This window comes from Rattus norvegicus, chromosome 4 (genome assembly GCF_036323735.1).
Source record: "Rattus norvegicus strain BN/NHsdMcwi chromosome 4, GRCr8, whole genome shotgun sequence".
NCBI classification, from domain to species: Eukaryota; Metazoa; Chordata; class Mammalia; order Rodentia; family Muridae; genus Rattus; species Rattus norvegicus.
In genome coordinates, this window is record NC_086022.1 from 177851968 (window position 1) to 177923631 (window position 71664).

Here is a 71664-nt window from a genome sequence, read left to right on the forward strand (position 1 = left end):
GTCAACCAATGGCTCCCTCGCACACAATGCTCATTACATCACACGTTATAAATATTCTCTTCCATCTTTTATGCATGGCGTAACTGTTACTACTTAACAGCACAATGTGGGTGTCATAGAGCAGGTTTTTAAAGATGTTTTATCGTGTGTAAAAGAAAGAAGTGGGGGCCAGCAATGTGGTTCTGCAGTTACGGGCGCACCAGGCTTGATGAAGGGAGTTCGATCCCTAGGATCAGCGCTGGAGGAGAGGGCAGACTTCTATAAGTTGTCCTCTGCTTCTGACACTTCCCCTCTGAAGAGAAATACAATGTATTAAAACTGCAAAATGTAAAATAATGTAGAAAAAAAGGAAAAATAAAGTTCAGTGCAAGAAATGAGGCCAAGATGCCTGGGCTGCACTTGAGTTTGCCCCGACACCATCACCACACTACACCACCACACCACCACCATCACCAAACCACCATCACCACCACCAGCACCACCATCACTACCACCACCATCACTACCACCACCACCACTACCACCACCACCACCACCAGCACCACCATCATTACCACCACCATCACCACCACTACCACCACCACCACCACTACCACTACCACCACGACATCCCCATCACCACCCACCCCCATCACCACCATGACACCACCATTATCACTACCATGACACCACCACCATCACCACTAATCAGGAAAGATAATAAAAGGGAGAAGTGTGCACCACAGGAGAACCAGGATAAGCCCCATGATGGCCATTGCTGGGCCATCCGTCCTTGAAGTGAGAAAGTGAGTGGGCTTTCCAGGAACAGACGAGGAGGCAGGTGATTCAAAGAATGGGAAGACCATGTCACATACAGGAAGCAACAGGCACAAACCAGATGCTTCATGAGAACGTTCGTCTTGACAACTGCCTTACATCCTTTAGGTGTTTGTCGCAAGGTGCTACAGTTTTATTGACCCACTGGTGTTGTAGTAGTTGCTAAATAATTGAAACTTTTATACCACGCTAGTGCCGGCTCCGTAGGGCTGCATGGCATTAGCGGGTATATTCATCTCAGCGGCGGCAGGTTCTAGGACACCATGCCATGCTACCCCAGCTACTCTCTGGCCTAGGCGGTCTCTCCGCCCCCATTGCTAACTGCCCTCTCCCGGGCTGTCTTTCTGCTAGCAGGAACTCCCGGAAAATCAGGACTCTAGAGATCCCAGTAGCAGCTCCCTTATCTCGGCTCCCTGTCATGGACTCTGCCTACACTCCCAGCAAACCTGGTCCCAGCAGAGGCTACCTTCTTGTAGCTCTCTACTGCTGCTCTGTTTACATTCCCAGCCTCCGCCCCCTAATAGTTCTAGTATAAACTCCCAGCAACCCGTTAAAATCAAGACTCAAAAAGCTTAGAAATTAGCAATCAGATTTATATGTTAAATTCTTAGCCCGCAATATGGCCACACAATATCTGCCCACCTAAATAAGATAAATTGACCTATAAAATTCCATCCCTTAAGAAATATTCATAATGACCTGTGGCTATTAAAGGCCACACAGATCTGGGTCGTCCTTCTCTGCCTCCGTCTTGGTCCCCTCCTCCTCCTCTGCCTTACTTTTTACTGTCCAATTACAGGCCTCGCATTAACTTGTGCCAGCCCTCACCTACATACAGACATCAACCTACACACTGGAACCAAGGCTAGCCCCAAGATAACAGAAGTGCTAGCCATCGAAAGCATTCGCTGTAATCTGTGTGGATTTGATAATACAATCTTTGGCGGAGGTTGCTCTTCCAGTGAGCTGGCAGAGTGTCAAGAACTTACTAGCTTGGCTTACAGTTGATAAGCATCATTTATGTCCCGGCTACTATTTTAAGCCCCGGAAAAGTGGCAGTGGATAAGACAGGCTGGACCCTTTCCTCCCGGGGCCAACTTTCTAGTACAAAAGATGAACCCAGAAGAGGTAAACACACTCTGTAATCATTAACAATGTGTTCAGTCCTACAGAGAATGAAAGGCCAAAACAAATGGAGTCTGATGGGAGGCGGAGGCAGGAGGATAGCTAGCTGCAAGTGTAAGATCAGCCCCATCAGCTGCTTACTGAGACTCTGCCTCAAACAAACAGGATAAACCAACCCCATGGGTTTCTGAACTGTGGAAGCAGTGGGAGCAGCTTCTGGTAACACATTTTGTGTAAAACCTTCCAAGAGGCTGAGAAGGCAAGGCACAACCAACAAACCAGTAGGCAGGACCACGAAGGAAAAACCAAAACCCAAACCAAGCTGACTGGAAACAAAAGGTAGAGGTAGGAACAGTTTGCCAGCTGACAGCTTTATTTCATGGTTGTAGCACAATTTTTAAAATTAATTTATCGAAAGACATCTTGGTTGCTCTTCGATGTATGCATATAGGTTCTATAAACATTCATAAACGGGTTATAGGCACATAACTTTCTGTTGCTATAAAATTAAAATAAAAGGCTGTCTTTTATCCCACACTAGATCTGGCACCACAGTGCCCCAAGATATCTGGTAGGTATCTTAATCTCAGTCAGCAAAATATCTCACCTGCTTAGCTCCATCCCATGTCACATTGCTGATGGCTACTCTCTGAGCTTGGCAACAATCTCTCTACCCGTCTAGTTCCCAAGGCAGGCTGCCACCATGCCAGACATACACATCCCAGTTTTCGTGGTGGGCTATCGTGTCCAGCCACCACGCACTCTCTTGAACCTAAATTGCCACACAAAAGAACACACAACACAATAACCTCTGATGCAATTGATAAGATATAATTGCCCACCTAGACATACAAAGCCCTGTACACATCCATCCCTTAAGAATATTCATAGCAACCTGTAAATGTGCAGAGAGGAATCTTAACATCCGCCTCCATGTTCTCTCAGCTGCTCTCTCTCTCCTCCAGTCTCCTCCTCCTCTCTAAAACTTTTCTCCCACCCATCCTTCCTTCTCGTCCAATGACAGGCCTCATTCTATCTTGTACCTGCCTTCACCTGCATCCTCCAACTTTCTGACTCATTTAGATCAGTATCAAAGGACGTAACTGGTGGCACCCCACTGTGGACGGACACCAGCATTTGATGGTTTTAGTCTTTTCCATTTTAGCTGACTCTCATTGTTGTTTAAAGTTACAGTCCTTATAGACCCAGGACTATGTTCTCCATAGATGCTTGCTTGCTGGCTGAGTATCTTCTTGGGAAGTGCTAGGCTCCTCTTAATATTCTAAGAATGATTTTTTTTTTTCTGGAGTGGTATCACATGGTTTTAATGTCAGCATTTAGGAGTGCAGAGGCAGGCAGATCTCTGAGTTCAAGGCAAGTTTCAGGTCAGTCATGGGACGCCTAAAAAGATCCTTATTCTTTAAAAAAGGAAAAAAGAATTTATATGTTTGTTTTTGAAGTAGGCTCGCTCTCATATTTACTTTGAATTCCTTACTTTGAGTTCTGGATCCATCTGCAGTGCCTCCCTAGTGCTAGGATTACAGGTGTCTGCCACTGTGCCTGGCTTTTTGTATGATTTCTTAAAGTTTTACTTTTGATTTAAATTTAATTTGGTGTTAGTTGTTTTAGTTATGAAATATTCCATATAACTCTTAGAATGCAATGATTTAATAAGGAGATACCACTTAGAACATGGAAATATTAGTGTGTCATTTCAGTCTCAATTAGATAGAATACATAATTTAGTGTTTCCGGTAATACATCCTCCTCCCAGTGGGGTGGTGTGTGTGTGTGTGTGTGTGTGTGTGTGGTGTGTGTACATGCTTGCTTGCTTGCTTGCTTGCTTGTTTATGCAGGGTACTGGAAGTAGGGTCTTCCATAGAGATTTTTAAAAACACATACCCAAGTCTGGAAAATGTTCAACTGTTCAACTTACAATGTTGCAAAAATGCAGGAGTGGACTTCCCTCTCTGTAGCGTAGGAAGTTTATCATTATTCCAGACTTACGTTTTGTGACTTACAGTGGTTTGTAGGCTCATTCAGAACAATGAGAACATAAATGTGTGCTACTAGGTAATAAACCACTTGACCATTCACAAATTGTTCACTTTGTATTCAGCCCGTGGGAAGCCAGAAGCCAAGGTGAATGGACACCTCCATTGTCTCCGTCATAAAAGGAAAGCATAAGGGCAGATCAAATACTTGTAGGTGATCTGGTTTCCTACTGGAGGTTTTATGCTGCCGTGCAAGTCCCGGGGAGCGCTGTGACAGCAATCTATTTTTCTTTCCAATTCTCTCCTAGTCGCTACCTTATTTTACTGACTTTAAATAATTCTCAGCAAGGTCAAGTATCTGACGCTTAAAACGAGTGTTACAGTCGTCTTACCCTATTATCGATTGGCTGATAACTAAGTAGCCCTGGCAATCCTGGAACTCACTATGCAGCCCAGGCTGGTTTTGAATTCACGACAATCCTGCTTTAGGCACCTGAGGACTAGGATAACAGGAGTATGTCATCACACCACTCACCGGTTTACTCTCAAATGTTCCAAATACTGTGATTTCTATGTACCGCCAAAGGGAATTTGGTTGCTGAACCAAGCAAGCGTGTGGTTCTGTGCACAGAGCTTCAGGAACAAGACGACCAAATTAATCCAGCTTGGCCGGATTGTGGCCAAGCTCACAGCTTAAATTTAGAGTTATTTCAGGACGTGCCTTCTGCGTCCCGTAAGAACGTCAGCCCTAAGTAAGCAGAGCTCACGACCCTAGTGATCTAGCAAGGTGACGCTTCATTACGCCGGACAGGGCTTGGGTAGCACGCCACAGCGCATCGGAAGAGTTCGAAAGGGCTCGGCAAAGCTCGACAGTGCTCCGGCTGGGCTCGGCAGAAATCGGTAGGACTCCGGTAGGGCTCGGGCAAAGCTCGTTAGAGCCCCGGCAGGGTTCGGCAAAGCTCGACCGTGCTCGGCACGGTCCGTCAAGGCTCGTAAGCGCTCCGGCAGGGCTCGGCAGCGATCGGACTCCTTCGGGTGCAGGAGCCCAGCCAACCCCACAGTAGCGGAGTGCCTGGCGGTGCGCGCTCCCCGAGACCCCAATACCCCAGAGCCCCGAGGCCCGCCCATTGTGCCGCGGGGTTCGCCACCCCGCCGGCCGCCTGACGCAGCCGAGGCTCCGCCCTCGGCGTGACGCTAGCGTCAGGCCAGTCCCGGCATGCTTCGCGGCTGCCCGCGGTCTAGCGCACTAAGGTATCTTCCCGAGAGCGACCGTCCCTCCGCGTCTCTGCACTGCGCACCCCGTCCGGCCGCCTCGTCGCCCCCGCCGCCCGCCCGTGCGTCCGAGCGGCCGCAGCCCTCCGCCGAGGGCGCCCCGGGACGGAAGGGTCCAGCAGCCTGCCGGCGCCCGCCGCGCTCGTGGTCGCCGTCGCCGTGGTCGTCGTGGTCGTGTCCGCCGTCGCCTGGGCCATGGCCAATTACATCCACGTCCCGCCCGGCTCGCCCGAGGTGCCGAAGCTCGACGTGACGGTGCAGGACCAGGAGGAGCAGCGCTGCCGCGACGGCGCCCTGAGCCTGCTGCAGCACCTGCGGCCGCACTGGGACCCCCGGGAGGTGACCCTGCAGGTGAGGCTGGGCGGGCACCAGGTTTCCTTCCCGAAGCCGCTGCCTCAGCGACGCCTGCCCGAGCCCGGGAGAAGCTCCCGGGGATGGCTGCCGCGGCCCTCGTCATGCTCCAGGGCTTCTTCCTCTCCTCCCAGACCCCGCAGCCCATCGCCTTCCGCGGTCCTCTCCGCTGCCCTCCCTCCCCTGCGCTTCCCTCCCATCCCTGCCTTATCCAGCCTGGGATCTTCCTACATCCTTCGAGCCGCGGGAGAACTCCGTTCCAAAGCGGAATGACCGTGAACCTGATGCTGCCCACGCCAGGATGCTAGGGAACGCTATTCCGTGCGTTACTGGAAGGCTTGAGTTGGTGTTTCTAAATTTGTAAAGTCTTAGAAGAATTAATGCTCTGGGTTGGAGTGAGCGATGACCTGGGAATATTTTTCGTGAATCAGTGATTTTTAAAGACAAAAATTCTCAGGAGAGAGAAAGCCCCCCGAAAATCTAGGATTTAAGAAAAAAAGGCACTTGCAAGTTATGTTCCCCCCTCCCTGCCCCCATACCCAGAATTTATTTGGCGTGATTGGTCTTAGTATTTTCAGTGCACAGCTTTAGGAATTACTAAGGTGGATTTTCTTGCAAACAAACAAGCCAAATTAGTACAATTTTAACGGCTGGGACTTGTTTTAGATTTGAGCAGTAATGGGGGGAACATTTACCTGGATTATCGGAGTCGTCTGCCCCATTTTGATGACTCCAATACATTGTGGGGTTTGTACAGAACTTATTGATTTCGTTTTTTTTCTAAAATTATTATTTTTTTAGTATAATTAAAGCATGAATAGTATCTGGCCTCAGAGCAGTTTCTGACACTAAGGGGCTTTTGAGTTTTAGTTTCGGTTCTTGTTAGAAGGGTTCTGAGCAACTGAAAGGGACCCATATGTTTTGGGGAAGAAACTTGTTAGACAAAAGACTTTGAAATTTAAGGCGTGCCTGGTGGGTAAGTATATAGGATATAGTGGATTCAAAATGATTTTTATGGATAGCTTGGACAATGACTGCATCTCTTTCAAGGACAAGCTTTTTTTTTTTTTTTTTTTTTGGGCAGTGCTAGGAAAGGCTGTTCTGAGTCCTAGGCAAGTGCTGTACTGCTGTATGTCGCCCTCATGTTAGACTGTTCCTATAGTATGTATTCACTTACTTGTTTGAGAGGGTTTTAAAATTTAATAAAATCTATTTCTGGAAAATATCTTACTAATTAAAGGCAGTGTTGCTTCCTGGTAAACTGCAGTGCTGGCAACCCGCATTTTTTTTTTTTTTTTTTTTTTTTTTTTTAAAGCAGCGACTTTTAAAGTTTGAAGCTTGGAATTTCCTTCCATTTATTTGTGAGTAGAGAAGTGTTAATAGCTGTTGAATGGAGCACTGTGTGCTGCATTGGGCTGAGCTCTTTCCAAGGCATTGTTGCCTAGGAAATGTTATATAGGTGTGCTCTCTCAACCTCTTGTGAAATTTAGTGAGGGAAACCAGGGTATATGTAAAAACAAGACTTAAAACTATTTCTTTTTTTTTTTTTTTTCCCTATTTCAGGCTCCATTGTGGTGGGCTTATAGGTGTTCTGACTCTGAGCTTTAACCTTTGGGTTCATAATCTGAACTTACACTTTGTGTATTTGACAGAGATATCACTCACTTCTAGAATTGATCATTAGAAATTCATTCCCTCCTGCAAGCAGAAGTCTTGGATCAGAAGCTGAGCCATCAGTAAGCCAAGGTTAGGGTCATTTATTGTCCCCAGCTCAGTTGAGGGACTTACACATCCTAGGGCATTGGGAACGAATGATGCCTTGGGGCTTTGTTTAATAATTCTGTTTCTGCTGTTATAGTTATTTTTTGAGACAAAGGTCTCACTGTGGCCCCATCTGGTTGGGAGCTGGCTCTGTAGACCAAGCTGGCCTGGAACTTGCCTCTTGAGCCTTGGGCTTAAAGACTTTTGTCCCTGTGGCCTGCTTGTTTAGTACTTCTTAATGGTTATAGTTCCTTTTCAAATGTCATCTCTTGAGCTGTAATGGTAATGTTCCTACCCTGTTTCTGAAAGGGAAGCATGGATCCTATAGCCCAGAAGATAAACGTCATTTCAGGTCAGCTGGGTCAACACTGGCCCTTTTTTGGTATTCTCTCCCCTCCCCCTTTGTATGAGGTTCTGGGAATGGAAGCTTCAGCACTGGGCAAGCCACACAAGCTTTCTACCCCAAACTGTCCTGTCTTTTCTCCCCCAAACTAACATTTTTCTTGGCTGTATGTAGTGGAGACAGGAAGATCAGGAGTTGAAGGTTGTTGCTGGCTTTACGTAAGGAGTTCCAGGCCAGCATGAGCTACTTGAGAACCCTATCTCTGCCCTCCAGACCCCAAAAGAAAAAATAAATTAAAATATATTTTTATGTAATATATTTCAGAAGCTTTTGTGACAACCCTTATCTTTTCTGATAGTTATCCCTGAAATACCAACATGTGGAATGTGAAAAAAATAGAAACAGGCCCCAAACAGAGAGCCTTGATAGTTCCCCAGAGAGTGAGTCTTTCCTTACAACTTACCGGCGTATAAAATAGAGTGAGCCTATCAAGTGAAAACACACTAGAAGGAGGGGTTTCTACGTAGGTACAGTAGTTCTGAGACAGGACTAGCTAAATGCTTTCTGTTTCATGCTGCCTTGTTTTAAAAATCCCTTCCACCCCATACTCTCTGTATGAGAGAGACAGGCAAGAATGAGTGTTGCAGTTGGTAAAACTGAGCCTGTGTGTAAGTGACAGATCTGGGAAGGACTACTTAGGGATTACTGTTCTTTGACCTAGAAAGGCTGTGTGTGTTAGGATTGAGGCAGGGAGGCCAGGCCTGCGCAAGGCTCCTCACTTAAAGAACTGCTGTGGCTCAGAAAAAACAGCTTTGAGCTCTCGGGAACACGCTTGCATCTCTCTCCACCAGTGTCACTTTCAGAAAATGACAGACGCCTTTTGCTGTCCAGCACTTACTTCATCTGAAAGTGGGTTTTGATGTATCTACAGGTTTGGGATATTATAAGGATCAAAGAGACGTAATTGTTTCTCCTTCCTATTGTCATTTTCTTAGATTTTCCTGCCTCAGCCTCTCCAGCAGTGCCATTACACATTTAAAGTCCAATGCCTAGACAAAATCCTTTTTCCTTTGAAAAAGCTGACTCAGTTTCTTGAATATTTTAGTGGTCACTTTAGGACTTCCACTGTACGTCACTGAGCAAAATGGTCATTAGCATGTCACTCTGTAAATACTTCCTTAGCTTGGGGTCCACAGTAGATAATGATATAATGGCAACATTTGATAGGCTGGGAAGACCATTTTTTTGATACAGATGATGTAAAATTAACATCTCTTCAGCACCTTGAGGCAGAAAACAGGAATTCCTTGAGCAAGAGGACTCATCCAGTGAGAGATCCTGCTTTAATCTATATGGTGGAGCTTGAGGGAAAACCCTGATGTTAGCTCTGGGTTTCCATACACTCTTGTCTTCTGCCTGCACATGTGTACCCTCACACGGAAGGATGTAATTTTGTGCACCGTCTTCCCATTAAACCCCAACCGCACTCTCCAGCGTCCGTGCTATTGGCTCCTCAGAAGCTTGCTTGGACTTGGGTACCTTGTGTCCATTCGTATTCAGTAGCTACCTTAAGAAAGGTGGAAACTATGGGGGTTGGGTTTGTGCCCTCCACTTCATTAGCTTCGTCTTACTGCTCAAGTTTTGTTATTTTTCTTTTTGAGACAGTCTTCACTCACTGTATTCCAGACTAGGTTGGAGCTTATAGGCAGTCCTACTTTGGCCTTCCAAATGTTGGTATGACATGTATGAGCTACAGAATATGCTTCAAATTTCTGTCTGTCTTCCTTCCTTCCTTTCTTTTCTTTCTTAAGACAGGGTTTCTTTGTATAGCCTAGGCTGCCCTAGAATGAACTCTGTAGACCAGGCTAGCCTTGAATTTACAGAGATCCACTTGCCTCTGCCTTCCATTGCTGGATTAAAGGCATGTGTCACCACTGCCCAGCTCTGGTCAAATTTCTTAGCTTCTCTGAGTTTCATTATCTGTAGCTCTAAAGTGGATCCAATAACAGTTCTTTACCCTGAGGCTCATGAGGGTAAAGCTAGCCCATGACAATTACGCGCTGAGCTGAGCACAGGCTGTACAGGGTCTGAATCAAAAACATCTGCTCTTGAAATTCCCAACCTGAGACAAATCAGAATATGGAATGTTTTTTGAATGACTGTTGAGATTTCTTTTTCACACGCAAAGATAGAAGGAATGACTTTAGCAATGTTCTACTCCTGTAAGACAGATCTTTGTGTTTCCCCAGTCAGTGCTGGTGAGCTCGCCTGGCACTAGGCAGTGCCCTTACACCAAGTCCCATCCCCAGCCGCGCTCATCCACATTTCAGAATGTTTTTAGAATCTCCCTGCTTTTTAAGCATAAGCTAGGTTCATAATCCCACCGTACAAAGACGGCTTCTTTGTGGGTTCCCCTTACACACTATTCTTCACCTTCATTAGTTCTTTTGCTGTCAGTTAAGTCTACGTGTCTCTTTCCTGTTCCTGTCTTAGATGTCTTAGAAAAATAATTCACAAGGATGGGAGAGACTATGTGATGTTGACTCCTGCCAAAAGGAGCAGGTTTGATAGCTTTCAAATGTTGTTATTGGATTTTGAAAAAACTGTCCATGGATTCTATTGTGATTTAGTGATTTAACTGTGGTTGGAGACTCAAATTGCTAGTGACTTTTCAGATATCAACACCTGTTCTTTAAGCAAAGAGCCTTGCGCAGGCCTGGCTTCCCTGCCTCAATCCTAACACACACACAGCCTTTCTAGGTCAAAGAACAGTAATCCTAAGTAGTCCTTCCCAGATCTGTCACACACAGGCTCGGTTTTACCAACTGTAGCACCCATTCGCAGTTCTTGCCTGTCTCTCTCATAAGACAGTTGGAAAATATGGGGTGGAAGGAATTTTAAAACAAGGCAGCAGAAAGTATTTGGCTACTCACAGAGAGCCAACCACCTCTGCTGGGGTTAAGGTGTGTGGCCACCCCTGGTGGTTGTTGAGTATTTCAATCTCCATAAAAACAAAATGTTAGGAGAAGCCATACAGGATTGCAAGATCGCTTGTAATCCCAGCATACAGGAGTTCTAGGTGGTAGGATTTTGACTTCCATGCCTGTTAGGTTACAGAGTAAGACATCCCTACCCCCCAACAGACACAACATAGGCAGTGCTGTGAGCCTTAGGAAGGAAGTGAATCCAGCATTCCTAAGTGAACTGACGTGTGCGTGGTTTTATCATCTCCCACGGCCTCCATTGGTAAGTGGAGGTTGAACAGAAGGAATCACCATGTTTCAGGTGCTTCAGGAATGACTAGGTAGCTCAGTAGTATAGTACTTGCCTAGTGTGTGCGGCCCAGGGGGCAGCCCCCAGTGCCACAGAAGGATTAAAGGCCTCAGTTTCTAATATTCAGTAGTTGATAAGGTTTCATTTCTTTTCTTTTCTTTTTTTTTTTTTTTTGAGAAAGGCTTTTTGTGTGTGTGTGTGTGTGTGTGTGTGTGTTTGAGAAAGACTTTTTGGGTTTTTTTTTTTTTTTTTTTTTTGAAAGCCCTTACTGTCCTGAACTAGATCTGTAGACTGGGCTAGCCTCAAACTCAGAAATCCACCTGCCTCTTCCTCTGAGGGTTAGGATTAAAGGCGTGTGCCACCACGTATTTTTAAACTAGGGATAATGTTAATTTTTAGCTGGGTACCTTTGTGCTGTGAACTGGAGCAGGAGGCAGCCCCAGGAGAATTGGGAAGATGCATCATAGAGGAGGGGACCTGATGTAAACCTTTGTGGGGTTTGTGTCTGTGGGCCTGGGTGGTCAAGCGCTGGAGACTGAGTCATAGTATCGTGTACCTCAGCCCCTCCCCTCTTCTCTCGCAGGGAGGTGAGCAAGTCTGAGCAAGGAAGAAGCATTTCACAGAGACAGCTAAGCCAGGCCCTAAGCAGTTTGGATAGAGTAGTAGGAGTGAGAGTGTTGGGCATTGAGGATCTCCATCAGTAGGGAGTTCGTAGGTAGTTTTTATTAAAGACGGAGCAGGAAGCCAGTGGATGCTTGCAAGCAGGTGAAAGTTTTTCTATTATCACAGGAAGTGTCATGTAATGCAGAGACCATTGACTGAGAGAAGTTTTTGTGGTGTTAGAGAACCAGTTGGCTGCAGTGCCGCACACTGCTGGCACTGGGCGGAGTGGCTCACCTTTACTCACGGCACTTAGTGGCAGAGCAGGCAGATCTCTGTGATATCAAGGTTGGTCTACAAAGGGAGTTCCAGGCCATCGAGAGCTACACAGAGATAACCCAGTGTGGGGGAAAAAAACAGAGCAAAATGCCAGATTGGAGTGTGCCCCTGTGTCACACCTGTATCCCTCGTTCATACACTTCTGTATGCACATGTGAAGTGTTTATCAGACAAGGAAGTTACTCTGCCCAACCCTTGAGAATGTTATCTGAATAGGAAACTATTCGAGTTGTTGATAGGCTTTCCCTTCTTAGTTCTTTGAGAAGCTGGTATCATCTTTCTCTGTCCTGGTTGCAGGCACCTCTCCTCAGATCACATCTTTCTCTGTCCTGGTGTAGGTGCCCCTCCTCAGATCACATGCTGCACTATTAGAGGCTTCAGGGCACTATGGTTGGACTGTGTCTAAGAGTTGTCAAACTCTGGAATCTGACCCTGAATCGTTTATTTTAGGCATATTTAAGCACAGCACATTTAGGAGAAAAATTTCCTGGTGATTATTAACTCAATCCCATCTGTACAATAAGTCACAAAGTCAGCTAAGCAAAGATCAGATGGGATCATGTGGAGACTCTGAAGTGCAGGTGACACGTTCCATAAAAACAGGTTCTCAAGAGTGACTGAGAAAAACGAGGTTACTCTAAGGGTCTGGGGAGGATCTGGCCTCTGGCCATACAGATAGAGCCAAGTTCACCAGGCAGTTAACCATGTCAGCCCCCAGCATAACAGGTTGTGCACCTCTGCCTTTGAAGGAACAACTGTGTGCTAACATTCCAGGTTCCCTAGTGCTTACCTGTGAGCACAAGGACCTCCATGCCTCCTACACACTGGGCTTTTAGGATAAATGTGAGTTGGGGAATAAATGATCACCTTGGATGAATTTTGAGCCCTGTAATAGCCACAGTAGAAGGATGTCAAGTAGATCCTCTGGGCTGAGACAGGTTTAGTGTTGTGTATGTGTGCGTATACCCATGAAGGACCGAAGTGGTGTTGGGTACCCTGTAGTGATGTGGGTTCTGGGAATCAAACTCCTGCTCTCTGGAAGAACGGATCTTAACTGGGAGATGTCTGGCGAGATGACTCAACTGGTAAAGACTCGCTGCCAAGCCTCGCTCACTGACTTTGAGTCCTGGAACCTATGTGCTAGGAGAGGACCGGCTCCTGCAAACTGCTCTGTGACCTTCACATATGAGCGCGTGCACACACAGAGATAATTTTTAAAATGTGTTTTGAGAAGATGACTTAGAATAATATAGGATAAGGGGTTAGATAGATGGCTCAGCTGTTAGGAGCACTTGATTTTTCAGGGGTCCTATGTTTGGTTCCCAGCATCCACATTGCACCCCAAAAGCTGTCTGGTGTGAGGCACACATGTGTACCGACACACAAACAAACACTTGTACATATGCATGGAGTTTTTAGAAATTAAGAATAGCATAAAATAAATCAGGGCTGGGGAGGTGCCTCAGCAGATGAAACTCATAAAGCTTGGTGTGTATGTGTGAAGACGAGTGTTGACTTCCCAGTACTGTAGGGATGTTGAGTGTATATGTAGGCCTGGTTGTAATCCCAGCACTCAGAAGGTTAGAGATGCATTCCTGGGGCAGGCCCAGCCAGCTGGGGTCAGCTGAGAGATGTTAGGTAAGAAGGAAGAGTGGTTGAGGAGGCCTATTGATCTTGGGCCTCTTTGTGTGTTCCTGAGTACATGTGGATACTCACATGTATGTGCCACACATGCCAAAAAAATACATCTGAAACTTTAGATTCTACATGTGGTTAAAAGTAAGCTTACACATGGGTGGTACTCACTTGTGGTGTGGGGTTAGCTCCTCAGGAAGTTGAGAGTGTGCTTATTAAGTTCAGGAGGCCAAGGCCTGCCTAGGGCAACCCAGCAAGATTCCTTCTCAAGAATAAGTGGGAGAGAAATTCATGAAACTCCTAGTTGTGTAGCCCCAGACCCTGGACAAGAAAGAATGCCAGAATTTGACTTTTATCTACCTTCTGGGCTTAACCTTGCCCGCCCCCTAGTGGTGACCACAGTAGCAGCGACTCTCCCTCCTCCCTTTCACAAAATGAGTTGTTACAGATTAGCCTTTTGTTGAGGAAAGCATGGTCTATAGTGGGTTCCAGGACAGCCAGGGTTATGTAAAGAGAACTGTCTCAAAAACCTGCAGCTGTGTCATTTTGTTTTCTCGTGACCTTGAGCATAAGGCCCCTTGCCTGTCACCTAAGTACTCAATCTGATTGCAAGTGTCAGCTCATAGTCTGTCCTTCATTGACTTACTTTTCCTAACACTGTTGAGGCTGTTTCAGTTTTGATAGTTAGACCGTTAGAGCAGACCACTTGTATATGTTTGAGTGACTTGCATGTCTTCAGAGGGTAGGTGCTTATTGGAATAGATGATAAACTGTCAGGGCTCTCTGGAAAGACGCTGTTTATACGACTGCTGTGGGTGTGTTCATCCTAAGATGATGCCATGAGACTCAGCTGTGGTTTCGTAGTGCAGCTCGAAGCAGAGTTTCCTCAGGAAGGCTTTTTTTTTTTTTTTTTTTATGACCCTTCCCATCTAATTAATGAGATCCCCCGGGTTATATAAAATTGTAAGACAGCTAGTATGCGTTCTCACCACGAGCGAAGTGGTTCTCACAGTGGTACTTAAAAACAGCTGAGCTTTTGGTCCTTACGATGTCAGGCTGATACCTGTGTACACATCTTAGCCATCTCACTTAGGGTGTTCGTTTTGAGTGCATAGGAGCCAATTCTGCTCACTTTACCATCTGCCTGCTAGTCCTCGGACCGAGATTGCAGCATACTGGCATTTCACAGTTATCAAGGACTCTTCAGAGTGAGTTCTGGTTCCCCAGTATCCCAGCCATAACTGACTTGTATGAAAATGTCCTAAATTTGCCCTCAAAATAACCCACAAAATAAGTTACTACATACATACATACATACATACATACATACAGACAGACAGACAGACATATGTGTGTATGTATACACACACACAAATATTATCTTACCTATAGTCTTAGTTTGTAGTCCAAGCTAGTCTATACCCTGTTATGTAGCTTAGGCTGGCCTCAGACTCTAGTCACCTCATTGTCTTAACTGATTTAGAAAAGAGGCAACTCCTCTCCCTTTGGTTGCCTGGTCCCTGGTGTGCTGACTTCCTGCCTGCCCTGAGTTGTAGTGGTGGTAAGCAGGGAGCTGTCACCCACGTGCAGGTTTGGTGAGATTAGCAGCCCTAGGTTTTGTTTGGCTCAGTCTGCCTCCATTCTTACTTCCTGCTCACCACTGTCTTTCTTTTGTGGTAATGTGCTTCACTGCCGGGGAGTCAAGCGCTTTCTGTGTTTAGCACACTGTTGTAGATATAGTGGCCCAGCTCTTCTGGAGTTGGTCCTGTCACTGCCGGACTCTGCTCACCTTGATAGCCGGCTAGCAGTAGGCAGTGTTCTGACAGACAGCCCTCAGCGCTCAGGGAATCGGCACTGTCTGCCTCAGTATTTTGACAGGTAACGAATGACTTAGGCTTGGGTTGCTGACCTAAAAATTTGAGACATAGCATCCGGTGTTAAGTGGATTCTATTACTCTGTGGCTTTAGCTAAATATGACAGCTTTACCAGTGACAGGGTTTTCTCTTCCTGAAAATTTATAATTTCCAAGGTTGAGCCCAGAACCACAGACTGTTGAAATAGTAACAGTTCTTTCTCTGCTGCTCAGGAGTGAAGCACCCTGGTTCCTCTGGGATGTTGCAGGTTCCTTGTAGGTTAAAGGCCTTGCATATAACTAGCCTGTGGACATCTCCTACCATTTAGGTAACCTAGGTTATTAACCACGGTTAGTACAGCATGCAGGCGGTGCTTTCTTTTCCTTAGATATTTTTGATCCAGGGTTGTTTGAGGCCACAGATACGTAACCTGTAGATGCAGACGGCTCTTTCTCTGTATGTAAAACAAGTACATATGTCGTGTACGCATGTATTCTTCTTCTTTAACGTAGCGACTGTAGCAGGAGAGATGGTTGAGTGATTAGGAGGTCTGGCTGCTCTTCCAGAGAACCTGGGTTCCATTCCCAGTACCCATAAGGCAGCTCACAACTGTCTGTAAGTGTAGTTCCAGGTCATCTGGTGTCCTCTACGGGCACTAGGCACACGCATGGTGCATAGACACATATGTACACAGAACACTCATCTGAAAGCTAACAAGAGAGCCAGAGTGAGCTGGGCATGATGGCGTTGTCTGTATCTCAGTGCTGAGGATGTGGACGAGGCATGATTGAGTTCAAGGTCATCCATGCTATATCCCTCCTGAACAGACAGACTTAGTACATTCAGTGTATTTGTTATGGAGGTATATGCATTGAATTTGAAAACTTAAACACCTTTGAATTCCTAGAGAAATTAAAATTTAGTTGAGATACCGTATTTTCATATCTCTATATTGATTATCTATAATTTAAGATTTTTACTTTTGTGTTTTGTACGAGACAAGGTAAGCACAGGTCGGTCTCCAGCTCCTTCTTGGGTCCATTTGCTTCAGCCTTCTGACCGTGGGGATTAGAGTCTTGGACTGCCACACCCGCCTTATGACTGTGTGCATAAGAGACCTTGTCATGTTGTTTCCCCTTTGTAAGTCTCGCTGAGCTTTAGGGCCAGCCTGGAAGGTGGTTTTTTTTTTGTTTTGTTTTGTTTTGTTTTTTTTGTTTTTTCTATTAGGAAGTATGAGACCTGTGTGAGTCACTGTCCTTGGCTCTTTTTCTTTCTCATGTCTTTCTTTTTCTTAGCTTCTGGGCTTTTCTCTCTCTGTCTTTTTTTCATTCATCATACAGCCTGGGCTGTTCTTGAGCGTGGAACTCTCCTGCTTAGCCCTGGTATGCTTACATTCACAGGTACCACCACAACTGCCATGCTTAGCTTCCTTTCTAGCTTGTTGAGTAGGAAGGCTAATCACTGTGTGTTACTGTGGAGTGTTGAATCTAGGCTCTATCTGCATGTTAGACATATAGTATACCACTAACCCACATGCCTCACCTGTAGTTACCTGTCCCTTTTTAATGAATGACAGTTAATTTCACTCACATATCCTTTACTCTGTATTGACAAAGACTCTCTTGTGCATCTCCTTGCCCTTTCTCATGAGACATGGCCATGGACCTGACATGCTTACAGAGATCGCTTAGCCTGTGCTGAACTTTACTAGGTGTGGTTGGTAATTACCATTTCAGAGTCAGTCTCCGCTCCTTTGTTTTGTTTAAGCATGTATGTTATATGTCCCCTTCCAACTTGGAGGGGGACAGATACAACACCCTACTAAGTCTGTCTTCTGTTGGGTTGGGAGGTGACAGGTCTTTCTGTTGAGCCACTCCACTGTCTGTCTAGTGCTAAGCGGTACCTACTCAGCATGAAGGCCGACGGCCATTGTGGATGCTCCAGTTGCTCTGTCTGCTCTGTGAACTAAGTATTGTTCCACTCGGTGCCCATTGCTCCTTGTGCTTGTTGTGGTGATACCAGTCCCATGTTACAGAGGACTAAGTTTCACAGCACTGCTGACAGTGAAGGACACAGGCCACTTGATCTCGGGGCGGGGTGGGGGGTTTATTTCTTTTCCAAGACAAGGTTTGTAGTCAAGGCTGGCTGCCACCACGGCTGACTGGCTACATTTCTTAATTTCCATTCAGCTTATGTCTACCTCTCAGACAATTTAGACATGCATTTGATTCATTTCTAAGTGATTTTGTCATTTCTAAAGCAGTAAACATTGTAATAAAAATAACAGTTCACTTTCACTGCAAGTCACAGGACTGGAGGTGTATGTGTGTATTTTGTTGTCGTGTGGCTTCACTCTGATTAAGAACGTGTTCTTGGTTGTTAAGCTTGTGGCATTAGAGACCTTAATTTATAATTGAGCTGACCGGTCGGTAAGCTCTTGAGCTTTGGGGAGGAGGAGGAGGAGGCGTGTCCGGCTGGATTGGTGTGTGTTCTGTGTGTCCAGCTGGATTGGTGTGTGTTCTGTGTGTCCGGCTGGATTGGCGTGTGTTTTGTTTGTGGTGTTGATTGCCTACATGCAATCATTGTTCTCGTTAAAAATGAGGACATGAGTGGTGTGCTCCATCTCTACAGTTCTTAGGGTGTTCTTTCTGGCAGTGCTACATATAAGGTAGTGGTATCTATAGATTTAGGTGCTGAGTCTTGGACTAAGGTCATTATGACCAGTCTTAGTAATGTTTTATATAGTTGTGCTCCCTTTCTAGGTGGCTGGTAGCACCAGCTTTCTGTCGACATAGCAAATACTAGTTTCCCTCGTAAGCAGGGTTTTAATTAGATTTTTATATTCTTCTGCATTTAATCTAATTACATAGATTGTTTTGCAGGGTGTTGTAGGGCAGGTGATAGATAGAGCTTGAGACAGTCTTGGAGCTCACTCTGTGATGCAGGCTAAGCTTGGACTCAGCCTCCTCTTGAGTGCTGTTGGTACAGTGTGAGTCATGACGTCTGACCTTTCTCAGACCTCGATGTTCCATCTCTTGTGTGTATTTGTGGCCATGGACATGCTGTGATGTCAGCAGAGGTGAGTGAATGCTCTCCTTTCTCTGCTGGCTCCTCCTGGGCTTGAAGTCCATGTCAGGCGTGCTGCTGAGTGCTTCCACCCTCTGCTGTCTTGGTGAATAGAGCCACCTTTTTAAAACACTTCTAAGCCCTGTGCCCTCTTCTCCCTCCTTTGTCTTCTTGCCACACATTCCTATCAGGTTAGTCTGTCTTCCCCAAGTGGACTCTCTCACTCAGGTGCCTTCCCCAGGGAAAGCACACTACTGAGGGTTCTCCAAAAGGGTCCTTGATGTTCAAAAGTAGGTGTTTTTCCTGAGTTTTGGAGGTGGAGGCCAGGGTCTGGTGTGTGCTACCCATGTCTGCTGAGCTGTACCCAAACTCGTGGTGTCTCCAGTCCCATTTACTCACATTCACCTTTCATCCTGGCCTTCGGAAAGGCTCTTAGCATCTCTTCCTTTTCCGGCAGCTGTTCACAGATGGGATCACAAACAAACTCATTGCCTGCTACGTGGGCGACACCATGGACGATGTGGTTCTGGTGAGGATTTATGGCAACAAGACTGAACTGTTAGTTGACCGAGATGAAGAAGTGAAAAGTTTCCGTGTGCTGCAGGCTCATGGCTGTGCACCTCAGCTCTACTGCACCTTTAACAATGGACTGTGCTATGAGTTTATCCAGGGTGAAGCTTTGGACCCACAGCATGTCTGCAACCCGGCCATTTTCAGGTAATTTTGTAAGTTTCTTCTTTTGAAAAAGAATGTTATGTGCACTAAAAAAATATTAAAAAATTTAAAATTACCTTTAGTTTTTGTGTATGTGGAGCGGGGGAAGAGGAGGGAGGAGGGCAGATAGGTATGTGTATGTGAGGGCAAGGATGTGTGTGTAGAGAGAGACAGAGACAGACTTACAGACAGGAGAGGGAGGGAGGGAGGGAGGCGCGCACTTGAGAATGGAGAGAAAGGTGTCTGAGTTTGGGTGTTTTTGCCACAGCACATTTTTTTAGTGGTCAGCAGAAAACTTCTTTCCCTGAGGACTTCGGGAATCAAATTGAGGCCATCAGAGTTGCATAGCAAGTACGTTTACCTGCTGTAGCATTAGCTGGCTTCTTAGACACTTAACAGCTGAGCGTGGTAGTTTACATCTGAGATCCCAGCAGGATCTGGTAAAGGCCATCCTCAGTTACCTAAGAGTTGGAAGCCAGCCTGGACTACAGGAGACCCTGTGTCCCTCCCAAGAAGGCAAGCATTTGAACACCCAGCAGATGTATTGTTTGGTCCCTGTTCAGCAGTACCTCCTATGTTCAGAGGTGAAGCATTTAAGAATATAGAGACTGCTGTAGTCAGTGTGGTGACGTGAGCAGCCACGACTCAACCTGAGAGAATGTGAGTGGGCGTGTGAAGTAATGGTCCACGGAGAGCTTTACTGTGGAACGTCGGTGAGAGCGGTCCTGGCCTCTACCCACATTTGAGTGAGCACTACCTAGCAATGAGATGTGCCACCTTTGCTTGTGCCGAGATTATGTCAAACGCTGTATGCATTGTTCTTGTAATGAGAGAGGGTCCTGTGGAGCCCAGGCTGACCTCAAGCTTTGTGTAACCGAGGATGCCCTGGGACTGGTTTTTCTGCCTTCATCTTTAGGTGCTGGGATGCAGGTGTGTGCTACCACGCTCTTTGTTTGTTTTTGAGACAGGGTCTCAACACAGTCCTGGCTGGTGTGGACCTGGCCGGGTAGACCAGGGTAGTTTAAGTGTCTGTGAGCACAGCTCCTGCCACACTTCTTCATCCTTGTTGATGTCCTCACTCCCTGTGCACATCCCACGCCTCCTTTATTCTGCAGGACTGTTGGGTTGTCTTCAGTCCTTCACACTGGAACTTGGTGACATACATCAGTCAGGACTCACATTCAGGAGACTTTTACTTTCCAGACATAACAGCTGAGACGGGACATAGGGAGTTTTATGTTTTTTACTTTGCTGATTCTGGCAGGATGTTGTGGAATGAAGGGCCACATTGAAAGCCATCCTGTCACCTTTCTGAACTGTGGACCTTGGGCATGGAGCCAGGCCACCTCACCTTCACTGAGGCATGGGAATTTGCTGCCTCGTTTTCCTCATCTAAAAAATAGGAATAATATTACCTAATTCCATTTTATCAAAGAGCTTAAGTTTATAAATACAGAAGCCGGCTGAATTTCTGTCATCTGAGATGCCTGGGGCTGGAAACGCTGCCTAGGTATTTTTGTCCGAGGAGTATTGCATTCATAATACTCGTCTTTGGGACGAGGCCAGGTTTAAACAAGAATCCAAGTATGTTGGGCTGTGTACCTACAGCACACCCTTGTGCATTTGTATACAAGGTTCTCAGGGTGTCGGATCTGACTAAGCTACCACACAAAGTCAGCTGTGTCCTTTTGCTAAGGATGCTCAACTTGTATGTGTAGGAAGTTTAGAACAGTGTTAGGTAATGTGTGTTAACTTAATAGTTTTCTTATGTTTCCTTACATGTTAGCCAAACTGCAGTTCTAAGAACCTGGATACTGAGAACTATCAACACTGTTGGCAGGTTGCCATGGACAGTGCCAAGCGCTCCACTCCTTCCTCTGTGCTGTTGGAAGGATGCGCTTCTAAGTTTAGCTGAGTGTGGTACGCATGTGTACTTGTACTGTGGGAGGTGGAAGGCAGGAGGCTAACCTTGGCTATGTGAGCTTTTGTTCCTTGTAGAGTAGCTGGGAGGAGGCTCAGTGGGCAGCGTGCTGCTGCATGTGCTGAGAACTGGAGTCTGCATTCCCAGAACCACTCAAGTCCAGGATGCTGCACACTCGTAACCCCATGCCTGGGGGCGGAGGGTGGAGACGGATCCCTGGGCCAGCTGAGCAGGGTCAGTAGAAGACTGTTTCAGAAACAAACGTCATCAAGGAAGACCTCCCTGTTGTTACCTTCTGGCCTCCCCGCTCATGGCAGGCACATGACCATACACATGACCCCTCCCCAATTTACAAAATTAAAATTCACACCAAACTAGGTGTCCTACCAAGCTGTGTAATCCCAGCCACTCAGATGGCGGAGGGAGAGGTATTACTTGAGACTGGGAATTTGAGGCTTGACAGCTGAAAAATAACGAGGTTCCATTTCGGGGCTTTGGCTTTTAGGAAGTGTATGGAAGCTGCATGTGAATGTGGCTGGGCAGACACTGGGCACGAATCCCTTCCTGTTTAGGACAGTCAGTGCTGTCATAACTAGGTGAGCTCTGCTTCCCGACCGGGAGCCAGGTGTCCACCTCTTAACAAAGGTCTTGACAAATCTAACTTAGAATAGAAAAGGTTCAGTTTCAGGTTCAGTACTGTTTGAAGAGTTTAGACTCTGTGGTCATTTGGGTCTTTCAGGGTTAGGGTGCTGTGGGGAGAAGAGCAGTGGCAACTGGGATCACACAAGCTCAGACCAGGGTTGCTCACCGCATAATGGCAAGGAAGCAGAGGCATATGAAGAGGTCTGGGTCCTAGGCTCGACCTCCAAAAGGTTCCAGCACCTCAGGTGGCACAATCAGCTAGAAACCAAGCTGGCAAAGCCACTCCTTTGGGGACATGTGAGCTCAAAATGATGTTACCAGCCCCTTGGGGGGCAGCTCCCGGAAAGGGGATCTTTCTCACACATGCATGCTTATTAGTTGTTTTGGTCCCCCCCCCCCCCCTTTTGGTGGTGCAAGGCTTTGACAGGGTTTTTCTGCGTAGCCCTAGATGTACTGGCCTGGAACTCGGATCCCCTGCCTCTGCCTCAGGAATGCTGGGCTGGAATCCAAGGTGTGTGCCACCACCTCCTGCCTGACCGCCTTAATTTTTAACTGGGAAATCCCATATATAAGACTTCCATGTCTGAGGCATGGGGACACCAGAGACCAGTTTCTTTCTTTCTTTTTTTTTTTCTTCTCTTCTCTTTTTCCTCCTTTGGGTGCAGGGTGAATAGGCTCACAGCAGCTCAGGCTTTCAGTGCCCAGTGGTTCTCCAGCCCAGCCTCTGAGCACCCAGGTGCAGGACCACACTTGGAGTCACTGTGCCCAGCTATGCCTGTTCTTGGTTTTTTTAATTAAAAATAAAACTTCACAGAGGCTACTACTGATTTTAAGTTATTTAAATTTTAATTATAGTATAACATTCGTAATAGGTATATTACAATTCTAAAAATGTCAGAATTCACTCATTAAAGTTGGGGACATGATCAAATGATTGGGATTGCTAATACTGATGGAGCACTTAGCAGGAACTCTGTAGTGTCTAAATCTGATTTAATAAAGTTGATGCAAAATAACTCTAGGGAATAGATGCTAATAAACCTGCATAATGAGAGATGAGAGAACTAAGATAAAGACATTTCAGTCATTGACCTTTGTCCACATGGCCAACACAAATAGATGCTGAAAGACATGACAGCTGACTAAGTCCCTATGCCTTACAGTAGCAGAGTCAGGCTTTCCTGTGCTACTTAGAAAACACGGCATTGTTAGACGTAAAGGTGAACAGAGACAATAGACATAGAAATTCTGTTGTTCTCTTAGTATTTATTATTACATAACACTTGGTGTGCTGGAGAATTTTTTATTAAGGGAACTATAATCTTTCTGAGTAACCTCAAGTGGAAAGAGTAGAATGTCACATAGTTGTTTCTTGATGTACTTGAGTGGCTGATTCTAAGATTCCTTCTCTCCACTGAGACCTAATCTGTGGGTGCTCAGTTGAGTCCCTTGTGTGACGTATTTGTGTGGAGCGTATGTGCCTCCCATCGCCGGTTGTCTCTGTGTCGCTTAGTCCCACATGCAGTGCGAGTCGAGTGCTCTCCAGAGCCGTTAGGGTTTACTGTTCAGTACAGATGAGCTGTTGAAGATAGGAGGAGCACACGGTATATGACAGTGACACAGGCAGACAGTAGGGGTGGAGAGAGGGAGGATTTGGAAGGCTAGGCTCCTTCACTGTAACTCCAAATAGTATTAGTTATATAGAAATTATGCAGTACTCAGTGCAATGAGGTATAACTTTTGTGAGATATATATTTTTCTCAGTCACTTCAGTTGTGCTTGGTTGAATCCATAGATATATGACCCAGAGACATGTGGGACTGACTGCAGATTTTAGTCAGTTAAGGTCAGCTAAAGCTGATTTTAGCATTTACAATCACGGTCGACTAAAATAGTGTTACTTGTACTTTTAGTTAATCTACTCATTTAGAATACATAAGAAGATACTAATGTCATATATTAACTATGTAGATATAATATTTACTGTTAGAAACCAGACATGGACTCTTTCAAGTATATTGTGTGACCATCTGGTTTGCATTGTGATAAATTGATTCATTATGTTTTTGAAAAGGAGGCTAAAAAAAACCTAAAGAAGAAACTGATAGGAATCAAGTTAGTTGGTGTTTTAAGGAGGACATTTGCTGTTTGTTTTGCTATTCAGTTTATTTCAGGTCATGTTGTAGCTCTCTTATGGCATTTAAAACACTTAGCAAGTTCTGTTAACCACTAGAAAGCAGAAACTGCAGGAAACGGGGAGAAGGGCAATAGTCTGAACTATACATTGTTGTGAAGGGAATCTGGGTAGGAAGCTTTCTGCTCATCTTTACTGGATCTTTTTTTTTTTTTTTTTTGGTTCTTTTTTTCGGAGCTGGGGACCGAACCCCGGGCCTTGCGCTTCCTAGGTAAGCGCTCTACCACTGAGCTAAATCCCCAGCCCCTCTTTACTGGATCTTAAAAGAAATAAAGAGCAGGCTAAATCCCCATACCCAGTGGGACAGAACAAATAGTAGGAAGTGAGGTAACCTTCCTTCCTCAGCCAACAAGAGAAGAATAATCCTGTAGGAACAAGCCAGTCCTGGCTTGGAGCTCACCTGTGCTTCAGAGGCAGAGCCAGGAGATCAGGAGTTCAGGGTCATCCTCAGTTACATAGAAAGTTCCAGGCCTGTCTGTACCTCTCATCCTACCTCAAATGCATCCATGCATGTATATGACACATTGAGGACATCAGCAAAACACAAATAATTTTATTTTTATCTTTTTAAAGCTGACTGGGGCTAGAAATGACGCAGTTGGATAGGAGCTTGTCTTTTACAGAGGGACTGAGGTTGGTTCCTTGAGCTTCTGTCAGGCAGCCAACATAATAAGAGCCAGAATGTTCATGGTAGGGAGGGCTGGGGATGTAACTCAGATGGTAAAGTACTTGCTTAACATGAGTGAAGTCCTGGTAGCATTCTTAAATAGGGAATGGTAGCACGAGCCTGTAATCTCAAGAGGTGACAGACATAATGATCAGAAATTCAGAGTCATCCTCTGCTACATAGTCCAAGGCTAGCCTAGAGTATATGATACTTGCATCTTAAAAAAAATCAGATAATAATTGTAGTAGAAACTTAAACGTGTTTATTTAGTCTTAGTTTAGAATCAATCTTATGACACTTGATTCTGTGTCTTAGTTTGTTCTCAAGTATTTTTGTGTGTTAAGGTCCTCAGGGAAGCTTTTAAATAATCTCATTCATTAGCTAGATCCTAACCAAGCCCATTAAATCAGAATTTGGGGGGACAGTGAATTTCTTTTAGCAATACCACTGATGGGGATAGCCTTTTCTTCTGGGGATCATAGTTAGAGTAGGGATAAGCTGTGGTGGCCAGGCTGTGGTGTTAATGGGTCACAAGTCCCTGTGGGGTTGCATCAGGAGTCAAGGATGTTGTGGCCATAGCAAGGAGCTGTGAGGTGGAGGAATCCGGAAAGGTGTGCAGGAAGCAGCCTAACTTAACCTGGCAGAGTTACTGTTAAAATGACACTTAGAAGGAAACATCTCAGAAAGGCATGGAAGGCAGTTGAGGAACCTGACTAATGCTGATGGAGTGAGAATCTTTTCTAAATAGACAGTTATTCTTCATTTAAAATTTTGTGCTGTTTTGTTTCTAAACAGGCTCATAGCTCGTCAGCTTGCTAAAATCCATGCTATTCATGCACACAATGGCTGGATCCCCAAGTCTAACCTATGGCTAAAGATGGGAAAATACTTCTCTCTCATTCCCACAGGATTTGCTGATGAAGACATTAATAAAAGGTAAGTTACACTGGCATTTGCATTGCTTTGCCCTTTGTAGGTCCTGGAAGATAACGCTTGTATAAAATCTGGTTTGCATTCCTCTCTGCATTAAAGTGAACAAAATTATTGACCGTGGCTCTCAGATAAGTCTCCTTATTCTTTTGAAGCCCCCTCCCCTTCCCATCCCTGACCCTGAAGAAAAGTTTCCACAATAAAGGGGGATGGAGTGCTACAAATAAAATAAAAGAGTATTTATTTAGCCGTAATGATAAAGAAGACCAGGAAAGGGTGCAGTGGTGCCAATTATGGTGAACATTTAGGGATGTGTCTTTGTGGGTATAGATGGGACTGTAAGAATTTAGGTCATTTTAATTTCCTGTTTATTTAAATGCCAGATTATTAGGGTGAAAATTTACCTTCTGAGACCTTAGCTCTTGAGTTGGCTACCAAGTCCAAATGTGATGATTGACTTTGTAAGTGGGATTTTTAATAGATTAGTCCTTAGAATCTAAATTTAGGACATTGTCATTATTACTAGTATAAACATGGAAAATTTTATTAGGTTTCTACATAAAGTGTGTTAAGGCTGTAACTTTGTGTACCTCTGTATAGAAGTTCTATTTCCAGAACAACAGAAGCATTATTTAGAAGTGTCGACAGGGTGCTTACCCACATGTATGCATGCGCACACAGTCTCTTAAGTTCATAGTGTGTGCTCACATGCACATCACATGCACATCACATGCACATGCACATCACATGCACATCACATGCACATGCACATGCACAGAAAATAATGTAAGTGGACTGGGAAGCAGCAGACTGGGGCCAGCCTGGCTGAGTAACGAGGTCATTCTTCTGTCATGTCTCCGCGGCAAGTGCTCGGCTCCATTTTGTCATCTGTGTAAGGGACAAGTGTAGGTTAGTAGCTGGGTTTGGTGGTCCCCCATGTAGATGTTTGTGTCGAGGGTGAAGAGCACTTTGATGACGTTGGATGAGGAGCAAGAGTCCAGGCAGCTCTTTGGGAAGGAGTACGTGAGTGGCAGTCTGCCTGGACTACACGTGACAAGCTGGAGGAGGGCGTCCGCTCTGCATCGTTCTATTTGCTGTTGTATTTTATGCAGATGGGTAACCTACATCCATATTTTTGGGTTCCCCCCTTTTCCCAGGTGCCCTTCTATTAATCCTCGTGCTTAAACTCTGTGTTGGTAATGTTTCCTTATGGAAGAGTCTCCTCAGTTGGTGCCATAGCTCTGTTGTTGAGACGAAGTAGGTAATGTGCCTCAGACAGTGCTCGAGGGTTTTCTGAAAACAACTCATTTTCATCTTTCCTTGCTTAAAGTAAATATTTTCAGTCTGTAACTTTAAATAATACATTTTAACCTGTGAATGAATGAGTTCATTGTGTCTCAGCCCATTGCCTGTATAAAGTGGCAGTAGACGTCAGTCAGGTGTTCTCAGTGGCACACCACAGCCGGTAACTGCTTATTCTGTCCCTCTCAGTTTTGAAGCATCAGGTTTCAGTTTCTGCTTTACAGTTGTTTAGCTCTCTTATGTTGAAGTTGATTATAAAGGATTTTTGTTCAGGCTTTGGAACACGTTGATTTATTGTTGAATTCAGGAATATGTTCTTATTCACTGGAAAGTCTTTGAGGTAGAATTTTAACTTTAAATTTGAAAGACATTTCAATCAAATAAATAAGGTCTGACTCTTCTTTTAAAATGGAAAGGTTCCTAAGTGAGATCCCCAGCCCTCAGCTTCTTCAGGAGGAGATGACTTGGATGAAGGAGATTCTTTCCAGCCTGGGCTCCCCTGTGGTACTCTGCCATAATGACCTGTTGTGTAAGAATATAATCTACAACGAGAAACAAGGTAGGTGTTTGACCTCAGCAGTAAGTACTTTGATTGCTCATATGCTCTTCTCAGTGGTCCCTTGTCTTTGTATCAGTAATCTAGGAGTAACACAAAGATTTTCACTTGAGGTTATACAAATCAGGGTAATTGCTGTTAGGAATATATATATATATATATATATATACACACACACTTTATATGGATAAAATTTCTTTAAAATTGTATAATTAGAAGTAGTTTGTTCTTGGCTTTTTAACTGTACAATGATAATTGTGTTTGTATATATATATGTGCATATACATATATATTTACAAATATACACATATAAATATATATTTCTAAAAGCTGTTTGGCTGTTTGTGACTTTGAAAGCATGCCTGCTGTCATGGGGAGTGTGGGAATTGAACAGGTTGCTACTGCACTACTGGATCTCTGGGAACCTCTCAGTGCTGTGGGCTGACAGCAGTTATTATCACCAGGCTTCCTAATTCCTGTGTGTATGCTGATACTCTAGGGAGAGACTCAGATGTAGGTTACTGTCTTTGTCATATTTATAGCAAATGAAGTAGTAATAAAAATAGCTTTGATAAATAGACAGAATATTCTGAAGTAACAGCTGATACTTTGGTGTAATTTGTGTGACTTCATATCTGATGCTTTGTGTGCATATCTCAGAGCCACTGGTTGCATTATTAGGTCACTGGGTAAAGTGCTTTGAGGTTTGGTTGCTAAATAGTAAACACCTTCAATACCAAAATGAAATCTAAAAGTGCCGTTTGTTTTAAAAAGTTAATTGAGAAGTGACTGACACTGGGGCCACTGCTTTCGGAGAAGGCCCATCTTTGTGAATAGTTACTTTGTGAAGACCGTATTGAAAATAAAAAAGTTTTTATGTATATGCTAAAACCAAGAAATTACTATTATTGTGGTCATAAATGTATTACATTTGCTACTAGTGACCTCATATCCAAAGTTGGGACTATTCTAATAAAATAATTGTTAGTAATTATAGCTGACTTTAACCTGAAGCTTAATTAAAGAGACACTGTCAAGGACGATGGCCTTAAGGCGTTCATTTTTTTATATTTGATATTTTAATGTGGATGGGAGATTACTTAAACAAAAGCACTGTTCTAAAGGCTGTTTTGAATCGTATTAGTTCCTGTGTGGAATCCTTCATTTTCCACTTGGGTGTAACTGGAACGTTAAGTCTTTGACAGTGTTCTTTAAGGAGAGTTACTGCACATTGATTATCACGGTTGTCCAGAGAATGCGTGGTGACCAAATCTCAATGCCGTATGAGACAGCATTAGCTGTGTCTCACGGGCGTGCTAGTGTTAAGTTCAGTGCAAGACCTGGTAACACGTGTGTAATGGAGTTTCACGTAAGGGACTTCATCGTACATTTGAAGTGGACACTCAGCTTTAATTTTAACTGCACGTTAAAGGGAATTCGTTACTTCCTTTGGAATATAAGTTTAATTGCCATTTATATTTTTATTTTTTGCATATCCATTTCATAAAACAAACTTGTTTACAAAATTAAAAATAAGGGACCAAAAAAATCAGATTACTTTGTCCTAGGCACTTTATTTTTCATTAAGCATCTGTCATTCTCAGCTCTTGATAGTATCAAAGAGAACAGTTAGGCTTTAATTTGGTGTCAGAGGTCAGAATCCCTCTCCATGGCTCTCTGTCCTTTCCTTCATACTGTACTGCTTGCTCTCTGTCTTTTGGGCATTTTGAGTGTTGTCAGTAAGGAAAGGCTGTGTCTATGTTTTCTCTTTATCAATCAGTGGTTTTATGTTTACTAGAAAGGCTAATTGGATCTTGGAACAAAATTTCTGTGTTAGTAGTTGATCCATGAGCTCTAAGATGCCTACTTAGTAGTTGATCCATGAGCTCTGAGATGCCTACTTAGTTAGTAGTTGATCCATGAGCTCTGAGATGCCTACTTAGTTAGTAGTTGATCCATGGGCTCTGAGATGCCTACTTAGTTAGTAGTTGATCCATGGGCTCTGAGATGCCTACTTAGTTAGCAGTTGATCCATGGGCTCTGAGATGCCTACTTAGTAGTTGATCCATGGGCTCTGAATGCCTACTTAGTAGTTGATCCATGAGCTCTGAGATGCCTACTTAGTTAGTAGTTGATCCATGGGCTCTGAGATGCCTACTTAGTTAGTAGTTGATCCATGGGCTCTGAGATGCCTACTTAGTTAGCAGTTGATCCATGGGCTCTGAGATGCCTACTTAGGAGGCTGAGGTAAAACCCACAGTTGAAGAGCACTGACTGGAAGCTGTGCTGCTGCCATCCTTTGCTGTGACCATAGGTGAGGAGCCAGTAGCTTTGAGATAGTGAAGGCTTGTGTGATCTGAGTCTATACTTACAAGTACAAGATACACGCTTTAGTCCAACAAATCAGTGCGCTTACTGCATTGGGTCTGGGAGATTGCTTTGACACTGCAGAGGTGATCTTAGGAAAGGCAGTAATGGGAGCCCGGTGTGTGGGTGCATCTTGTCTCCCAGCATGTAGGAGGCAGAGGCAGAGGCAGAGGCAGGCCACCTCGTCCACTTGGTTCCAGGACAGCTACAACTACACATGGAGACCCCCATGTTGAGTGGGGGTTGAGGAAACCATAAGAGGGGGCTGGAGAGGGGGCTCAGCCTTTAAGGGCTAGGCTCTTTACTGTGGCACTGAAAGCTTAGCCTTTTAAGGGAAGGTAACTTGCACTTATAGTAGATTAAATTTGCATTTTATTCACATATGCATTTGATCTGTGGCCCTAAAGTCATCCTTGTGACTTGAGTACAGGATCTTCCTATTTTCTGCTTATCTTATGAGATACAAGTAGATAAAAATAGTGGATGGAGTGAGTGTGCTAGCCCGATATCATCAAGCTGTCTTTATTCTTTTAATTTCTCAGAAGTGTAAATTTGAAGCTCATTCAATATGTTTGTGCAGTATCACCTTGCAGTGACTGCATACGTTTTACAGTAATGTAATGAACTGGTGTTAGAATTAATATACGTACATAGTTTGTCCAACATTATTATGTTTATAGTATACATTCTATAAAATGCTATCAGAATTTAAAAAGTTAGCCTATCTGGGAGGCAGAGGCAGAGGCGCAGAGAGGCAGAGAGGCAGAGGCAGAGCAGAGGTAGAGAGGCAGAGCAGAGGTAGAGAGGCAGAGCAGAGGTAGAGAGGCAGAGCAGAGGTAGAGAGGCAGAGGTAGAGAGGCAGCGAGGCAGAGGTAGAGAGGCAGAGAGGCAGAGGTAGAGAGGCAGAGAGGCAGAGAGGCAGAGGTAGAGAGGCAGAGAGGCAGAGGCAGAGCAGAGGCAGGCAGATCTCAGTGAGTTCCAGGACATAGAGAGCTACTTGGAGGAACAAACAAAACAAAACAAAGCACAAACAAGCAAGAAACACTCCTTAAAACAACAAGAAGAATTAGCATAAGAATATAGGTGTTTGTTAGCTGATGGCCCATTCCTGGCTTTAATGAAGGGACAGCTGTCCTTAAAGAGGGGCCAGTGCACAGTGATGGGATGGAATCTGTAATAAATAAATACTCTGGGAAGCAGCCATTCCTCCTTCAGAGTAAGACAGCAGCGTGCAGTTGTCTGTCAGTTTGTCAGTCTCACCAGGCTTACCGTAGGGAACTTGAGTGACTTCCAGTGTAGTATGTGGCTCATAGCTGATTTCTTCAGTCGCTGACATGTCAGAAGCCATTGATTAACTTTGAGATTGTGCTTTTGTCTCTACTTCTGTTAGAAGGTTCTTTGCTTTGACAATAACTTTAATTTTTTACCCCTTCCCCAATTTCTTAAGAGCCCACATATAAGTCTTACTATAACTTTAAATTTAAGGGCTGTTAATCATTGTCCATTTTTCTACTCAGTAAAATGCAGCAAGTTGACTGGTTGGCATTTAGGCAAACCAAAGAAGTAGAAGGAAATGGAGGCTTTTTATTGGGATGGTTTTAGTTTTGTACACTGTAGTCAGCCATTCTACTTTTGCTAATACAAAGCTTGTTATTCTAATGGCGTAGAAGATATTTTTCCATTGATTTTATTTTAAAATCTAATGCAGATATGACTTGTTAGGAGGTTTATAGAGATGTCTTAGTCCCTTCATGCTTGGCAGAGGGGTGTGGCCTCAGTAAAGCTGTCCTTGTGGTCCTGCAGATGTCGCTCAGTCAGTGCACTGATGGCCTCGGATGTGCAGTGCTCGGCTGCCATCCTCAGCACAGGTAAATAGGTGTGGCAGCACCGGGATCCAGTATTTATTTGGAAGGTAGAAGCAAAGAGGGCAGGAAATTCAAGTCATCCTTGGATAGGTTTTAGGCTCCCCTATCCCGGTCCCTATTAAAGAAATAACAGAAACAAACAAAACCTTGTCTTTGCAAGGTAACAAATAGAGATAACTACATAATCAGTCATATAAACAGTGCATATAAAACCCATCTATTCACACACATACCCCTTCTGCTTACCTGCTGGAGTACCACAATATCTTAAAATAAAGCCATGGATATAGAATGTCTACACATCTAGATACAGACCTAACTCTTTCTAACCATATACCTGGTACCTAGACTCTAGAATTGACAAGTTTGTGCTTCGTCATCCATGTCACCTGCTCATCCGTCAGTCCATCCATCTTCCTTTCTTTTCACTGAGTTACAGACCTGAGTGGCTTCCGTCCCAAGCTCTTCAGCAGCATAGTGTGTCTAGAGCATAGTGTGTCTAGAGCATAGTGTGTGTAGAGCTCAGTGTTCACTCAAGTGTGCTGTGCCTGTCTTCACATATCAATCTGGGAGTGGTGATGTGGAACTGCCGCCATTTAGGAAACTGAAGTGTTAGGGTATCTGTGGCATGAGACGTTCAAGGTAACCTAGGCAACACAGTGGAAACCTGCCTTTAAAAACAAGTTTAATGCATGCTACTTGGTGAATTTGACAGGTGCCTGTGCCCCTATAACCTGTACCCCTATAACCTGAGCATCCTTAAGTACAGAACATTTCTACCGTCCTGGAGAGAGTGTCATGTTCTCGTGAAGAATAATCCTGCTCCTGAATTGATTTATTCTAGACTACTGTGCAGGAGAGTCAAGCATCCCGAAGACAGGCAGCACAAAGCAGAGCTCTAGCACATACAGTGGTTCATGTCTGTAATCCTAGCTCTGAGGAGACGGGGCATGAAGACTGGGAGCTAGAGGCCTACCTGTAGCAAGAGCCTGTTTTAAAACCAACAGTCGGCGCCCTCCCTCCGTTCCTTAGTTACTAAGGAAGACTAAGATATTACTGGATGTTTGTTTTCAGCATTTACTTTTACTGTGACCGTTTCACACGTTTCTGATGTATGTCACTCCTTTCCCTCTCCATTATCCTCTCGTTCTTTCCCCATTCCTGCCAAACCCCTTCTTCCCAGCATCCCTCCCTCCCTCCTCTTTTCTGCGGCCCTTCCTGTGTGTGGCCCACTCGACTTAATTAGACTTGTTTGCATGAGCCTTTTAAAGCCTGTGCATTGTTAGGCCCGCTGTATTTGGGTCGCACTTGGATGAGATGTTAGGAACCCAGGTTAGCGCTGTTGTGTAAATGCCCTTTTGCGGCCCTTCCTCACATGTTACTGTGTCTGTGTTCTGGGACGTAGCTCCTCTCCTTCTCTCCTAGTGTCTACTCTCCCAAGTGCCAGGAGGGCTCTTCTGTCCTTTCCCCCAGCCCCTCGGGCTCTATGTCACATAGCCATCGAGTTGAGAGTGATGAGTGCTGAGTCAGAGGTGATGGAAAGCAGGACTGGGCGTCTCCTACCTCATATCCTCCTGCCTGCTGTGTGAGATGGCAGCAGTTTCTGCAGAATTCCTGTGATGTCTTTTCTCATGGCTGTTTGTCTGTGTCTAACAGCTGAGCAGGTCAAAGGGTCAGGCTTTCCATGTAGGTGACTTTACTTTTCATTTTTAATAAGATAATTTCAAGACCCATGTCTTGTTATAATTATATAACCTTGTTTAATTTGTTTTTGGCTTTAAAGTGCTTTTATAAATAGAAGACTAGTTTTCTTGTATTGAGATTTGAACAGTTTAACTGGATTTTTTCCTATAGTGGTGAAGGGCTTCAAGTAGTAGTAAAAATCAAAAATATTTTTGAAACTTCAAATTCATCCATTATTTGCTTTGTGTTGTGTCGCTGGTGCAGTCATTTCAAGAAAATAAGAATCAGTGTGAGTTTTTAGGCTAGTCGTGCTCTGAAGGTTAAGGATACCCTGAGGGTCTGGGTGGCCGGGAAGCCCTCCTGGGAAGTGAGTGCACGGGAAGGTCCTAGGGTGTTTTCACTGTCTCTTCACCCCGGAGACCTCAAGGAGAAATTCTGTCTTAAGGAATTATTAATAGTAATGAACATTATTAATATTGGGAAATGTTAGAAACAAAAAATTAAACTCACTGGAAAAGGAAATAATATTTTTGTTGCTAGAATATTTTCCAGTGCCGTAATTTGATTTTTCTGGCACCCTAAAGATAATAAGGCCTCTTTAAGTTTACATTGTTGCAGAATCTTAAATTTAAGGTTGAGTTCCACTTTGTAATAACTTGAAAAAGAATAGTTAATGCAGATTTTAAGAAATTTCTTTCCTTTAAAGCTTTGTGTCTTGTACAATGTGAGTTTGCCAAATTTTCTTCATCTGCTACAGATTAGGTATGCCGTTGCTGCTGCCATGTGGCGGCGCACCGTGCTTCTTAAACGCACTGACTGGAGCTTTGTCGCCTCACTTGTTCACATGCACGGAGCCTGGTAACAGCCCCATCTGTACTTTGTTAGCTTCATTTTCTTATCTTTAGATTTCATTGTAAACTCAACATAGCATTAAACATAAAGGCCAGTGTTAATGAGTTAACGCTACTACAAAAGTCACTGCTAAAACTTTCCATGATGAAACAGATTTTAACTTTTCTTAAAATGATTTATGTTTTAATTAAATTATGTATATAAGCGGGTCTGTTTTTACCTGCCATTTTAACTGTATCTGCCAAATTCTAAATATAATTTTGAAAATTGAAGCTTTTATTTATGTGGCAAAAGTAAGCTTCAGGACTGGGCTGTGTATTTTATTGGCACGTAACTATTAAAACGAGCTCTACAAGAAGTTGTGCTCAAAGAGCCAAAGTCATCAACAACTGCATGTAAGGGTCACCTGTTCAGTTGGTTCACTATGGACCGTGGTAAACGTTGTATTCTGTTCTGTGAAGACTCATGAAGGGATAGGTATTTTCTAGGTCATTCTGTTTACTTTTACTGGTTGATAGTTTCCTATAGAATATCCATAATATTCTTTTTTAAAAAAATAACATTTTTTTTCTTCAGAAACACTCATTGTAATGAAGTTTAAAAACAAAGAAAAGTTAAAGGGAAAGCCACTAGTCAGCCCTGTAATAAGGAGCTGAACGTTTGCCCTGGTTTTATTTCAGTTCATCTCTGCCCTCTATTCACTGTGCTCTCCCTTCTTAGCATTTTAATATCTAGCATCACAGTGTAGTAGCTGATTCGGTATTCATTTTCCTAACTTTATATTTTAGACTCCGGATTGTGAAAGCTGTTGAGTGCTTTGTCTCAGTCAAGGACTTGCCATGATACTTCGTCTGCAGCTTCTCACTGCCAGCCTTGTCTGGGTGCCCTTCTGTCACTCGGTGAAGTCCTTGAATGATGGGAGTGGTGCATGTACTTGACACCAGGCACCTGCTCAGCCTGGGCTTGCGGCAGGTCACGCCTGCGGCTCAACTGCAGTGACTTATTCCCATGGACATCTAAGAAACCTGTTGTACCCAGATGTGTCCAGTGTTGCAAACACTTTGGTCCTTGCCACTTTTCCCAGTATAGTGTTGAGGATGAGCCCCAGGCCTGGTGCCTGCTAGGCACAAGCACCCACCACAGGCTACTCCACCCTGGCCGTTCTGAAGCTGTCTTAGAATGAAACCAATCCAGTTGCTTTCTGAAGAGCTTTACATTTGCTTCTGAGCTCTCGGTCAGAGGTTTCTGTCTTGGTTTATTTAACTATAACCATGCTCATAATACTTCTGGATTAAGGATCCAAATCTTATAAGACATTAATATTAAGATGCTGCTCTCTTTGAGAAATGCCCCCGTGTCTGCTTGGTCACTGCAGCACACCTCTCACAGGATGGGACGGCCACAGTGTTTCACAGTTTCTCAGCCTGAGCACCCTGGAAAGGACCCGCACCCTCACAGCCATGGCTACTCTGTTTCCACTGTAGCTGCAGTGGCATGGGATGGATACACGATCTTTGTGTGGACAGTGGCAAGCATTAGTCTTTTTAAAATTAGTATCACTTCTGTGTATTTACATGTAATCCCACTGTAATGAGCATTTAAAAATGAAAACTTTCTAAGTAATAGTAATCACTTGTAAATGGTGGACACGATTGTCTTTTCACACAGACACACACAGACACACAGACACATATTCAGAGGCACGGAGACAGAGGCACATGTACATTTGAATGAAATTTTAATTTAACTCATGTAGTGCCCTTAAGACATGGAAAGCTCAGCTGTGAGTTTATACAAACTTAAGAATTTGATAGCAGCTTACTTCTTACACTGGTGATAACATCAGATTGGTCACCACATACGCTGTCAGAGCCACAGAATTCAGGTTTTCAGAGTTCGCTTCTTATGTTAGATAAGCTTTCCAGTATACAGTTTGTCATAGTGATGTTTTGTTACAATAGGCTATTCTTTCTAATTAAACATGAGTTTTTAAGTTACTGATGCCCCCATGTGGTGAGAAACATATCTTCTTCTGTTAGAACTTGGAAAGGACTATATTTTCATTTTAACAAAAGTGGATAATAATGTTTCTGAAATGCTGTTGATGAAGGGACGTAATTTGAATTTTGTAAAGCTCATGGCCATAAAATTCACAGCCTCACCCTGTGTTGTCTCAGAAGTGCATGTAACCAAGCACACCCATTGAGACAAAGTATAAGGAAAATTGAGTTACAGTAGCATAGGGGTTTTCTGATCATGTATATGATTCCTTATTTGCTTTGTTTTTGTGTCTCACATAGGTGACGTACAGTTCATTGATTATGAGTATTCTGGATACAACTACCTGGCATATGATATTGGAAATCATTTCAATGAATTTGCAGGTAAGACCCATGCTTCACTGTTGGGGTCATCTACCCTAGTGACCTAGTTGCTCCAAGGATGAGACCCTGGGCAGGAGCAGTGTGTCCTGCCCATCACTTGACCCTCTGGCATTGTTTACTTGTTCCTGGAGAAGAGAAAATACTGCACTGAGTGGGAGAGTCATGGCGTTCACGGCCCAGGTTTTGATCATGTGCAGGCCTTTCCTCCACGTGCCCCTCACATGTGCAAGATCTTGGCTTCCATCTCCAGCACACAAGGTGACGTGATTCCTGAATGCTCTCTGTTGATTGCTCCAAAATCATCGCAACGCTGCACCCCTCCTTTCTGTTCCATTTGCACATCCAAATACTACCTAACACCCAGGTGTTAAAAGGTTGAGTATTTTAACCTCTTGAATTTTATTTTACAATTACTTTTAAAACTTCAGATTTTTTTTTTATAAAAGTGGAATATATAATTAACACTATATTTAGGATTTTCCTAAAAGTAAAGATTAGAAAATACTTACACTTTGGGTGTTTTATTCCTAGTGAGGATATTACATCACTGAACTTAGACTTGTAGCAGATTCCTATCTTTTTATATTTATACAATTTGGGTCTAGGCTAATAAATGAAAAGTTTTGTTTATAGTTTCTTAGTTCTACCAAATTTACCATACACGTGTGTGTGCGCACGTGTGTGTGCGCACGTGTGTGTGTGCGTATATGTATACACACACCATAACCCCATGAGTGTGCTGCTGCACACACACAACACACACACATACACACACACACACACTTTATACATACACACCACAGCCCCATACGTGTGTTGCTCACACACACTCTCTCTCTCTCTCTCTCTCTCTCTCCGTATACACCATAGTCCCATGTGTGCGCTATAAACACGCACACACTCTCACACATACATATACATACCCACTACAGTTACAAACATAAACACACACATACATAGCCAACAACCCTATGCATGTGCTGCACATGCTCTCATATGGTCTCCCACAGGCAGGAACGAGTCTGTGTAGAATAAGGTCATCCTCTAGCTACATGCCACAGTAGTCTTTGACCTTCTGTGGGAAAAGCGGAATTACCACCTGAACGTTGGAATAGAAAGGAGGAAGGAAGCATTCAGATGCGACTGCTGTCTGTAGGTAGAAGTCTCTGGAAGCATTCAGATGAGATTGCTGTCTGTAGACACCTGAACGTAGGAATAGAAAGGAAGAAGGAAGCATTAAGATGAGATTGCTGTCTGTGGATAGAAGTCTCTGGATGGAGAAGCAGAAGTCAGCACATCAGAGAGCCAGGTTTGGAATATTTGTGAAGAACCCCAAGTGCCAGGCAAGAACAGCAGAAACATTTAGGGTTGCCATCAGACTATGGTCATGACCCACCTTTCTTTCTTCTTTTCTTCATCTGTCCTTCCCCCCTTTGGAAAAGATAGAAATAAAAAATAGCTGAGCTGGAGTATACGGGCAATACAAATTGGACTTGGGTTTTTTTCCTTTGTGGGTTGGGGTGAGGAGGGCACAAGGGTTGGTGGTGGACCTAGGAGGACTGGGAATTGAGAGCGATGGGGTGCACTGTGTGAAATTGCCAAATAGTCAATAAAAATATATTGGGAGGAAAAATGTTTACCCTGAGTATTATCAAAAACTGTTAGGAAGTGGGGCTTGAGCCTGCTCTCCCTTTACTGCTTAAAAATCCTCAGGCGCTTACTCTGGTGTAAACTGGGCCTTTGCTGAAGTATGCTCAGTGCGAGCAGTGACGTCATCAGCCTCGTAAGACGAGCAGCAGCTCTGCGCCTCAGAGCTACGCTAGGATTCAGAGTGTGAGTCCATTGTGTAGTAGGAGGGATTGCCAGCAGAAGGGAGAGTCTGCATCACTTTTCCGTTAGAAACTTGGTTGCAGTGCAGAGGCATGGTGAGGGGTGTTTCTCAGTGGTCTGCTTCTCCTCAGGTGTCAGCGATGTAGACTATAGTCTCTACCCAGACAGAGAACTCCAGGGCCAGTGGCTGCGCTCTTACCTTGAAGCCTACAAGGAGTATAAGGGCTTTGGCAGTGATGTCACTGAAAAGGAAGTAGAGACACTCTTCATTCAAGTCAATCAGTTTGCACTGGTAAGTGAAATAGCTCAGTGAGACATGGTGAGGGGAATAACTAAGGTTCATCACATAAACCGAGTTTGAGTCTTGTGGATTTGCTTAAAATAATTAAAAATGTGCTTGCTTACAGTTTGCCTCATTAATTACCTTGCTTTAAGGACACAATTTGTTGCTTTACCCACTTACGTATCTTTACCTGAGTTCAGTTTGAAATATTTCATTATCTTCTGAGATAATTGTAGTCCATTAGCACAGCTTGCAGCTGATGTGTTAAGACATTACTGAATATTAGATTGGTTCTCTCAGCTACTTCTTAATTTTTGAATATGATTTTATGGAATTGGCCATCTTGTCTTTTCAAATAGATGGCAGTGATGGCCACAGCTAGACTGTTTCTGCTCTTAGGTGCAGGCACTGATTCTCTAGAGACCCTGCAGCACAGCGCTAGAGAGGGGCTGTGTAGATGTGACAGCCGTTGTCTGGTGTCCTGTGGTCGAGCTGCTGGGCACAGCACTCACTCCCAGAAGACAAGTGGACCCCACAGACGCCGGTCCATGCTCACGTGCCTCAGATACTAGGGCTGTGTGTGAGCACAGTCCATCCTCAGACAGACAGTCCATCCTCAGACGCTAGGGACTTACCGCCACTCTAGGTTAGGAGTGTTGGAGGGAAATTCTTCAAAATGCTTATAATTTAGAATAAGATGCTTTTTTTTTTTTTTTTGTAAAACTTAATACCCATCTTTAGAATTTTTAGTGAAATATAATTGGAAATAAACTTAAGTGTGATCTCAGGGGACACCATCATGGTGTGGCAGTGCCTTAGCACTAGCTGTTGGGAAGCAGACACAGCAGGATCTGGAGTTTAACATCAGTCTGTCTGGCCACACAGCAAGGAAGTCCAGCCTGCACTATATGAGACCTTATTTAAAGAAACCAAACCAAGCTTAAACTAAAAACACGTGTACGGTACCTTAAATGTATTACTTGGACCCGTGTGTCATCTAGCCTTGTCCAGGCCCCTGATGCTGGGGTTAGAGGTGCAGGTGGCCGTGCTGGCTCTAGCAGATGTCACAGATGTCACTTACATGAGAACAGCAGAGATGGCCCAGCAAGCAAACTGCTTGTATGGCAAGCACGAGGACCTGTGTTAGGTCCCCAGCATCCATGTAGAGGTGTGGGCATGACGCACACCTGTAGTTCCAGTGCTAGGGAGATGGGTGGACAGATGAATCTTTGTTGTCTTTTGGTCACCCAGACCATTGAGTTGGTCAGCTCCTGTGTCAAGAAGTGGCTCAGCAGGTAAAGTGCTAGCTGTGTAAGCATCATGTCCAGAGTTGGATCCCCAGCCCCCAGTGTAGAGTATCAGACCTGGGTAGGTATGCTAGCCTCCTCTCATTTCAGTACCGGGATCCCGGAGCTGTCCTGCTGTCTGGCTTCAAGAGAGAGACCCTGCCTCAATGTATAAGATAGAAGGAAGGAGCTCACAGAAGCTACCCAGAGACAGAGGCTTCCATACACACGAACCTTGAATACATGTCCCCACACATATGCATTCACATGGACACACATGCAAACATGGGAGGTGAAAGTGATCGTGTTTGATGTGCACACAGCTGCACACTGCCCTGCTTCATTTATGTGCTCTGATATCTGATAGAAAAAGATCAAAGGACAGCAAACTAAGCAAGTGTGTGTGTGTGCACACACGCGCGCACACACACACGCACGCACGCATGCACAAGTATGTGTGGAATTCAGAGAACAACTTGCAGGTGTGCGTTTTCTCATCACCCTGTGAGGATCAAGCATTGAACCTCTGTCCTTAGGCCTCATGGCAAAACCTTTATTCACTGAGCCATCTTGCTAGCTCAAGAACTTTCCTATTAATATCAGTCCTTTAGCATTCTCTATAAGTTTATTTGTGGTTTTCGAGTATATAGTAAATCACTAAATCCTGGTCTGATACCAAGTTGTGGTCATTCATAAATTAAAACTCGTTAGTTGTTGAATTTCTCTTGTCTTATTCTGCTGACCTCTATTATGTGACTTCTGTCCATTTCCTTTCTGGAAATGTCTTGTTGCGTGGGGGCTTGAGAATGCAGAGTGTGGTAGGATGTTTACACAGGTGTGCACAGGCGTGTGCAGCTCCGTGCTCCACTTCACTTTAAGACTCTTCTGCTAGCTGCAGTCTAACTAGTTTGCTCTGCTTCTAGCAACACTGATTTCCTCCTGCGGACCACTGGGGTGTTTGAATGGATGTGTAACTCCCCCATTCTTTTTATATTAAGGTCTTTCTTTGCCCAGCATTTTTGTCAAGGCCACACTTCCTAATAGTGCCACTCCCTGTGGGATAGACATTCAGACACATGAGTCTGTGGGAGCCAAGCCTATTCAAGCCACCACAGTGGCCACACACAAGAATATGGCTGACTTTCAGATCAGACTGCAGACAGCCTTCTTAGGATTTTATATGTATTTGAAGTACTGTACTTAAAGTTAGTAATTCAGCTGGAGAGTATAAGATTTTTTATCCCAAGGATGAGGGAAGTGGAGATCCACACCAGCACTTCATGCAGGGCCATAGGACCTCTCCTTACTTTGCTTTGCTTGCGTTCTAGACAGAGTCTGAAGCCTGTGACTCAGCTGTCCTGTTTGTCCAGGCTCAGTTGGACTTTGTAGGAGTCCTCTTGCCTCAACCTCTTAAGTTTTCATTTGAATTTAGTTTTCTTTAGTTTAGATTTATTTATTTTATGTGCATGTGTATTTCGCCTGCAAACATGCGTGTGTGTCTTGCCCTCCAGAAGAGGACATCAGAACACCTGGAACTATAATGTAAGCTACCCTGTGGGTGCGTGGAACTGAACTTGTCCTGTGCAAGAACAACTAGTAGTTTGAGGGTTTTGTTGGTTTTTGTTTTGTTTTTCTAGGCAGAGTCTCTCTGTACCTCTGACTGTCCTTCGACTTGCTCTGTAGACCAGGTGGCCTTGAACTCAGAGATGCACCTCAGCCATAACAAATTTTCTTAACATCAAACCATTTTCCTAGCCCCAATTAAGACGATGTTGTTACTGTGTGGGGTTCCCTAAGGCCATCCATGTGTGTGCAGTGTCCCTAGAGTTTACCCCATGCTCCTGCTGTCTCCACCATCCTCCCATCAGTCCCTTTGTTCTGTAACAGTGTTGCTCTTTGCCCTGTGTATGTAGAAACCTAGGAGTCGACAGATGAGGCAGACACAGTTGTTTGTCTTTGTGAGATTGGCTTAATGAATGCACTTACCTTGATGATCTTTACTGAATCAGTTCTCTGATGGCGGACGTGACGCCATCCTTTATGGCCGCAGAGATCCACTGATACTTGTCCATTCCTCTTGTTGGACAGCTGGCTTGTTTTCCTTGACTGCTCTGAGTCGTACAGCAGTAAGCAGTAAATGTCCTTGTTGTATGGGACATGGCATATTATGGTAGATGGTGAGTTTGCAGTCCATCAGTAGCGTGGGAGGGATTCCATCCGTCTGCACTCTCTCAGCATTTGCTGACATTGTGTCTTGATAATCGCATCCTCACACTGCTGGGAGTCTCTCTTGTGTTTATTTGCATTTCTCTGTGGCTGTTGATGGGACAGGCACTGAAATTTGAGGAGAGACCTTCATTGACATTGCACCATGCCTTGCCAACACCCCACTGAACCAACTTTTACATGTATTTACTGTGTGGGTGTGAGCATGCTCATGCCACAGGATTTGTGGAGTCAGAGGATGGCCTACTAGAATCATTTCTCTTCTTCTGCCATGTGGGCTCTGCACATTCAAGGGTTATCAGGCTCGATTGGTGGAAGCCACTTCAGTTATGCTCTGAGCAATCCCACTGGCACTTGTATTGCTTTTGCCTTGGATATACCAGAAATAAAACTGTGTTTTTAACATTAATTCTTTGTCTAAAGCGTCTCTAGTAAAAGTAGTGTATTTCTGGAGAAGTAGAATTCTAATTTTGATACCAGCATTAAAAAATTATGTGTATGAATGTTTTGCCTGAATGTGTGTTTGCTTGTATGCCTGGTGCCCACAGAGGCAGGTGAAGTGGTCAGGTCTCCTGGGACTGAGTTACAGAGGGTCCCACATAGGTTCTGGGAATCGTATCTGAGTCCTCTGGAAGAGCAGACCCATGTTACCAGCACTTAGGAAAAAAAGTACTTAAAATTTTGATTTATCGTTAGTATGTGTGTGTACACATACGTGCATATGTGTATCAGAAGTCAGGACAACTTTTGAGAGTATGTTCTTCTTTCCAGTTCCTGGGGTCAAACTCAGAGCTCTTTTCTTCGTTGAACTGTCTTGCTACTGACCTGTGTTAGCTAAATCTTAAAATAACGTGTCTAAGTAAAAACTAATTGTGGGCCAGTGAAATGGCTTAGTGGCCAGAGTGAAATTCTGGACATTTGTATGGGGAAGGAGAAACTAAGTCCTCTTTCTTTCAAATGTGCTTACAGTCAGTCTCTGTCTCTCTGTCTTTCTCTCTGGCTCTGTCTCTGTCTCTCCCTCTCCCTCTCTCCCTCCCTTCCTCCATCCCTCTCTCCATATAAATAAATGTAATTCAAAAAGGAAATGGGGTCTAGAGAGATGGCTTCTTGGTTAAGAGCGTTCAGAGAGGGATCTGGAATTCTGTGGCACACAGTACTTTACAGCTCCAATTCCGGATGATACAGAACACTCTGCTGGACTCTGGGCATGGGCATGCGTGTGATAGATACACATAGATAGAGATAATTCAAACAATGTAAAATAAATCATGTGAATTTTAAGTTCTAGGATGCAGTTTTCACTGATACACTGTTCATCACTGTTGTAATTAGTGTGTATAATGGAGCTGTTAGAATAGATGGAGGGTGTGAACCAGGTCTTGTGTCTGTGTGTTATGTGGAATGCTGAATTCTGCTTTGGACACAGGTTACAGAAACTACTAGACCAGTTTCCGAGTCACTTCGACTTTGTCACTTGTCAGTGTAGACAGAGTCATCAGTGCTGACACTGTAATTACTCATATGCTTTGGTATGGCCATGTTGTGTAAAAATGAACAGAAGAACAAAAACACTTTGGGGCCTAGAGACTGTGACTCAGGAGATCCAGGTGCAGTCTTTACCACGAGCGTAGAGAGAAGGGGAAGTACCATACATGTAGTTGATGAAAAGTATAGAATGAGCAATTTTGTATCATATACAAAAATATGTCTCTGTAATTTTTGATTTTTCTTCTCTTTAAGGCTTCTCACTTCTTCTGGGGACTCTGGGCTTTGATACAAGCTAAGTACTCCACGATCGAGTTCGACTTCCTGGGGTAAGATGGTGCTGTCTGTTCGAGGTTGAAGTAGTGTAGACATGACAAGGGCATCATCAGTCACTGAAGGCCTCATCCGCCCACTGCGCAGTGTGGGGAGAGTCAGTGGCAACGCCAAGCTGCTCTTCGGCAGTGTGAACCTTTGAGCAGTCAGTGTAGGGCAGGAGGAAGCAGCGGTGGGACTGAGGTCAGCTCTGACTCTGCCCTGTTCTTTCCCACTAGGTATGCGATTGTCCGTTTTAACCAGTACTTTAAAATGAAGCCTGAGGTCACAGCACTAAAAATGCCAGAGTAAAGAAGAGGTCGCTGTTCTCCAGGAGCTGAGCGACGCTTGTGGATGTTTCTGAGAAATTCCAAAAGCCAATATTTGTTAAAAGTCATTTAATTTGGTTATCTTGCTTTAAAAATTATGCCTCTAAACAACCAACCTATTTTTAAATAGAATGATGTTAAGAGTATGCTTACTGCTGTCAGTCTGTGGTGGGCTGAAGATGTGACCATCAGCAGAGAGAGTAGAGTCAGGCTTTAGCCTGTGGCAGTGCAGCCCATGCTACGTGTGAATTATTTATTACAGATTGACATGACTGACTACTTAGATCTTTCATTTGCTGGTTCAGTGTATGTAATGAGAATATTGTGGACATCTTTAAATGGTTCTTTCGATAGATTTGATTTGAGAAAAACATTCTTGTTGTTGAGTGTAACCTTTGTAAACTGAATCATTTACTCTCAACCTTTGGCAGTCAGTCCCTCAGTAGTAAGCTAGGGTATTTTAGAGAAGTGCTCATTGAGGAGGGGGCGAGGCAGGTACTGTCTCCTGGGGTATAATACTTTTTTCAATTGGAAATTGGAAATCATTTCTTTTTGGGGAGTACAACTTAGAATTAAATTGTCTCTTTACATAGCCTGACAATATAAAATATATTTACTGTATAAGCCTGGAATATAACAATTTAATGTTAAAAACTGTTATTAAGTCATGTTTTCAAATACTAGATATGGTCATTTAAGGTAATAGTCTCAATTTTTAGAATTTACCTATCCACTTGTTTCTAACCAGAAGTTTTGTTTTACTTGAGATACTCTGTTTTTGTTTATTAAATGATAGTTGGCATTGTTAGTATTTGAAACAAACATACAGAGTTCATCATACTTGGAAGCAAGGAATGTCATTTAGATGCTTTCTATTCCAATTCATTCCTTAAGTTGGTTTTGTGTCTGTACAGTCAGCAGATATTAATCATACATGTAACTCCAGAATAGTGTTGTTGGTGCAGTTACAGAATCAGTAAGGAACATTCGCTAGGTCATTGAGCTTTGAATACTTAAAGTCTAACAAATAAGGAAATGTGAATTACACAGTAGTTGTGGTAGGAGGACTTGTTTTGGTTTCTCTTGGTTTTATCAGTCTGGTTTTTATTTTGTGTAGGTGAAGAGGGAGGCACCTACTTCATGGAAGGAGGTTAGGTCTTTGAGGTAGACAAGGCTTTAATCTTGAAGACTGCTCTGTGGGCTTGAGCAGTCGGGGTAACTTTACTTGGGTTAGTCACACAGGCTCTGCACTTTGGTCACATAAGTGCTTCTGTACAAAGTTGGCTCCGTGGATCTGCGTAGTTAAATATGCAGTGCAGATCTGTTCTAGGTTTGTCCGATGTTCACATGACTTAGGTCTCAGCCAAGTGCTTTAAAATACTTGGGTTGCCTCAAGGTGTTCAAACCTACTAAGTAGACAGGCCATTTGAGATGGTAAATTCTAGCCACATGCATAGACTCTTCAATACGTGTCTCTAACAGTGTTAGACCTGGATTCGGTTTCTACCTCCCCAATGCTGTAATGTTCACGTCTGTTTTCATGAACCACATTACTGTAAGATCATCACAATTCTGCCGACTTCCTTGAATGGAAAAGAACGACAAGCTCTTTACAACGCAAACAGGCCAAAGCCTGGCTTAGTGGGATCCGCTCTTGGTGAGAGCATTGTTATGCGATGAGACAGGTGCAGGCCTCCTGACTGCTTACCTCCTGAACGTCCATCCAAGAGTGTGTGTCCTGTGCAAGCCCTGGAGAAGAAGACAGTGTTTGCTAGTCTGTTCCTGTTTTGAGAGTGCTTTCAATGGAGGCTCACTGTGCTGCTGCTGCTGCTGCTGCTGCGCTGGTGCTGGTGGACTGCAAGCAGCCCGCTGAAATGTGACAGACTGCCGTGGCAGTGAGTGCCATGACAATGAGGCTTCCTTGTTCACTCTGCTAGCAAGTAAGAGATGTTGGAAAGACACTAGCATGTGGAAGCTCTTGCCCCCATTCCTTGGCCAGATTTGGGTGCTCTGCTGCACCTGCTTCTCATACAGCTTTTGGGGATCATAGTGTAGACTATCAACAGGATTCAAAATGTCTTTCTTTGTATCGACCATGGAAGGGATTCTGAAGAGGGTATATTGGGACTGTTCTGAAGAACATCCCTCTAAAACGTGTCCTGTGGCTTGCTAGATATCAGTTGCCTTCTTTTGTTCAGCTGAGGAACTTGAATGCCTTACCCAATCACTCAACTGGTAGTAAGCTCGTTTTGTAAATGTGAAAGTGGATGTTAGAAGTGGCATTCATGGATGTTCAATGTAATCAATAGACCGTAGTGGCCTGGATGCTTTAACAAGCAAAATTCTGCATTTCTGCCCTCCACCCCATCCTGTGTCCCCGGCACACTGTGTGATCTTGAACCTGACCAGTGATATTTGATGCCCTCCCTCTCCCCTGTGCTACCACCATGTCTGGGACTGAGATGTGGTGGCCGTGTTTTGCTGTTGACGTGATCTGCCTGAGGTCCCATGAGCACAAGCCCCGTCAGCTGCTCTGCTGCGGTGTAAATAGGATGGCGTCTGTAAATAAAGCCACTGTGCTGAGTGCGAGTGCTGCCTTGTGTAGAGCACGAGCTTTGCCTTTTCCTTTGTACAGGTTTTTCTGTCACTAAATGATCCAGCCTGTTGGCATTAGGCTGGGAACAGTGCAGTGAGATAGCACGAACTGGAACGAAGGTTTAATGGTTTAGTTAATGTTAGGATTTATTTATTTAGCCTCTCAGTGCCTAATAAGACTTTTCTCCATTTTTTACTTGGCTGTTAATTTTCTTGTAGGTTAGATTCTGGGAAGCAGTACACTTATAGAGCTCATCTTTGACTCACAATTTGAAGCTAAGGAAACTAAACATGTAATTTGTTTGTAAACTGAAGTGTGGTCCCCTTTTCTATTTTCAGAGTTTGTGACAACTTTCTATAAAAACTTGAAATTCAATGTGAATGTAAATCTCATCCATACGAGAGACACAGGACAAACGACGTGTCTTAAGTCTGTCAGGACCTTCTCTGCAGGGGTTCAGTATGGGCCAACAAGTTCTCCTTCCCTGACTTGACCCCCAAATGTTTATTTTAACTTTGTGTTGCTAACATTAAATAGACTTACAAGAAGAATTCCTCCAAACACTCGAAAGAAAAGTTAGTGTGGTTGAAAAGTACTCAGCTGTGTTCCGGGTTCCGCAGAAGCCCCTGGATCTCTCGCTGAGCTCACTGGCTGGCGTGTAAAGGGTGGTGTCAGGTGGAGTTTTACTTTTTTCCTCTCTAACTTGCTTTGAAGCGTCTTATACTGCATTCCAGAGTGCTGTGGACTCAAGTGTTCCCCTGTTAATCTGTCACCCAGTCACAGCGCTCTGTCCTAGTGGCAGCAGCGTGTGCTACCTCACAGGGAAGGTGCATCAGGTGGAGAGCCTCTTGAGTGTCTTTGCTTCAGTCGCAGTTGGTTTTCCTGTCAGATCATAGGCTGGCCTTTACCGTGAAGCTGAGCTGTGCCCCCGGCCTGGGCCTGTTCTGAGAAGCAGCGTGGACGGTGCTGAGCAGCCTGCCTTACCCACAGTGGCAGCAGTGTGCGGTCTTGGCTTTGACAAATGCTATCAGCTGCTCTAGACAAAACAATCCCATTTTTGGAATTTCATATTTCTGTAAACAAAAATATTGGAAGTTTTGTATTACTTTGAATTCTTGAAGGCTAAATTCAGTGGCACTTTACAAAATGAATTAGATTGGTTTGTAACAGTTTTTATGCTGGAAATTTTCATTTTTGACTCAGTTTGCTATGGGAAGAAACCCCAAAGTGTTTGGATTAGAAACAAATAACGGTGCTTGGCTGAAGAGCACTTTAAACTCCTGTGCTGGCGGCAGCTTCTCTCCTGGACTGTGCATGATGGTACCACCAACACATCTTTGTCCGTTGTGCATTATATGGCGTATGTACTTGCAAAAATACCCTTTAAAATAGTTATAATTTTATCTTTTGGTTGTCTTACCCATGGAGGTCCTTTAGATCCCTTCAGTAAGTTTTAATAAAACACTAGGTAGTTATAGAACTGAAAACACCACATTGTCTCTTGAGCCGTTTGTGAAAGTGGAGCAGGAAAGCCCATCCGATTGGAACTACAGGCTTCCTGGCCAGAGACTCAGAGCTAGGTTGAAACCCAGTGACACCTGCAGAGCGAGCTGTGAGGGTGCAGAGCACCTCTTCTCCATCCTGCACTGTGGCTCCGGCTGCTTGTAGGGAGTGACATTCTGAGTGTCCTCGTTAGTAATCCCAAGTCACCCTCTGTGTTTACATGTACTGAAGTAGCTGTAAACTAATGGAACCTGAAAGAACTTTTCCACATTTAGGAGCTTTTGTACAGCAAGGTCACGTGTCCTGATCGAAAGAAGACATGGTATTACCCATATGCAAGGGAAAAAGCTGAAATGAGGAACTGTCATTGCGTTAGCTGTCTGTTGAATTGGGAAGTGATGGCACAGGGTCTCAAATTTGTGTTTCTCAAATGTGAATTGTAGTCTGATGCTGCTCTGTGTAGACTGTATGTGCTAGGGATAGTCTCAGCACTGAATATGCACCGATACCTCGCAGATGAACGAGTGAACGAGCGCAGCCTCTGTCCTAGGTTTCCCTACGCCTCACCGAGTGTCTGAGTGCGGAGAACTTGCGTATCCTGTTTGCTAGCAGACGTACTTCCTGCTCTTTCCTTCGTTGTTACATATTTTTATGTTTGAAGTTTAATTTTTACTACTGTTAATTTAAGTAAGATTTGTTCCATGTATAAAATGGCATTGCCAGTGAGAATCAACAGCCTCATTGACGTAGCTGCTGAGTGAAGTACATTTGTGTTCTGTGTTCATGAACTTGCAATGAAGCCGCAATCTTCTTCTGAGATAAAGTGCGGCTTAGGCTTTATTTCTGTTTAATAAGGCTTTCTACCATTGATTAAATGAAGGAATGTATCTTTTTGAAGAGATTTATATTCTGTAAATAAACATTGGTTGTAACAATAAAGTTGAGTTCTAACTAATGTGTCCATGTTGTTCATACTCAGTGAAGACTGTCTCTTGTAGAATATGGAAATACAGGACTTGAAAGGGTTGGAGCTGAGTTACAGACTGTTTGCCTAGCAAGGGCAGTCAGTGTCTTAGGTTTGTTCCCTAAAACACGAGAAGAAACAAAGATTTTCCAGAGTTAGTAATGAGGAATCATGAGGACTGAAATTTGTATCCCGGCATCCACATAGTGAGCCGGCCCCCACCTTCCTTGCCCCAACCCGTAACCCCAACAGATTATCATCGGTGCTCACTGGCTCTCAGCCCAACCAAGAGAGTACCAGCCCAGGTTGGAGCATGTAGGACACCAAACCTGTCTTGCTCCTGTGTATCCACATGTTTATGATGTTATTGATGGATTGGGCCAGCCTTGCCTATCCTGGAACTTCATTTCTAGATCAGGCTGGCCTTGAATAAGGGATCCACCTGCCTCTGCCCCCTGAGTGCTAGGATTAAAGACATCCTCTATCCCAGTAGGCTGATCGCATTTCAACCACAGAGAGCACAGGAAGTGAGGTAAGGCTCTATACATTTTCAAAGTTCACGTGATGACATGCTTCCAGCAAGGTCAAACCCTCTTAAACCTCTCCAGATAGCCGTCGGTGGATCATAGTGTTCAGATACATGAGCCTGTCGGGGAACACAGCTCATTCAAACTGCCACATTCATCTGTTTTTGCAGTATGCTGTAGAAACATTTTGAAAATCTCTGTTCTACCGACTGAGCCACACCTCCGAGACTCTAGATCTCTGCTTCTCAGGCTTCTCAGCACCCCTATCAGGCTAATTCCCAAACTCTTCAGGAAAGTCTTTCTGCTTAGCCAGCTGTGCCTCCGTGGCCTTTCCCTCACCTCACCACTCTGCCCCATGGACACCCCTAAAGTCTGTCTCCTTGTGTGCCCATGCTCCCTAGCAAGGCAACAGTTATCTCTCCAGTCTCACAACACTGTAGTACTACGATGAACTCCCATTTCCCACACACGTGTCAGAAAGCAGAGAAACCCTTTCCAAGAAAACACTAGGAAGGTAGGATGTTTTTATTTCAGGGGAGCTAAACCCTTGGGCAATAATGTTGAGGTTAACTTGTCTGAGTCAGTGTGCTGCCTACAAGGAGGAAACCTAAAGGTGACATTAATCCAAGTCGACCATGCTCTGCTCTCCCGTCTTGATTTGCTTTGCTACTGTTTAAGCCTCAATTGAGAGAAATGTATTTTTTAACTGCGGTTAATTTCTCAGAGGTGACCAGAATTCAGTATTCTTAGATTCTGGTGTGTGTGTGTGTGTGTGTGTGTGTGTGTGTGTGTGTGTGTGTGTGTGTGTGTGTGTAGGAGACAGTTGTGTAGAGTGAGTTCTTTACATAGTATATTTAAATGAGAATGTCCCACCCTTTGGATGCTTGAATAATCGGTCCTTGCTTGTGGTATTGTTTGGGTATGTTTAGGAGCTGTGGCCTTGCTGGATGAAGTGTGTCACTGGAAGTGGGCTTTGATGTTTGAGTAAGCACATTATCCTCCGTGCTTACTCTATGCTCTTTTGTTCTTAGTTCGAGATGTCAACTCCTTGGATTTCTGCTTCAGAAGCCACGCCTCCTTTCCTGCTGGCACCCGAATAAATTTTTTCCGAATAAAGTTGTCTGGTCAGGGCGCTTCATCCCAGCAATGAACTGTACAGATCAAGGCCACTAGACCTCCACAGTAACGGCCGCCCTAACCATCCCAGCTCTGGGAAGGTCTCTGTGGAGCCCTGGCTGTCCTACACACTCATGTAGACCTGGCATTCAACTCACAGAGCTCCACTGTCTCTGCCCCCCAAACACTGGATTTAAAGGTGTGTGTGTAACAGAGAAAGAAGCAGCAGGTGATCTTTTCCACCTTCTCCACCTTCTCGAGAGGAGTTGCAGCTGAAATCTGCAATTAGTTTTCTTGTAATAGTTTATAGGACTCAGGAGAACCCAAGCGGGTATTACTGACTTACTCTAGAACCCTGTGTGAACGATGATGGTAGCTGTTAGTAATGCCTGGGTAGGCTAGAATCTTTTCCAAAGACTTGGCACTTGCACTGGAGTACTCTGATAAAGTACTCTGACAAGAGCAACTTAAGAAAGGGTGTATTTCTTAGTACGGTTGGAGGGTACGGTTGATGGCAATGCCACCAAAGTGGAAGCAGCTAAGGCAGCTGGTAGCACGGCACCCATTGTCTAGAAGCAATCGACTCATTTCCTCTTCGTACCCAGGATTCCACCCTAGGGCATGGTGCCATCCATAGCGATTGAGTCTTCCCAACGTAACCTAATGGAGATAACGCCCCATAGATAGACCCACAGGTGATTCCAGATCTCACCGAGTTGACATTGGGGTTAACTTACAGCCTACAATTGCTTTTGACACAGTGGGTATGTTTCTTGAATAATTTAAATTTTGCATAAGGCTATGAATCAGTATCACGCACCCGTCTCCACTAAGATCTCTGTAGTTGGTTTTCGCAACTATTTGTACAGTGAATCTTAATGGCTGAAAAATTAATCCTTTTTACAAAAATACTATATTTAGTAGTTGGTTGATGACTACTATTTCGGTCTTCACACCACGCTGAAGATGCTAATTCAAACTGCTCTCTTTTCCTCATTCTGTAACACGAGGAGAGGATTTGAAATGTTATTGTGCTTCTTGCATGTTTCTTCTTGCATGGCGGCAGAAGGCTGTGTAGGTGCCTTGAAAAAGGCTGTCTTGCTGATGTCCCTAACAAAAGCCAAAAGCTGTCCCACTCAAAGACTTGTGAATTCCAACTTTGAAATCTGTCGGAACTGAAGAAGAAGGAAAATGCTAAGGACTTGACAGTGTTTGTGGGCGCTCACTTCCTTATCAGAACAGAATCCTGTTGTCTTCAGTTGTCCCAAGTGTTGAAGGCACTATTTCATTTATCTTTCAGAATAAAAATGAAACGTTAGGGCAGGGTGTTGGGCAAATCTCCAAAGTCTGAAGCCATTGCTATGGCAATCTGCCTACACATCCGGGTTTATCAAGCTCTGGCCGTAGCGGCCCTCCCACCTCACTAAGGACTCTAAGATCTCCTGACTGGAGACCCCTTTGCTTCTGTTTCTTGCCTCTGACCTTCAGTAGGAATCCTGGACGCCCATGTGTCACCTGGGGCTCTCCTGCCAGCATCTGTAACAAGTGACCTCTCACCAATGTTTTTCTCACCACCATCTAGAAAACAGGTTTTGGTTGTACCCAGTGTCTGAGGGCAGCTGACCTGCTAATGACATGTTTTTTCCCTCCCTCCCTCCTTCCCTCCCTCCCTCCTTCCCTCCCTCCCTGCCTTTCCTTCTTTCTTGGAGACAAGAGTCTCATTATGTAGTTTTGACTATCCTGGAGCTCTCTATGTAGACCTGTCTAGGCTGGCTTCAAACTCACAGAAATCTGCCTCTGCCTTCCAAGTGTTGGGATTAAAAGCCTACACCATCATGATTGGCTATTATCTATTGACACAGTGCTGGGGGTCAAAAATAGTAGCATGTACATGCTATGCAAATGCTCTACCACCAAGCTTTATCCCGGCCAACTCATTCTTTTTTCACCCATCTCCTCTTTTTACCATTCCTCATGAGCAACCATTTTACAGTGTTTAGTGTGGTTTTATAAATGCAAAACCAAAAAGGTCTTATGCATGAAAGGTATGTACTTACAGATGAGTAGCTAGGGAATGTGGTAATTTATTCTTTCCCTCAAAGATTTATGAGTTTGAATAAGAATGGCCCACATAGATTCATCACTAGGGAGTGGCACTTCTTGAGAAGGATTAGGAGGTGTGGCTTTTGTTGAAGTAGGTGTGGCCAGTCTTCTGCAGCTCTATAATTAAAGGAGTAACTGGGCAAGGAAAAACACAAAATGTATGGCTTGAGGAGGAAAGGAGCACCAGGAAGAGCAAAATTCTGTGCTCTAGGAGATAAAATATTTAAAGATATTGAATATTGCTGATGCTAAATGGGATTAAAGGGAGTGGTGACCTCAGGGCAAACCCCCATCAGCTTAACTTCCAACTCATGACCAGTCAGAAAAGCTTAAGGAGTGAAGGGAACCATGGAGACAGAAAGCTGATGAGAATGTATTTGAACGAGGGAGCCATGTTCCAGCCCCAGCAAGCAGAACTTGGTGGCTTCAGCTACATGGTTCTGGGCTTTAGAGTCAGGGATGCAAGAAAGGGTTTGTGGAATCTCCTCCCCTCTGTGGCTAAGGAAAACCACTGAGGCCAGGCGTGTGTCAGGGGTGTCTGAAGGGGTTCAAGCTGGCTCGAGCACGGTAAATATGGCTCTGGTATGCCTTTCATCCCCCTCTGCCTTGCTGAACCATAGACTGCATTCCTAAAGCCAGCCATCAAGTTCCATTCCCTTATCTGGCCACTTCCTTCCCACCGGAGGATGACTACTAAGGTCCAGCCAGCTACAAAGTATCAAAGTCCAGCAATGAAAAGCCTCCTTTAGCTTGCCTTGTTAACATGCTTGATTTAAATTAAACACCTCATCCTAATGTGGGATTTCCCCTTCTACCTTTATAAGCTGCGGTTTGCCTATAGGCCACGTCTGTCTCCTCTCTAGCCAGAGGCCCTCCTATCTTGGACAGATAACCCTATTCCGTGCTCTCCCTGTACCCTTCCCATTCTTTATAGCTCATGGTCTCCTGCTTTGTATCTTGTTCCTTGCCTTTTGTACTGCTGGGATAAATACAACTTTTTTTCCCTGAGAACTTGGTCTTAGGGTGTCTTGTGTCAAATACCAGTTCCTTCAGTGCCCCTTCATGGAGGCCAAGAGAGGCCATTGCAAGCAGGAAGCCGAGAAGGTGAAGCTTGGATTATATTGGAGACTTCAAGATGTTGGAGCCTCAACAGATACATGCTGATGAGAGAGAGCTTAAGGGGGTGTGGAATCACCCCAAGAGAGAGAAGTATGTTGCAGTCAACAAACTGAAAGGAGCTGCAAAGCAAAGAGACATGCATACGGCATGGAGTTTGGAGTTTGCTCTGCTGGTTTTAGCTCTTGCTTTGGTCCAGCCTTTCCTCCCTTTTGGAATGGTCTTGTATATCCTGTACCACTGTATGTGATCTGCTCCCCCCCAAGCCCCCAAAACCGGACTCAGTGTTTCTTTGTATAGCTTTGGCTGCCTAGGAACTAGCTCTGTAGAACAGGCTGGCTTCAAAGTTACAGAGATCTGCCTCTACCTCCCAAGTGTGTAAAGTGTGTAAAGGTGTGCGCCACCACCACCCAGTGTGATCTGCTTTTTGATTTTGATTCTATAGGGGTTTACAGTTACATCTCAGGTTTTGGACTTTTAAACAGTGTTGAGACTGACTGACCATGGAGATTTCTGAAATTGGACCTAATACATTTTGCATTATAATATGACTATAAGCCTATTACAGGAGATGGAAATATGGTGTTTTGGATAAGGCTGGCCCCCATATGCTTATATATTTGAATGCTTGGTCATCAGGGAGTGGCTCTGTTAGGAGGTGTGGTCTTGGAGTAGGTGTAGCCTTGTTGGAGGAAGTGTGTCACTGGGTAGGTGTGCTTTGAGGTTTCAAAACCCTGAGCCAGACTCAGTGTCTCTCTTCCTTCTGTCTACGTATCTGAACGTAGAGAGCTCTCAGCTACTTCCTCAGCCACAGGTCTGCCTGCGTGCGCGCTGTCAAGTTCCCCACCATGACCATGATGGACCAAACCTCTGAAACTGTAAGCAAGCACCCAGTTAAATGATCTCTCTTGTGAGAGCTGACTTGATCACAGTCTCTCTGCTCAGCAATAGAACACTGACAAAAACAATGCGTGTAGGGGTTTCGCCTGCATGCGTGCCTGTGTACCACGTACGCACCGTGGACATGCAGCGCCCCTTGAGGCCAGAACTGGAGTTACAGATGTTCCTGACCCAGGTCCTCTGCAGCAGCTTTTCAACAGTTGAGCCCTCTCTCTCTCTGTCCCCTCGCTCTCTTTTTAGTTTGCCTGACATATTCATATCTCTCTCTCTCTCTCTCTCTCTCTCTCTCTCTCTCTCTCTCTCTCTCTCTCTCTCTCTCTCTCTCTCTCTCTCTCTCTCTCTCTCTCTCCCCGCCCCCGGCCTCTAAGCATGATATTTTAAAGATTGATTTGTATAGTACTATATATGTAGCTCAGCTGGTAGAATGCTTGTCTAGCATGTACCAAGCCCCGGATTCAGTTCCTAACGCTGAATATATATTGGACATTGTGGCATTGTGGCACATGTCTGCAATCCTAGCACCTCTTGTGTGAAGCCAGGAGGCTAATAACAAAGTCGAGTTCGTTGAGCCAGGACTTCAAGGTTGGGCTGTAAGATGGTCCAGCAGGTGCAAGGCGCTTGTGGCCAAGCCTGAGGATCCGAGTTCAATCCCTGGAACCCACAAGGTAGAGGGAAAGAACTGGCCTCCTCGAGTTGCCCTTTGATGGACACATGGGCATCATGGCATGTGTCCCCTCCCCCCTCTGTGCTAAATAAATAATTTAAAATAGAAATAAAATGAAACCTTTATTCTTGATTGCACGGTAAGTCGGCCTGAGGTACCCGAGATCCTGTATCAGATAACTAATTAGTATCCTGTTTCAGACAAGTAGAAAGGAAATGAAAACGAAGTAAAGAGTGTCTGCGCTCGGAAACACATAGGTTTATTGCCAGGAAGATCCTTTCAGGACATGCTTTCCTCGTAAGGGGCCAGGAAAGGTGGCAAACCGGCTCCCAGTTGGAGTTCCCAGGAAGCAATTTGCTGATGACACCATCACCTCAACCCCCAGACATTCTTTTTACTTAGGAATTTTCCTTGTAACCCATGGTAGAACCGTTTGCTGAAATCTAAGCTCATGTTCCAGGCAGGAAGTGCGGACCGGAGGGGACCCGCAACAAGGATTCCCTGTGCTTTTTGCATGGGTGTCTTTCAGGATTCTCCAGGTTACTGCAGTCAGGTGTCCTGGGCAGGGACAAAGGTTATGTGAATAGCCTCACCCAAGATGTGTACATATAGCATCTTTCCCTCCCACCTCTCTCTTCTCTGAGCCATTTCCATTCGCGGACATTGACCTCAAATACACATTGATCCGAGAGCACAACGCTCAGGCACTTCTGAGCGATTGGTTTGACCTTTGCACAGCCCCACAGGCCTTTCTGTTAAGAGGCTGCACTTTTAAAACCCAGGCAGGCTTCTTGAATTCTCTTTAATGGCTCTAGGACCCAACCTCCTTTCTTAATAACGTATTTATATGTTCACCACAGAAAATAAGACTATAGAGAAATCAAAGGTTAAATTGTAGCCCAATGCAAATACCATATACGTGAATTTCAAGTTTTCATTAAGCACAGATATGGCATATTTTTTTTGTGTGTGTGTGTGTGTGTGTGTGTGTGTGTGTGTGTAGTGTGTGTATATGTGAGTGTGTGTGTATGTATGTGTGAGAGTGTGTGTGAGAGTGTGTGTATATATGAGTGTGTGAGTGTATGTATGTGTGAGTGTGAGTGTGTGTGTGTATATGTGAGTGTGAGTGTGTGTGTGTATATGTGAGTGTGAGTGTGTGTGTGAGATTGTGTGAGAGTGTGTGTATTTCCAACCACAGAAGTTCTAATCCTTGCCTTGTAGGGCTTGATGCAGCTATTTTTCTTCTTAGAATTTCAGTATAGAGGAATTCTCAAGGAGGGAAAGGAGCTGACGGCTATTCAGGCTTGTAGTGACAAAAGGACCTGACACAACCAAGTGTCATCAAAGTTCATACAAAGCGAGCAAGGGTTTGTTCACGGAATCCCGAAATGTCAAGTTAGGAACTAATAAAGTTGGAACTTGGGATCAAAAAGATTCATAAACATTGACACTCACGACAATATGCAGAGATGAAGTCTGATTGGGAGAGTCAAGAGATTTTTATGACACAGATTAGACCCCCCACCCCCTTTCCCCGCGAGACTGAAGCTCAGCGGTGCTCCAGATCCAGGTGTCCAGGACACACACAGGCCCAGCCAGCTATAGGTAAAATCTTCCCCGAGTACTCAGGGGCAATACACGAACAGACCACAAGGTGGTGGTATAATGTCACAAAACTGTCTTGGAATCTCGGGCTTCATTCTGGATGCGTCCTCTGAGTCTTTCTGACTCGGTAGTCCTTAAAAAAATTTTTTTGGTGCCTTTTAAAATGTTTTCTCCTTTTAAATTTCTCTTTAGCTGTCTATTAAAACTATCACGATTTTTTTTACACTACTCACTAAATAGGAATTCATTAAAATTTTAAATCCAGTAGAATTTATTACAGAGTATGGAGACCTGTATGAAAGCGCAGAGATTAGCAAAAAGAACCTTTGGAAGCCCACCACTCAGCCTCAGAGTCCCCAGCTCCAGGCAGCTCTGCGTCCCTGCCCTCGCACTCCTCAGTACCATGTTGGAAGCATCTCTTATTCATGAAGATGCTTCAGCACAACTACAATGCCAGCATTATTCCTAAAATATTGTCAGTTCCGTAATATTACAAACTCAACGTCCAATGTTCCAGTGGCTCATAAGTTAAAAAAAAAATTTGTAATTTGATCTTTGAAATTAGCATCTAAATAAAGCCTATATATTGTGGTTGGACAATTTTCTCTATTATTATTTTTTTATTATTATTATTATTATTTATTATTATTATTATTATTATTATTATTATTATTATTATATTTGTGAGATGAGGTTTCACTACATAGCCCAGATGGCCTCGAAGTCATAATGATCCTCCTGCCTCAGCTTCCTGAGGACTGGGGTTACAAATGTGTACTATGATCACACCAACTCCTTTTTAAAAATTATTTTTAGGCTTTATTTATATTTATTTAATAATGCTCTTAGAATTTCATACTTTGTACTTCGCTCACTTCCCTCCCCGATCCCTCCTAGATCCCCCATCCCCAGTTTTGCATCCTTATTTTTTCTTTTAATGCACTGAGTACAATTGCTACTGACCACACACTCTTGGGTGTTTAGTCACCCACTGGAGTGAGGAGTCTGCCAGGGAACACACACTTAAACAAGGCTAAAGCCCTCAAACTATCGAATAGCTCCTTGGCTAGGGGTGGAACTTCTCGACCGCCCACTGCCTCCCTGCTGTGCTGGGACTTGCCTCAGTAGAGCTCCCATAACTCCTCTGCCTCTCTTCTTCCCTCCCTCTGTCCGTCTGTCTGTCTTTCTGTTTGCGGTTTATTTGTTGAGAGAACTAAGTTATTTTTCTGTAGTTTTCCATAGTCTAGATTTTTTTTTTTCCTGATTGCTGTCAACTCTTAAAATGGGTAGTGAAACATTTGGTAATTTTCTAAATAAAGTTTAACATGAAACTAAGCACTTGCTTTTCTTTGTTCCTGTTGCTGGGCTTCTGAACATTCCAGGAAAAAAAAAATCCGATACCTTTTACCGCCAGTCACATCAGGCTCCGTGTGAAGTCGGCCGGCACTGCAGATCAGAACTTCAGACGTTCTAACACATCTTATTTTTCCTTGTTTCCAATGCGCCCCCTGCTCCTTAAGCCCGGATCTCATGCCGGTCTCTCTAGAATCCAGCCAAAACTTCAGAACCCTTTTGCCTTGTACACCTGAGCTAAGTTAGACATATTAGCTGTTCTTTCAGGCGGCCCCCTCTCTGCTCTCTTAGGTTTGCTCCATGTGTTCTGTGGGGCAGTGTCCTGGGAACTGGGTATTCAGCAGAAGCCCGGGCGAGGCAGTGCACACATCGGTGCTTGGTCACACTAGGGGATGTTACAGGAAGCCCAAGTGGTCCAAGCCAGCCTGGCTATGCCACAAGATGCTGTCTCAGAAAATAAAAACAAACAAAACCATACCCTCAAGGAGCTTCTGTTGTGGTGACGGTAAATAAATTACAAAGTAATTGTCACTAAGGTTTGAATATGCAATGTCCCTGTAGGCTCTTTGTTGAATGCTTCCTTTCTTTTTCTTTTTTAAAGATTTATTTACTTATTATATATGAGCACACTGCAGCTGTCCTCAGACACACTAGATCTCATTACAGATGGTTGTGAGCCACCATGTGGTTGCTGAGATTTGAACTCAGGACCTCTGGAAGAGCAGTCAGTGCTCTTAACCACTGAACCATCTTTCAGTTTTTTGGGGCCTGGTCCTTAAGAGGAAGTGCGTCACTGAGGGCTGGCCCTGTTTCCGGTTCCCCTTGGTCTCTGCTTCCTGTCCAGGAAGTGAGCTGCTAAGGTTGCCGAAGCTGCTAGAATCCTGCATGGCAGCCCCACCTGAGGCTTGAGGCTGTGGAGGTTTTTCTCTCAGGAACATGGGCTGCAGCGCCAAAGCTAATACGAAGGACTTAGGGGGAACATTTGCTGTTTATCATGTTGGCTTTGCGTTACCCTCCCCGCCCCGCCCCCTCCCCCCCACCTCCCGTCCCAGTTGTTGGCTCAGACTGGGGTCTCCGTGTAAACTGTCCCTCTTCTTCTGGCCTCCAAGCAGGTACTTCTGCTGTGTTCTGCCCATCTAGTCTGTCGCTCACACTTTCACTTGGCTAGTATTCTTAAAGCCCCTCACAACCCCCTACCTCCACCCCAACCGCCCCTCCCAAAACCAGCTTTAACAGTACAGTGCAAAAGTAATGGCTCCCTTACATCAACAACAATGCCTAGACTTCTGAGCCTTTAACCTTTTCTGCCTCCTTGCTCTCCCCTCCCCTCCTCTCCCCGCTTCCCTCCGGTCCCGTCCCGTCCCCTCCCCTCCCCTTCCCTTCCCTCCCCTCCCCTCCTGTTCCCTCTCAGCCTGGCTGCTAGCATGCCAAATTCCTGGTCTTTCTCCCTCATGCCCTCCTCTGTCTCCTCCTTGACTCATCCGCTCGTTCGTTCTGTGTATGTGTACAACGTGTGTTGTGCTGGTACATGTGTTCCAAAGAACAGGAGTTCAGAGGGCAGACCACCTTGAGGACTGATTAGTCGTTGCTGCCCACCTAACTTGAGGTGGGCACGCTCATGTTCACAGCAGCCCGCACCAGGCCTGCTGGCCTGCGAGCTTCTGGATATTCTCGGCCGGCACCTCCCATTACCGGAAGCACCACTACACCTGGCTTCTCAGGGGGACTGGGGATTTGAACTCGGCTCCCCGGGCTTGGGCAGCAAGTGATTTGGTTTGGTTATTGAGCCGCCTCCCGGCTGTTTGCTTTGACTTCCCACATTTCATGCCCCCCTGCCCACTGCATTTCAGGACATGGCCTGAGCGTCCTCTCTACTTGGTGTCCCTAGTCCAGTGACACTTTCTTCAATCCGCTCGCGCACTTAGCTTCACAACTTCCATGTAGGCCCAGCGCTCAGCTGCTAGCCTTGCAAGGCCTTTCAGTATTTCTGACTTGGAACGGAAGCCCAGACGTGGCTAGAAGGGAAGGTACCGTGGAATGACGTCACCTGCCCCTGGGGCTCATCCGAGGCTTCATTGGTGGTGAAGGAGAGGGCGGTCCCTGAAGGCGCCCAGCCCAGCCTGTGGGAGACCAGAGTGTGCGGACGACCTTGTTACTCGCTGGTCTGGGGCAAGTTGCCTTTGCAGTGTCTCAGTTTTTCAGGTTTCAATCAATGAATACCAGTAACTGGGAGCATCTCCCAGTTGTCAATATTGAGGAGAAATAGGGGGGTTAATCACTTCACATAGTAATCAGGTAAAGACACAAGCTTTACTAGAGGCTGACAAAATTACCAGGATCCGTGCGGCCCGCAGGTGTGACCCCCATTTAGTGGTTACAACATAAGCTAGTAGACCCCAATAGATAGGGCTGTTTCTCCATCAGTTTGAAGAACTCGAAGGGACGATTTCACCGAGTAATTAAGGGGAATCTGGAGCACCGCGATAGGGCACACACTGTCTTATTCCTCCGTCTGGGTCGAACCTGTGCCTTTGAGTGGGTAGTGAGTCAAGGTAGTTTGCTGAGCGTGTCACTGCACCCGCTCCGAGCCCAGGAACAATTTGTTTTGGTGGAGGTGGTGGTGGGGCAGAAGATCCAAGGGGACCATTAGCTCACCCAGCTGCTGTTTCCGACACACGGAGAAGCAGGTTCACAGCATGCATCTCCCAGGAAGGGAAGGGGAAATGTCAAGGGTTGTACTGGGGAGGTTCTGGAACATTCTGTGTGAAAGTGGCTATTTGGATGAAATGCCTCGGAGGCCCTAAGATAGCACCAGAGGCTATAAATAGAGAAGGGAGAGAGGAGGCAGAACAGCCTTGCTGATGGGTGTCTAGACGCGGTGCAATGAAAACAGTACAGGGGGCTCGGGATGAAAATGCTAACCGAAGTCCTTCTCTTCCCCAGAGCAGCGTCACGGAAAAGCTACGACCGATTTATTCCGGATTTCAGGTCTTATTCTGTGGCCGCCACAGATTTCCCCTTAGAAATAAATGCCTTTAAAAAATGTGGAGCGGGATGAGGAAGACGGCTCAGCACTGTAAAGCACGTGCTTTACAAGCGTCAGGACCCGAGTTCGAATCCCAGGCACCCATGTAGAAGGCAGAGCACGGCAGTGTGTGCATGCGACCCCAGGTCTGCGGAGGCAGGGACGGGCAGATCGCTGGAGCTTGCTCACCAGGCGACCTATCAGTCAGTGAGCTGCAGGTTAAGTGAAAGACTCTAACAAGAAAAAAAAAAAAATAAAGGAAGACTCTCAGTCGATGGGCTCTGCAGGAATGCACTTGCAACATGCGTGGTTACACGTACATGGACCACACATACCCAAACAAAGAGCCAAGCCTGTGAGTTCTGCCTCACCACAGAAGAGCTCTGACACACTTCCCTGGGGAAAAAAAATCCCTATGGGATGCCCTCAGTGTTCACTGGGGATGTTCCTTCTGTACAGAGAGCACAGGGGGGTGAGGGGTGGGGTGCATTCTCTTACTTTGATCAGTGGCTGACTTATGCCACCATGCAGGGGAAGCGTCTGACAGCGTCCTCCCCAGACCTCAGGCACCGGCCATTAATCACGGCAGTTGCTGTCACCCACTGGTGTTTGGCCTAGCAGGATCTTCGAAAGGTTAATCTTCTAGAGTTCCAAGGGATTTGTAAGGCAGTATTCTGAAAACCTAGCTTTAATTTTGATAAATGAATTTAGCAAGTGGTTAGTCCCAGGAAAAGTTGAAGATTTACAAGTCAGTCACGAGATGAAGGTAGTAATTTATTATACTCGTGGGCTGCTCTAGTCGCCCCGAAGCCCTTTGACAAACTGAATGAGCAGCGATCAGTAGTCAGGTGTCCCAGCTAGAGGGAAATTGATCTCTCCCAGCTTTGATCCAGGAACTTTTATGGGCAAAGGCAGCAGCGTGCGAAGACTCAGAGTTCTAATCTCCCTGGTTCTGCTTCAGAGAACACGGGGAATCCATGGTAAAGTGTCTCTCAGTCTCACTGGCAGGAACCCTAGTTCTCTTGAATAACAATCCCTTAGACACAAGTAAACCCCATCACGTGGATTTTAGAGGAAGGAAGCCCAGGTCTTAATGGGAAGCCGCAGTTTGAAGGCATGGTGTGGGTTTCCCCTGAAGTTTAGCCTGTTTTGCATTTTGATTACTGCCGTGTCGTAACTATTTTGCCTGTGTGTAGCTGGGTGTCAGAGCACACGCCGGTGACCCCACCATTCAGGAGGCAGAGTCAGGGGGAATTAGGGGTTCAGGATCATCTTTGGCTACCTAGTGAGTTCAGAGCCAGCTTGAGCTACGTGAGACCCTCGTGTCTCAACAGAAACAAAACGAATCCAGGAAGAGAGAAGTCCCATGTGTATGCCGTACGTTTCAAAAATGCAGGCTCAGTACATTTGAGTCCAACATTTTCCTTAAAAAAAAACAAAACAAACAAACAAAAAAACCCAAAGAATCTTTCGATCCTTCGACGGCTTCTGATGATGGGATAAAGGCTACATTCTACAAGTCTTGAGTCCCATGACAGGGCCTTATCTCCCCAGCCCTCTCCCACTCAGTATCACCTGTCGACTGTGTGCCTCAAACATGTTGGATCACAGGATTTCTGGCTGTCACGAAGGCCCTGGGTCAGTTGATTTGTGTTCATCTAAAGGCAGATTATCCAAAGAGGGCCTGACCTGGCTGCAAGGCTTCCATCCACTGAGAGAAAACGGAAGCAGCAGAGTGAGTCTCAGTGGGTGTGGAAGACCTTGTGGTTATAAGGGGCCTGTGCAGTTAAGTCCTGACCACAGTCTCTAGGGACTGACAGTGGGACCTTTAGTGAAGCCCCAGCAAGAACCTGGGAACTCCATCCTACAGCCCCAGGGCTGACCTCTGCCCTCCAGTGAAGTGAAGGAGCTTGGGAAAGAGCCCTGAGCCCTTACCCTCGCCCTGTAAGAGCCTGAACACAGAGCCCACCCAGGCCATCTACTTCTGGGTCCCTGTCCCACAGAGACAGTGGAAAAGGGATTTGCTTTAGTGGGGGCTGCTAATTTTATTTTAATTTGTTATCCATGGATAAACAATATAAAAAGTCAGAGGGAAAGGAAGCAAAGGAGATAGGAAGTAGAAGAGAAGGAAAGGGGAAGGGAAGGATAGGGGACGTATAATATATGGTAATTCTCTACTTTTGTCTAAACTTGGAAGCACATTGATTTTTTTTTCATACCACTAAGTTTTAATCACCTCAGAAAAACACAGCACTATGGAGCGACGACATCACATTGAGGACACACCAGTCTTTAGTTACTGTCCGGCCTGCCCTCCATGACATCAGTACTGCCTGCTATGACACCAGCAGTGCTCTTACTTTCTACCGTTTTGTTCTGTTTCCTAGCTCAGAAAGATATGGTGATGCTTTATACAGCTTTGATAAAGAAAGCACTGGTTCCCTGTGCCTTGCGATTCTCCGAGCAATACGCTTTGATGAACTTGTGTTCCCTGTAGTATAAGTGTCAGACATCTTTGTGTTAGTTTTTCTCTTTTAAACTTGAGGGTACCAAAAAAAGCACTAATATTTGCAAAGGAATCGGCTCTGTTTTTTCTTCTTTGATAAATACAAGTGTATGCGTGTGCACATATGTTCTTGCCAGGGGCATGTGTGGAGATCAGAGGTCAACTTTGGGTGTTTGTCCTCTCCTTCCACTTGGTGTGAGACAAAGCCCACCGGCTGGACGTCGAGCATCTGAGGCTTCTCCTGCCTCTGTCTTCCTTCTCACAGACAGGATTACAGGGCGCACTGTGGCATCCGCCTTTTATGTGACACAACCGGAGAATCCAAACTCAAGTCCTCCTGCAAGCACACTGAGAGGTGTATCCTCAAGGCTCTCCTCCCAGCACCGGTTCGATAAACTTTAGATTTTTATTTCTGTCTTTCTCAGTTTAGCGTCCTTCTGAAACTCTTTCTATAATGGAAGTTACATACAATAGTATACATTTACATAAGAGGGTGCTCCTAGAACGAACAGTTAACTGCACACCTAATTCAAAAAGACCAGTATCACTAATTGTCGTATAGCGCATTGCCTGTTCACTTCATAGTTTGGTTTTATCCTTATGCCCCATATACTTTGAGTTCGTAGCATCTTGCGTGTCTTCCGTTCCTATGTCTCCCGACTGTGTATTGCTAATTCAATCATCGGAGCATTTCGCACGTACTTAGAGCCCGTATTTCTGTGCCCTGGTTTATTGTTGGCTTGGTATGATCTCTTCAGACACCTGTGCTCATGGCCCGTGCGTTTTCACACTTTGTAGTACTTGGTTTTCACAGACAACAAAATGCTTCACTCAAGAGTGGTCCTCATATATAACTGTGGCCAGCCATTATTTAACAATAACAACAACGATATTATTATTATTATTATTATTATTATTATTATTATTATTATTATTTCAATCGAAAGGATTTCATTTTATTATTTATTTGTATGTAGGCTTGCGGGTCCCCACAGAGGCCAGGACTCTGTCACTGGGTCCCCTGGGGCTGTCGTTACAGGCTGTTGTAAGTTACTGAACTCTTACCCACTGAGCCATCTCTCCAGCATAGTATTATTTTTAAAATGTGTGTACATTTATTTATGTGTATGCGAGTGTGAGTTTGCACATGACACATCACGTGTGTGGGGGTTGGAGGAGAGCTCTCTGAGGCCATCTTTCTCCTACCATGTGAAACTTGGGGATGGAACCCAGCTCACTAGTGCCGGAAGTAAGCCCCTTCAGTGGCATACCATCTTGTCCTCTCTGGCCTGGTAGATAAGATGGAGCTGAGAGGTTCCTGTGGCCTGGCAACACTGTGGCTGTACTGTCTTGTCAGTCCTGTCCTACAGCAGAGCTCGCACGCAGGAGGACTTACTGCCCAAGGTACCATGCTAAACGCCAGACACTGCATCATCATCTGCTTACAGCCTCTGTCTCTGGTTGCAAGAAATTTAGAAAGGGCTGGAGAGATGGCTCGGCAGTGAAGATAGTGTACACATGGGCACACACGTCAGGTGTCTCACCACTGCCTGTAACTTCAGCACCAGAGGAACCAGTGCCCCCTTCTGGTCTCCACAGACACTGCGCACACACACACACACACACACACACACTTGCACACACTCATGCACACACACATACATACACACACATGCATGCACACACACACGCTCACACTCATGCACACACACATACATATACACATGCATACACACACGTGCACACACATTTGCACACACACATTTGCACACACTCATGCACACATGCACACACACTTGAGTTTTTTTTTTTAAAGTTTTCAGAAATGGAAAACACATCAACTTAAACGAAGGAGAGATTGGAACACCAACTGGAGTCATGGAAGTGGCACACATGTAATGCTTCGTTAGCCCCTTTTTCTCTTGATTGCACTTTCTCTTGTTCTTGATTTAATTTCACATTATTTCTTCCTGTGGAGCTATGGGCCTGTATTATATGTTATGTCAGGCTATATTTACAATGTTCAGCCTGGATGTGCAGGCTCTGATGTTTGTTTGTATAATTACACACTATGATAATATGTACCATGGACAATTTACCCAACCTCACAGTCTCCAAACATTCTTTGTTAAGGAATGTGTGCATGTGAAAAGTCACGATTTTTAGCTACTTTAAAAGCTCGGAGTTGAGATGTACTTTTTACTGTATACATATGTATGTATGAATGTATGTATGTATGTATGTATGTATGTATGTATGTATGTATGTGTGCTTGCATGAATGTGTGCATACCAACACGACGAGCATTGCCATGGAGGATAGAAGAGTGTGTTGGATCCCTGGAGCTGCAGATACAGTGGTTTTGAGCCTCCGTGTGGTGCTGAGAACTCAGCCCAGGCCCTCTGCGAGAGCAGTCAGTGTTCCTAACTGACAAGCTGTCTCTCCAGCCTTGGAGTTAAGATTCTATTGGCTCCAGCAACGCTGCTGTGAAATTTATGAGGGTGAATCCTGAACGACAGCTTCCTGAGGATGAATGCTTAGGGTTGGGCCTGCTGTATGTCTTGGTTTCTTTTCCTCTGGTCGGAAGCAACTTCAGGGAGAAAAGGCCGATTTTAGTCATAGTTTGAGGTTCTGTAATCTCCTGGTGGAGAAACTAAGGCAGTCAGAACCTGAAGCCACAGTCACACTGCATCCCCATTCAGGAAGCAGAGGGATGAATGCAAGTGAGTGTTCATCTTGCTTTCTACATTTCAGTCAGGGATCCCCTGCCCAGGAAGTGGTTCCGTCCACAGTTAGGATGTGTCTTCCCACATCAGTGAATGTGATGAAATTATCCCTCACACAGGGAGGTGGTTCTTAGGCTTTTACAGAGGTTTTATTCCCAGGACCCACATGGCAGCTTACAATCTTCTATAACTGCAGTTCCAGAGGACCTGACGCTTTCTGACCTCCGTTGGATCTGGAAACAGTGCAAAGGCATACGTCAGGCAAAACACCCGTGCAAGTAGGACAAAGAAGGAAGTTCCCAGATGTGTTCAGAGGCTCATCCCGCAGTTATCTTAGACTAGACTTCCGTCACATCGACAAGTCACTGCTAGCCATCACACAGGCTTACAAAGAACATGCAGGGTGTTCACCATTTGCTTTCTAAACCGACTACCAAATTATGCTTCTGGCCACCCGAACATTCCGGGTGCTTCCTTTCTGGCCTGTATGAAATGAACCCCTGTTGTGGTTTTAATTTGCGTTTTACCTATAATCTATGAGTGTAGACAAATCTTATGCGTGCTTCATTTTCTGAGAGATACCCCATGTGTCTCACTCTCATTCTTTTCTATAAGGTTTGAGTTTTTTGGGGGGGGCGTGGTCAGGAATTTATAAGTTCTGCGTGTTAGAAACCACTCCTTCCTAACCAGGGTACTGTTTCACTCTTTTTAATGATGTCTTCTGGATGCAGAGCTAAATTTTAGTGTAATAACAATGACTAGACTTTTACCTTGGGGTTTATGCTTTTGTGTCCCGTTAAAGAATCTTACAGCTTTGGAAAGGTGGTTAAGGCACACTCTGATTTGTTTAGCATACAAAACAGCGGGCTTTGTCAGTACAGCTTCATAAACAGATGTACAGCAAATGCACACCATCGTGCTCCTGACACACCCCTCCGGTGTTCCTCAGCCCAGCCCTCCAGCACTCCCCTCCCTTCTGCCAGTAGCTTTTTTCTTTCACATCATGTACGTGTTTTAACTATACGTTTAAATTTAGGTTCTACAGGTGAAAGAAAACATGCGTTTGTTTTTCTGAGGTTGGCTTCTCCTGCTTAACGCGATGATTCCAGTTCAGCCAAGTTTCCTGCAGAGGGTAAAATTCTGTCTTCTTTATGTCTGGACGCAACCTCACTGTGTATGTATGGGGGGACTTTGTTGTCCATTCATCTGTGGCTGGGCGCCTGGCCCGGTTCTTTGTTTTGCTGTTGTGAACGGTACAGTGGGAAGCATGGACGGGCAGATAGACACATAGCCTTTGAGTCTTGGAGCTCGGAGGGAGCAGGCCGACTTCGAGTCCTGTAGGTCTTTCCTCAGGAGTGGTGCAGCTGCACTGAATGGTAATTCTAGTTTTAATTGTTTGAGTAACCACCACACTGACTTCCATACTGGCTGAGCCAGTGACTGCCGAGAGAGAAGTCCTTTCTCCAAGCTTCTTCGTCTACCTTTCGCCACTTCCTTTTCTTCCCTCTCTCCTTCCCTGCCTTTCTCCCTCCCTTCCTCCACCCCTGTCCCCAGTCATGGGGATTGACTTTAGGACCTTGTGCATAGTAGACCAAGTGCATTTACTACGGAGCTACACTCCCAGCCCTGTTGGCTTTGATGGTAGGCATCTGACAGGGGTAAGGTGGAATTTCCGTGTAGTTTCCAATACGCATTTTCTCGATATCTATCAGTTACATTTTAACATTTTTGGCTTTTATATTTTGTTCTTTTCAACACTGACAACAAGTTTTCTTCTCCTACACTTTTGAAAGGCCCACCCTTGCCCCTGTGATCTGTGATGTGCCCACCGCTCCCATTCCCTTATTACACCTTATTAATTATTGCAGCCTTGTTTCAAGTTTCTTCATGCGATACACAGTGTCTGCCTTACTTTTCTTTCAATAAGATTTCCCCTTGGTTTCTGTTATGGCCAACTGAAAAAATGCCATGGAGAAGATTTTGTACGGTACACAGACACCCCTGAGCTCCCCACTTGAACTGTTCTGCTCTGCCTTACAACTGCCTCTTGGTTCGTTCATCTATCTACATGTGTTTCTTGAAAATCAGCCTTTGATTTCCCAGAAAACCCTTATTGGACATGTGGTTAAATTTCGCTTGAATTTATAAACAAGTTAGGAATAATTATTGCTATAATATACACAGGTCGATGTGATCAGTGGTCATAATAAACACTGCTTATCTAACTTACATTTTTCTAGAGAGAGATCTTCAAAGCATTTGTTGAATTTATTTGCATATTACTTCAAAGAAAATTTATTTTTATTTTATGCATAGGAGTGTCTACTTGTAGATACGCTCATATGTATTATGTATTAATGTATGCATATATGAATGTATGTATGTATATATGTATGTGTATATGAATCTATGTATGTATGAATGTATGTATGTATGAATGTACATATGTATGTGTATATGAATCTATGTATGTATGAATGTACATATGTATGTATATATGAATGTATGTATGCACGTATGAATGTATGCACGAACATATATATGTATGTATATATAAATGTATGTATGTATGTATATATATGAATGTATGTATGAATGTATGCATGAATGTATGTATGTATGTATGTATGTATGTATGTATGTATGTCTTATGTATATATACCATGAGTGTGCTGTGCTCATGAAGGCAAAGGAAAACAGCAGATACCTTGGAACTAGAATCACAGACAGCTGTGGGCAGCCATGTGGGTACTGAGAACTTAGCCTGAGTCTCTTGCAAGAGAAGCCTGTGCCCTTAACTATTGGGTCATCTTTTTATTTTTTTGGATATTTTCTTTACTTACATTTTAAATGTTATCCCCTTTCCAGATTTCCCCTCTGGCAGCCCCCTATACCATCCCCTTTCTCCTATTTTTATGAGAGTGCTCTCACCCACCTACTACCTCCCTTCTCCCCACCCTGGCATTCCCTTACACTGGGGCATGGAGCCTTCACAGGACCAAGGGTCTCTTCTCCCATTGATGCCCAACCAGGCCATCCTCTGCTACATATGCGGCTTGAGCCATTGGTTACAAATGTGTACTTTATTGTTGGTGGTTTAGTCCCTGGGAGCTCTGGAGGGTCTGGTTGGTTGATATTGTTGTTCTTCTTAGGGGGCTGCAAACCCCTTCAGCTCCTTCAGTCCTTTCTCTCAGGCAAATGGATGGAACTAGAAAATATCATCCAGAGTGAGGTAACCCAGTCACAAAAGAACACGCATGGCATGCACTCACTGATAAATGGATATTAGCCCAAAAGTTTCGAATACCCAAGATACAATTCACTGAGCACATGAAGCTCAAGAAGAAGGAAGACCAAAGTGTGGATGCTTCAGATCTTCTTAGAATGGGGAACAAAATACTCACAGGAGGAAATACAGAGGCAAAATGTGGAGAAGAGACTGAAGGAAAAGCCATCCAGAGACTGTCCCACATGGGGATCTATTCATCCCATATACAGTCACCAGACCCAGAAACTGGATGCCGAGAAGTGCGAGCTGACAGGAGCCTGATATGGTTGTCACCTGAGAGGCTCTGCCAGAGACCGATACAGAGGTGGATAGGTGGATGCTTGAAGCCAACCATTGGGTTGTCTTTTTAAACTGTTATGTTTCACTCTTTGTGTGAGTGTGTGTGTGTGTGTGTGTGTGTGTGTGTGTGTGTGTGTGTGTCTGTGTGTCTGTGTGTCTGTGTGTCTGTGTGTGTTGTGTGTGTGTGTGTGACTGTATATATGTGTGCATACATGTGCTCTGTGGGGGGGCGTGTACATGCGTGTTCTGTACGTTTTTAAGTTCTTTTAGCCATTCAGAATTTTTGTGAGTTCTTTTTTAGAACTATTTTTTTTCCAAATAAAATGTCTAATTTGTAGCAGTGACAATAGCAGGAGCTGAGGTATCTAAATTGAGACCAAAAGGTACCATAAGGACAATGGAATATTTGGAAACTTATTTCAGTCTCAATGAAGCATGGGAAGTCTGTCTGCATCTTTGGCCCGCGTTTTAATCAGCTGTTGCTGAAGCTCTGAGGCTTGCCTGGGGTGCTAAGTCTCCTAGCTCACAGGCCTGTCTGTTTCTGGGGACAAACCTGCTTCAGGACACTTGTGAGTTTGCTAGCCTTGGTGCCAAGCTTTAGTCAAATGACACAGCTTACAAATTTGTAAAATAAGCACGAAGGAGAAGAATCAGATCATAGAGCAGCATCAGCACCTCCTCTGGGTTGCATTACATTAGTCTCCAGGAGTCATGTGACTATGCCCAAGGTCAGTGAGCTAAGAAAAATGTATTCGGCTCATCATTGTGCAGTGCAGATGATGTACACCAGAGATGGAGCTGTATGCGAGCCAGGCGTGCTGCCTCACGTCCTCCAGAGACCGAAATGGGAGGCTGGCTGTGAGTTTGAAGCCAGCCTACACTATATACAGTGAAGAATCAGTGCTGGACCAATCTAGACAAGAGGCTGAGATCCTGTCCTCTAGACCCCAACAACAACCAGAACCCAAAAACAACAGTGTAATCTGCTACAACCGTCAACATGGTCAAAATATAGGTGTGGGGAGCTAAGACTAGTAACTGCTGTTGCTATAATAGGTGTGGGGAGCTAAGACTAGTTACTGCTGTTGCTATAATAGGTGTTCGGAAGTAAGACTAGTTACTGCTGTTGCTATAA

General features: G+C 44.6%; 1 protein-coding gene across 4 annotated transcripts; it reads left to right on the top strand.

Moving 5' to 3' along the window:
• Positions 1-5033: 5033 nt before the first annotated feature.
• On the top strand, positions 5034-49311 carry Etnk1 (ethanolamine kinase 1). 4 transcript variants are annotated; one of them, NM_001107894.2, is made up of 8 exons: positions 5176-5558; positions 18887-19146; positions 25363-25503; positions 27216-27358; positions 36423-36506; positions 38468-38628; positions 43872-43945; positions 44168-49311. In NM_001107894.2, exons 1-8 carry the CDS (start codon positions 5403-5405, stop codon positions 44238-44240), a joined length of 1092 nt encoding a protein of 363 aa, NP_001101364.1. In that variant the 5' UTR covers positions 5176-5402; the 3' UTR covers positions 44241-49311. The 4 variants fall into 4 exon arrangements, 2 of the variants coding, with proteins under 2 accessions (XP_038963633.1, NP_001101364.1); XR_005503240.2 differs by lacking the exons at positions 38468-38628; positions 43872-43945; positions 44168-49311 and adding an exon at positions 34028-34128 and having other exon boundaries at positions 5034-5558; positions 34911-36462; XR_010065649.1 differs by lacking the exons at positions 38468-38628; positions 43872-43945; positions 44168-49311 and adding an exon at positions 34028-34128 and having other exon boundaries at positions 5034-5558; positions 36423-36462.
• Positions 49312-71664: the final 22353 nt, after the last annotated feature.

Coding starts and splice junctions, on each gene's coding strand:
- Etnk1 (NM_001107894.2), top strand. CDS start 5,403: ATGGCCAATTACATCCACGTCCCGCCCGGCTCGCCCGAGGTGCCGAAG. Junction 25,504..27,215: donor GATGAAGACATTAATAAAAG/GTAAGTTACACT, acceptor TAAAATGGAAAG/GTTCCTAAGTGAGATCCCCA. Junction 43,946..44,167: donor ATCGAGTTCGACTTCCTGGG/GTAAGATGGTGC, acceptor CTTTCCCACTAG/GTATGCGATTGTCCGTTTTA.